Genomic DNA, 72,089 nt, shown 5'->3' on the forward strand with positions numbered 1-72,089 from the left:
GGGGCATACTAGTTAGAAAATGTGCTGCAGCAGGTGTAGTTTACTGTACAAATTGAAAAGTATATCCAAGTATGTACCACATTTTTTTATTTTTACCATAGCCCATTATAGATGAACTTATTCATCCTTTCAGGACACTACTTAAACCAGCACAATCAATCAAATATTTTTTTAAACACGGAGCACACCTCCATTTTAACTGCTTTCCATTTTCAAAACTGCTTCATTCAGCCCCAGCTTTCTCCTGTCTGCTACCGCTGCTTCACTTCAGAATGTTTAGAGTGTGGATTGTGGGCCACAACTACATCGTTAGGGTTAGGGAGGCTGCTAGAAAGAGTGGTATTCACAGAGACTTGGGTTTGGCTAATGTGGGCAATAATTTGATTGGCGAGAGAGGGCTAAAGTGGCATCAATTGCTCCCTTTAGTTCAAAGCATTGTGTTTTCCCAACCATCTGACCTCATGATTGTGTACTGTGGTGGAAATGACCTATGTACACTAGGGTAGGACTGGAAATCCTAATGAAGGATAACTTTGCAACAAATGATGTCACTTTTCCCTCACACGGTCTTGGTTTACTCCAACATATGCCAAAGGCTGAAATGGAAGTGGTCAAATCAATTCTGTCCATAGAGTGACAGAGCCAAGAAACATTTTAATGAAACTGTTTCTGCATTTATCAGAGACCATAACATAGGCTGTATCTACAACAACCTGCGCTTTGACATGGATGGTATCTAAAAAAGATACAGGCGCACTTCACAGACGAAGGCAACATGGTGTTTCATTCCAAACTGAAACTATGCATACGGTCTTATGTGTAGCTGTCACATACTCACAATTAACATTCTATTGCCCAAAACCGTTGTTAATTTTCTTCATTACAATATATATATATATATATATATATATATATATATGTATATATATATATATATATATATATATATATATATATATATTTTTTTTTTTATATATTTGGGAGAGCATTGTGATCTTCACCAACCCATTCAAATTTCATAACTATATATATCAGACCTCAAAAATTCTACTCACCCACTCGCTATGGCGAGTCCTATTTTATGAGGTCAAGCTATTTTTAGGACCTTCTCCCCCTTCTAAGGAGTTGACAAAGAACAGGTGTTCTGTTCAATGAGAAAGTGCAGGAGCAATAAAGATGCCTTTGAATCTTGTGATCTTGTCACATTAGCTTTGTGTTCAGAGACAGAGGTCATAAGTCAGTTTGTCTTAAAATTAATTGTCCTTCTGACTGTAGAGTTCCAAGATTTTGTAAGGTGAGCTCTGTGACCTCCTGTACAAAGAGTTGTGTGTAAACAATTCAAAATATATTTCAGTAGTTGTGAACGCCCATTTTTTGTACTTATGTGTTATGAAAAAATATTTTAAAAAGATGAAAACAAATCATAACACTTTGCTGGTGACTTCCAAATGATAAATATGTTTTCTGAAACCTAAATTTCACATATTATTGCTAATACACTGCATAGTATTATCAGTAAAGCTGCAAGTTAGTGGAATGGTTTTAAGACATTTCTTGGCAATGTACCTTCTGTAAATGACAATGTGCTGCCAGATCCTGCTTTAGTAATATATTTATTAAAAGTGAGTGTTTAAACATAAACTGAGAAACACTCCTGCCCTGATGGCAATGTTATTAGTAACTAAGAAGCAAGTCATGGATCATATGTCCCCTGTGTGTGGGCTAGATTCTTAATAAACACGGAGCAAACATTTAGTTTATTCAATCAAATAAAAAAGTTTTTTTTGTGCAGCAGAAATGCTAAGCTCAAATATTTGAAGGAACACTTGTACGTGAGAAAGAATAAAAAGGCAACTCTGTAAACTAAAATATTTGCCTAGGATCACACAAATTGAGAACCATTGACGGGTCAAGTACAGTACAGTTAGGTCGAGTAGATTATTCAAGTTACTCGACCTGTAGGTGAAGTAACATTTTTATAATTTTTCGAGGCCTGTACATAACACATTTTCTACTTCACACTATGGACATCACTTTCTAAATAACTCTATAAACACATCTATGACTCTGAGTCTGTCTGTGACTGCGTATATATATGCGTCTTAGAGTAAGTCTGTGAGTGAGTGTGTCACTATATGAGTGGGTCTGTGGATAGGTGCATAAGTGTCTGAGTGGGTCTGTGAATGGATGTATAAGTGTGTGAGTGGGTCTGTGCGAGGGTGCATGAGTTACTGAGCGAGCCTGTCAGTGGGTGCATGAGTGTCAGAGTGAGTGTGTGAATGACTGTGTGGGTGGGCGAAAGAGTCTGTGAGTGGGTGCATGATGGTCTAAGTTGATCTGTGAGTGGGCTGGTCAGAATATGACTAGGTCTGTGAATGGGTGCATGAATGTCCAAATGGGTCTGTGAATGGCTTCATGAGGGTCTGAGTGGGTCTGTGAGTGGGTGCATGAGTGTCTGATTCAGTCTGTGAGTGGGTGCGTGTGTAAGTGAATGAGGCTGAGTAGGTGTATGAGTGGGTTTATGAGGGTCTGAATGGGTGTGTGAGTGGGTGCATCAGTATATGAGTGGATCTGTGAATGGATGTAGTGAATCCGTATTAGCTTTTATTGGGACTCAGGAGGTTAGCTTAGCCTTTTGGCTTACAGATCTGTGCCCCCATCACCTAGTGAGTTTTAACCTACTTAGCTTGCTCTGCATTAGCTCATTTATTTGATTATTTATTTTAAGATGGCTGCTGTTGTTTATAGTTAGCGGTTTGTTTTGATTTGCATTATCAGGGCCACTCTGTGAAAGTGTCACTATCAGCGTCATAATCAAGTGATGTACGTAGGTATTCACATCATGTCCCTTTCTCACTTACATGTGACAGGATCATAATGTACACTTGTTGGGGATTGTTTACATGATTGCCACCACAAATCTGCCTCCTTATCCATTGTTTGAGAACATACCTGCGTCAGGGATACTTCATGATCTGCATTAATACATCGCACACAGACAAGGTTTTCAGAGGGATTCCTACCAGATGCCATCTATGCCATCTATGCTGCAAGTCACCATGTTGCAGAATTCATCCTTCATGCCATCACAGAGTCTGACCTAGACACTCCATTCCAAGGTAACAAGGGTTGGGGGAGCTTCTCATGGACATGTTCCTGGCAGATTTGTTTTATCACACCTAGCTCTCAGTAGGTTAGAGATAAGGTACTCTATGCTAGGGATTTATACTCATGTTTATTGTAAGGTGGTGGTGGGGGTCTTTGTACTCACGACTCTCATCCTCACAAGTATGCTTTTTTATTGTTCGTTATCCTAAGCATTGCAGCTTATCCATTTTACCGTAGATTTAGTCTTTTCAATCAATCTATTGAAAACTCTCCTGTATTGCCTCCATTGCCTGTGTGTGACTGAGACTTATTACTAACTTGAGAAAAGGCTAAATTCCATTGCACCACGACTCCCCGAGATGTCGCACTGTGGAGCTGATGCATAAGGCTGCCAGAAATCACCTTTTATTGGTTTGGGTTTTGGTGAGGTACTGCTTGCGAGCCAGGAGGGTTGGGCAGACGGTTGCGACTTGTTGTAGGAGTGGCTTAGTCACCTACAAACAAAAGTGCTGTCTCCCATAAACCAGAGTCCAACTACGACATGGGTGCATGAGTGTCTGAGTGGATCCATGAGTGGGTGTGTAAGTGTCTGACAGGGACTTTGAATAGGCGTATGAGTGTCTAAGTGGGTCTGTGAGTGGCTGCATGAGGGTTTGAGTTGGTCTGTGAGTGAGTGCGTGAGTCTCTGAGTGGGTCTGTCAGTGGGTGAGTTAGAGTCTGAATGCATCTGTGAATGGGTGCATCAGTTTATGAGTGCATCTGTGTAGGAAAGTACCATCTTGCCTGGCATGTTACCCCCATATTTCACTGTATGTATGTTGTTTTAGCCCTTGTGTCACTGGGATCCTGCCAGGCAGGACCCCAGTGCTCATAGTATGTGCCCTGTATGTGTTCCCTGTGTGGTGCCTAACTGTATCACTGAGGCTCTGCTAACCAGAACCTCAGTGTTTATGCTCTCTCTGCTTTCTAAATTTGTCACTGCAGGCTAGTGACTAAATTTACCAATTCTCATTGGCACACTGGTACACCCATATAATTCCCATGAATATGGTATTTAGGTACCCAGGGTATTGGTTTTCCAGGAGATCCCTATGGGCTGCAGTGTTTCTTTTGCCACCCATAGGGAGCTCAGACAATTCTTACACAGGCCTGCCACTGTAGCCTGCGTTAAATAACGGCCACGTTATTTCACAGCCGTTTGACACTGCACATAAGTAACTTATAAATCACCTATATGTCTAACCTTCACTTAGTGAAGGTTGGGTGCCAAGTTACTTAGTGTGTGGGCACCCTGGCACTAGCCAAGGTGCCCCCACATTGTTCAGGGCAAATCCCCCAGACTTTGTGAGTGCGGGGACACCATTACACGCGTGCACTATACATAGGTCACTACCTATGTATAGTGTCACAATGGTAACTCCGAACATGGCCATGTAACATGTCTAAGATCATGGAATTGTCACCCCCAATACCATTCTGGTATTGGGGGTGACAATTCCATGATCCCCCGGGTCTCTAGCACAGAACCCGGGTACTGCCAAACTGCCTTTCCGGGGTTTCCACTACAGCTGCTGCCAACCCATCAGACAGGTTGCTGCCCTCCTGGGGTCCAGGCAGCCCTGACCCAGGAAGGCAGAACAAAGGATTTCCTCTGAGAGAAGGTGTTACACCCTCTCCCTTTGGAAATAGGTGTGAAGGGCTGGGGAGGAGTAGCCTCCCCCAGCCTCTGGAAATGCTTTGATGGGCACAGATGGTGCCCATCTCTGCATAAGCCAGTCTACAGCAGTTCAGGGATCCCCCAGTCCTGCTCTGGCACGAAACTGGACAAAGGAAAGGGGAGTGACCACTCCCCTGACCAGTACCTCCCAGGGGAGGTGCCCAGAGCTCCTCCAGTGTGTCCCAGACCTCTGCCATCTTGGAAACAGAGGTGTTGGGGGCACACTTGACTGCTCTGAGTGGCCAGTGCCAGCAGGTGATGTCAGAGACCCCCTCTGATAGGCTCTTACCTTTCTTGGTAGCCAATCCTCCTTTCTTGGTAGCCAAACCTCCTTTTCTGGCTATTTAGGGTCTCTGCTTTGGGGAATTCTTCAGATAACGAATGCAAGAGCTCACCAGAGTTCCTCTGCATCTCCCTCTTCGACTTCTACCAAGGATCGACCGCTGACGCCTGCAAAACCGCAACAAAGTAGCAAGACGACTACCAGCAACATTGTAGTGCCTAATCCTGCCGGCTTTCTCAACCGTTTCCTGGTGGTGCATGTTCTGGGGGTAGCCTGCCTTCACCCTGCACCAGAAGCTCAGAAGAAATCTCCAGTGGGTCGACGGAATCTTCCCCCTGCTAACGCAGGCACCAAAAGACTGCATCACCGGTCCTCTGGGTCCCCTCTCATCAAGACGAGCGTGGTCCCTGAAACACAGGAACTCTATCCAAGTGACTCCCACAGTCCAGTGACTCTTCAGTCCAAGTTTGGTGGAGGTACGTCCTTGCCTCCCTATGCTAGACTGCAAACCTGTGTACTGCGTGATTTGCAGCTGCTCCAGCTTCTGTGCACTTTTCCAGGATTTCCTTCATGCACAGCCTAGCCTGGGTCCCCAGCACTCCGTCCTGCAGTGCTCAACCTGCTGAGTTGGCCTCCGACGTCGTGGGACCCTCTTTTGTAACTCTGCGTGGACTCTGGTTTACAAATCTACCAAGTGCCTGTTCAGGTACTTCTGCGGGTGCTGCCTGCTTTTGTGAAGGCTCTCTGAGTTGCTGAGCACCCCTTCTGTCTCCTCCTCCAAGTGGTGACATCCTGGTCCTTCCTGGTCCTCAGCAGCACCCAAAAACCTCTACCGCAACTCTTGCAGCTAGCAAAGTTTGTTTGCTGTATTTCTGCGTGGGAACACATCTGCAAGCTTCATCGTGACGTGGGACATCTTCCATCCAAATGAGAAGTTCCTAGTCCTCTTCTTTCTTGCAGAATTCCAAGCTTCTTCCATCCAGGACAGCTTCTTTGCACCTTCATCTGGGGTTTTCTAGGCTCCTGCCCCCCCTGGACATTGTCGCGACTATTGGACTTGGTCCCCTTGCTTTGCAGGTCTTCAGGCCCAGGAATCCGTTTTCAGTGCACCGCTGGTGTTTGTTGTTCTTGCAGAATCGCCCTATCACGACTATTGTGTCCTTTTGGGGTAGTAGGTGTACTTTACTCCTACTTTTCAGAGTCTTGGGGTGGGGCATCGTGGACCCCCTGACTGTTTTCTTACAGTCCCAGCTACCCTCTACAAGCTCCCATAGGTCTGGGGTCCATTCGTGATTCGCATTTCACTTTTGGAGTATATGGTTTGTGTAGCCCCTAGACCTATGTTCACCTATTTCAACCTATTGTAATTCTACACTGTTTGCATTACTTTTCTGACTCTTACTTAACTATTTTTGGTTTGTGTACACATAACTTGTGTATATTACTTACCTTTTTACTGAGGGTACTCACTGAGATACTAGTGGCATATTGTCATAAAAATAAAGTACCTTTATTTTTAGTAACTCTGTGTATTGTGTTTTCTTATGATATTGTGCATATGATATAAGTGGTATAGTAGGAGCTTTGCATGTCTCCTAGTTAAGCCTAAGCTACTTTTTTTGCCATAGCTACCTTCTATCAGCCTAAGCTGCTAGAAAGACCTCTATTCTACTAATAAGGGATATCTGGACCTGGCACAAGGTGCACGTACCTTTGGTAATCACTATAAGCCAGGCCAGCCTCCTACAATCTGTGAATGGGTGCATGAGTGTCTGAGTGGGTCTATTAATGGGTCTGTGAGTGGTTGCATGAGGGTCTGAGTGGATCTGTAAATGGATGTGGCAGGGTCTGAGTGGGTCTGTGAGGGGGTGCATGAGTCTCTGAGTGGGTCTGTGAGTGGGTGTGTCATGGTCTCAGTGGCTATGTGGGTGGGTGCGTCAGTGTTTGAGTGGGTCTGTGAGTGGGTGCATCAGTATAGGAGTGGATCTGTGAATGGGTGCATGAGTGTCTGAGTGGGTCTGTGAATGAGTATGTAAGTGAGTGGGTCTGTGAATGGGTGAGTGAGTGTCTAAGTGGGTCTGTGAGTGGCTGCATGAGGGTCTTAGTTGGTCTGTATGTGTGTGTGTAAGGGTCTGAGCGGGTCTGTGAGTGGGTGCATAAGTCTCGGAGTGGGTCTGTGAGTGGGTGGATCAGTGTCTCAGTGGCTATCTGGGTGGATGCATCAGTGTTTGAGTGGGTCTGTGTGTGGGTACATGAGGGACTGAGTGGGTCTGTTAATGGGTGCATTGGTGTCTAAGTGGGTCTGTGAGTGGCTGCATGAGGGTCTGAGTGGGTCTGTAAGACGGTACATGAGGTTCTGAGTGAGTCTGTGAGTGGGTGCATGAGCTTCTGAGTGGGTCCATTAGTGTCAATGGCTATGTGTGCATCAGTGTTTGAGCAGGTCTGTGAGTGGGTGCATGAGTCTCTGAATGGGTCTGTGAGTGGGTACATGAGGGCCTGAGTAGGTCTGTCAGTGTATGCATAAGGGTCTGAGTGGGTCTGTCAGTAGGTGTGTGAGAGTCTTAATGGGTCTATAAGTGGGTGCATCAGTATGTGAGTGGAACTGTGAATGGGTGCATGTGTGTCTGAATAGGTCTGTGAATGTGTGTGTAAGTGTTTGAGTGGCTGCATGAGGGTCTGAGTGGGTCTGTAAGTGGGTGTGTGAGGGTCTGTAAGTGGGTGCATGAGTCTCTGTGTGGGTCAGTGAGTGGGTTCACCAGTGTCTCAGCGGTTATGTGGGTGGGTGTGTCAGTGTTTGAGTGGGTGTGTCAGTGGGTGTGTAAGGGTCTGAGTGGGTCTTTCAGTGAGTGCGTGAGAGTCTGAATGGGTCTGTGAGTGGGTGCATCAGTATATGAGTGGATCTGTGAATGGGTGCATTAGTGCCTGAGTGGGTCTGTGAATGGGTGCGTGAGTGTCTAAGTGGATCTGTGACTGGCTGCATGAGGGTCTGGGTGGATCTGTAAGTGGGTGTGTGAGGGTCTGTGAGTGGGTGCATAAGTCTGTGAGTGGTCTGTGAGTGGATGAATCAGTGTCTCAGTGGCTATTTGGGCAGGTGCATCAGTGTTTGAGTGGATCGGTGAGTGGATGCGTGAGGGTCTGAGTGGATCTGTGAGTAGGTGTCTGAGTGTCTGAGTGGGTCTGTGAGTGGGTGTGTGAGTCACAGAATGGGTCTGCGAGTGGGTGTATGAGGGTCTGAGTGGGTCTGTGAGTGTGTGCATAAGGGTCTGAGTGGGTCTGTGAGAGGGCACATGAGGGTCTGATTGGGTCAGTGAATGGGTGCATGAGTCTCTGAGTGGGTCTGAGTTGGTGTGTGAGTGTCCAAGTGGGTCTGTGAGTGGGTGTGTGAGGGTTTGAATAGGTCAGTGAATGGGTGCATCAGAATATGAGTGGATCTGTGAACGGGTGCATGAATGTCTGAGTGGGTCTCTAAATGGGTGTGTAAGTGTGTGAGTGGGTCTGTGAGTGGGTGTGTCAGTGTGAGTGGGTCTCTGAGTTGGTGCAACAGTGTCTGAGTGGGTCTGTGAGTGGGTGCATGAGGGTCTTAGTGGGTCTGTGGGTGGATGCATAAGTGTCTCAGTGTGTCTCTGAGTGGGTGCATGAGGGTCTGAGTGGGTCTGTGAGTGGGTGTGTGTCTGAGTGGGTCTATTAGTGGGTGTATTAGTGTCTGAGTGGCTCTGAGTAGGTGTGTGAGGGTCTGAGTGGGTCTGTGAGTGGGTGTACAAGTGCCTGAGAGGGTCTGCGAGGGGGTGCATGAGGATCTGAGTTGGTCTGTGAGTGTGTGAATGAGTTTTTCTCAGTGGATAGTGTGAGTGGGTCTAAAGGTGGGTGTATGGCTCTGAGTGGGTCTGTGAGTGGGTGCATGAGTCTTTGACTGCTTCTATGAGGGAATGATTTAGTGTATAAATAAATATGTATATTTTTAGAAAAAGTTGGCCGATCTTTGCAAATTTATCGCAGTATTACATGGGGGAGCACTGAGCATTGTTGCATATTCATGAATATCACACGCCATAAAAAAACATTTTAATGTCATAATTTCACCCTCAAAGACCCCTATATCGAAGCCCTGGGGCCAGGGAACCTCCGCCCAGACACCTTATACCACTTTTCACCTTATGCCGCATCCAGCCACCAGGACTGTGTCTCATTACCTAACATGGGGGCCGCAACTTACTCGTCAGGTTGAGGCCAGTCAATCACAGCATTCCTGTTGGTGCACTCGTTTGCGAATATGCCGCAATCACTGTGAAAGCGTTGCGATGGATCCGCAGACCTAGATATACAAATTTGTTTCCTCTTTAGTATCCCAAAAATTACTGAACGGATTTACACCAAATAACAAAAAGTGTACTCTGCGTATCCAAACCTACCAATCTGCCAGATTTGGTGTAATTCCATCCAGTGGTTTGGGCTGTAGTCATATTCAAAACCTCTAAAGGGACATGTTTTTGCTCCCCCCTCTTTATCATTCCCCACTTGAGGGATCACCCCGAAACGTTCCCATTTTTTGTTTGTTAGAAAACCAAAGGTTACAGGGACGTTATGTTGGTGTTTTACCCACTCAAAACCATAGAAATTCAGCAGTTAAAGTTGTACTTATGTTATGAAACTATAACTTGTGGTGTAAAGTTGCTTTATGGCAAGATTTATAGTTTCTTCTTTTTAACTATTTTCATAATGCTGGTTATAATGCTTTTGTCATCTCACTAATAAATTCTGCTGTCCTTTTATGCAAGAATACAATTCTTACAATAAATGTTTGAAATTTTCGTGTCATTCTTGTGTTACATCTTGTGTACCCAAAGTGACAACAAAAGGGTAAATCTGTTACCACAATTTCCTTGGGAATCTTTGTAGTCATGTTTAAGGTTGCAAATACCATCTGGCACCCTGGTAAATTTATGGGTTCAGATGGGGCACTGTGAGCTAGCTAGGAATTGTGTCACCATTTCAAGTGGTATAAACAGACTGAGTCTCTATAACCTGAAGTTTATGTTGAGTGTAGAAGTGTACAGTGGACTAGCGTAGATTGGAGTGGTGTAGAGTGGAGTGGCAAAAAATGGAATAGCGTATAGAGGAATGGCGTAGAGTGGAGTGGCATAGAGTGGAGTGGCGTAGAGTTGAATAGCATAGAGTGAAGTGGCTTAGAGTGGAGTAGTGTAGAGTGGCGTTTCATACAGTGGAATATTGCATATTGGAGTGGTATAGAGTGAAATAACGTGGAGTGGAGTGTTGTAGAGTTGGATACAGTGGAATAGGTAGAATGAAGTGGCATGCAGTGGCGTAGACTTGAGTATGGTACAGTGGAGTTTCCACATTGGAGTGCTGTAGAGTGGAGTGGTGTCGAGTGAAGTTGTGTACAGTGGAGTGGTGTATAGTGGAATAGCGTTCAGTGGAGTGGCAAAGAGTGGAGTTGGGTAAAGTGTAAAAGTGAAAAGTGAAGTAGCACAGATTGGAGTGATGTAGAGTGGAGTGGCATAAAGTCGAATAGCGCTTAGAGGAGTGGCGTGGAGTGGAGTTGCATAGAGTGGAGTGTCGTAGAGTCAAATAGCATAGAGCAGAGTTGGTTACAGTGGAGTGGCTTTGGATATTGTGTCATAGATTTGAGTGTCATAGAGTGGACTAGCATATAGTGGAGTGGCATAGAGTGGACTAGTGTAGAGTATAGTGGCATGGAATGACATACAGTAGAATAGCATACAAAGTAGTGGCGTAGAGTGGAGTGACATACAGTGGAATTGCATACAGTGTAGTTGTGTAGAGTGGAGTAGAGTGTAGTGAGGTAGACCGTAGTGGCACAGAGTGGAGCGGCATGAAGTGGAGTGATGTAGTTTAAACAGACATAGGGCCTCATTCCAACCGAACCGCCTGGCTGGAACCGCCATATGGCCGCTCCGCGGTCAAAAGACCGCGGAGGCCATTCTGGCTTTCCCGCTGGGCCGGCGGGCGCTCGCCAAAGGAGCGCCCGCCGGCCCAGCGGGAAAGGCCCTGCAACAATGAAGCCGGCTCCGAATGGAGCCGGCGGAGTTGCAGGGGTGCGACGGGTGCAGTTGCACCCGTCGCGATTTTTACTGTCTGCAATGCAGACAGTGAAAATCTTTCAGGGGCCCTCTTAGGGGGCCCCTGCACTACCCATGCCAGTGGCATGGGCAGTGCAGGGGCCCCCAGGGGCCCCACGACACCCGTTCCCGCCATCCTGGTTCTGGCGGTGAAAACCGCCAGAAACAGGCTGGCAGGAAGGGGGTCGGAATCCCATGGAGGATTCTCCCAGCCGGGGGTAATCCGACGGGAAACCGCCGGAGCCGGCTGGGCGACCGCGGCTTCATAGCCGCGGTCGGAATACAGAAGGAAGCACCGCCAGCCTGTTGGCGGTGCTTCCATGGTCGTCGACCCTGGCGGTCAATGACCGCCAGGGTCAGAATGACCCCCATAGTGTGAAATTAGGTGAACGGATGAAGGTGTAATGTGGCAGAAATATAGCTTATGAGGTGTAAATGGCAATTGTTGGCACTATGTGTAAATAATGTAAGTAGTGTTAAATTTATAGGTGTTGAAATTCTTATTTATTGTGCTGTGGTATACCGCAGTAGTTTCGCAGTATACCACAGTACATGCCGATGCGGCAGTCCGAGCGCCATATTTCAACCATGGCGGTTGGGTCGCAAAAGGACTTCCAGCTCCTCCAAGATTAGGGATCCAGAGGTCTGGCCGCAGGTGGCGGTCCTAATCTGCCAGGGCAGCCCTGCAAGCAGAGCTGGCCTGGGGATTACAACCTTATTCTCAGCAAGTTATTTCATGGCGGTAGCACTGCCATGAAAAAGCTGGTAGAGAATGGGTGCAAGGGGCCCCATGGGGACCAAAGGGGGTCTCTTAACTGCCCATGCACTTGCCATGGCCAGTGCAGGGCCCCCCTCGCCAGCACCCTTGCAATGTTCACTGTCTGCTTTGTAGACTGTGAACATTGCGATGGTGCTAGTGCACCTTGCACCCTACAGCATTGTTGCCGGCTTGATTACAATGTTGTAGGCTGTTTCTCGCTAGGCCAGTGGGTGGAAACTCAGGTTTCCACCTGGTGACCTAGCGGGAAACAGTTAATGGGCCCGGCGTGGAGGTAACCAGTATGGCGGCAACCTCCCTGTCGGATGTTCGACGGACGGTCTAAACCATCCACAGAACTCGTAATGAGGCCCTATATGTCTAAAATATAGTGTAGAACAGTGTATTTTAAATTTTTTAACTTTAAAAAAAAAAAAAAAAAAGTATCCCAATGCTTCCAAAGCAGTACCACAGTACTGCATACATTTGTTTTAAATAATTATAAAATCCTAAATATTTTTCCCTACCTATTAACACTTTAATAAAGTGGTAAACATATAAAACTTAATACTTACCTATATATTACAACGTAGCGCAGAACACAGCCAAAGTGTACTTAAAACAACTTAAAACAACATGGCTGCCTTTAACTTTTGTAAAGGCAGTCCTTTGCCAATCACAGAAAGTCTTGTAATTGCTATATACTGCAGTAGTATCACAATTATCTGTGAAATTTAATGAAATGACTGCAACAACAGTCATCACTAAGTTAAAATACCTTATAATTTCAGTAAATACCCTTTTTACTTGTAGTACCCAGAAGGGTAATCTGCACACAATAATATATAGTCCTCCTAATATTTATGTGAATCTGATGGAGCGTCTTGCCGCTACCCGTGATTACACAGTCTATGGAAAATGCATTGGGGACAAATGCATTTTGGGACGCTTATTTAGATTTTGCCTGCACAGTGCTTGCACTGTGTTTGTGAAATCTATTGTTAATATATATCTTGAATGAGCTTACCTCCCGCCCACTTGTTTTTCATTTGTTCCTGTACTTGCCACAAGTACTGTTTTCACCCACTTTTTTGTTTAAGCTTTTGTCTGCACAGCGCTCTGCTTGTTTACATACTCTTCCCCTGGCTGCACACATTACAAGTGTGCTTGTTTTCATTTTTTTTCTCCTCCTTTCTTTACTTAATTTCCCCATGCATTTAAAGTGTGCTTGTTGGCTGTGTTAAGGGTCGCATGACCATCAGTGGTGGGGACCCTTCTGCGGCAGTACCTTCGAACACTCATCTCAATTCAGAAGCAGCTGAAATTGACCTTATGTAGACACGCCCTTCTTCTGAGCCTCTCTTACAAGGCACCCCTTAATTTAGAAAGGAGCAATGTAACAGTTGTTTAGTATATGTCAGGAGATAGCAAAGACAAATATATTGTAAAAAGCCACAAATACAAAAACAAAAGTGTCCGTATAAGTGCTTAATATCAGGCATATTTGGAGACTACAGTACCAAGAATTAATTTCAAATGTAAGAAGGTTTGAGTAGCGAAATGAAATTCAGAATACATTCAATAGAATGACGGTTTATTTAGAGATGAAAGATTAATAAGCATTTATATGGCAACAGCGGGGCATATATGTGGTTTGGATGGTTTCTCTCACGTATATAAACACCAAAATGGGCATGACAGGAAGTACCTGTGAGCAAGGTCGGAGAGACCGAAACGCGTCGAGTGTGATTACCGTTGTGGATTGAATTGAGCTCTGCATTAAAGCCTGAAAATGAACAACTTAAGAGTGCGGTTTCTCTTTTTGGAAATCAAAAGTAATTGTATAATGAACTAATGGGTGTCCAACCGTAAAATCGGCACCACCTAGAAATGTAATATATATATATATACATATATATAATATATATGTATATATACATATATATATATGTATATATATATATATGTATGTATATACATATATATATATACTTCACTTTGGTGGAATCTCTTCCACCACCAATAGTCGCACCATAGCGTCACATTACCATGCCGTCGTAATGTTTCTCTCTCTCTCTCACCAAACACATGTAAATGGAGCACACATTCATTCCACGTGTTTATTTCAAGAAAGTGCTACCCCAGGCAAAAGGTCAACTTCTTTGACAAAAGCCTTCCTGTGGACCAATTTCCTCACAACAAATTGGTACCCCAGATAGATTACTAGTCAATCTTTACTTTTCACTCCATCTCAAACCTCCTACTAGTTTCATGTTGTTTCACCACAGTACTGTAGATGCCATCTTAGAAAGGAGAGTCGTAGTCGTATCTGAGTCTCTAATTATTTCATTTGTGGGAGTCACCTCAACATGGTACTTAATGTGAAACAACATTATTTCCAACATTCGGCTATCAATCATATTTTTGGTTATTTTCACCTTCTTATTTCATTTTGCTGAAGCCTTAAAACCATTGACGTACTCTTCAATTAAATACACATCAATAAATATAAATAAGGTGCCTAGTGCTGTACAAACAGTATTATAGGCGTTAGCTGAAAAAGGGGCACTCATTGTCATTGTGTATAGTCTCTAAAAATTTATTTGATAGTACTTGATCGTACTTGATAGTATTTGATCAGCATGACATTCCACATTCTAATTATTTCATTTGTGGGAATCAACTTGACATTGCACTTCATATGAAACAACATTATTCCCAAAATCAACTATCAAGCATGTTATTGGTTATTTTCACCTTCATGTTTCATCTGCTGAAGCCCCAAGATCATCGATACACTCTTCAATTAAATACACATAAACAAAGTGCCTAATGCTGTGCAAACAGTATTGTGAGTGGCAGCTCAAAAGGAACAATCATTTCCATTACGTACAGTCTCTGAATATGTCATTGATGGGCGTCAGCATAACATTCCACTTAATGTGAGACACAATTGTTCTCCTCACTGACCAGTCAATCAAGTTTTGAATATTATCTTCTTAGTGCTTCCTTTTGTTGTTACCTGAAGATTGAAGACACGACCATCAATTAAATACAAATACAAATAAAGTGCCTAGTGTTGTGCAAACTCCCCTTAAACATTTATGCGTTAAATAACTTGAATATCTAGATTGTGACTAAAGCTGTTTCACCTCCTCTAAATTATATTCAAGTTTCTTCATTATCAATTGTGTGCAATTTAAAAAGGGATAATAAAGTATCCATAGCTAAGGTGACAAGTGCTATATCTCATACTACTTTATATATCACGATATTCCTAAAATATCACAATCGTGTTCTTCCCATGTCGAGTGTCATATAAATGTCAAAAATACTCTTAAAATATCTAAAATATTGCACACACTGAAGACTCCAGTGACAGATGTCTTGCCTGACAGTGTCAGAGCAGTCCTGATGTATCTAAGCGGTCCTCATCCATGACCTGCACTCAACAATGATTCATTTGTGGTGCTAACCAACAATAAAAAATGTAGAGTTACAATTCATTGATAGATAGGAATACAATCAGTCCTCATTAATACCATACAAGAAAGTGCCCAGTGCAATATGTCATACAGCCAAGTTGGTGACACTGTAGCCAACTCAAACCAAACAGTGTCACCCTACTTCCTCCTAGCGATCTCAGATATAGCCATAAGGACTTGATTGTGTACATACCAATTTACTCATGAAGGGTCTACTTGGTCTTCCTAATGGGATTCAACTAGCCACTACCTATCTCAGGATCAGCATTCTATATATTAGTGTCATGAAGCGGAATGAGCACCATTATTAACATGTCTTGTCCCGCATGCACTTGCAGTCTAGAGGTAACGAGGGCAGCATTTGCAGTATTGCTTCCAAAGACTAAGGCCCTCATTACGACCCTGGCGGTCGGTGATAAAGTGCCGGTAATACCGCCAACAAGCCAGCGGTAACTACCGCCAAATTATGACCATGGCAGAAAGATCCCCCGAAAGACAGCCAATGTACCACACCGACCAACAGTCACCACAGGAGTAGCCGCCTACAGCCAGGCAGAAGTCAAGGTTCCGCACACCATATTATGACCAGACAATCCACCACCTTTTCCAGGGTGGTACCAATGACATCAAAAGCCTGGTGGAAACACTGCACAGAAGTGAAAGGACTCACCATTGGAGGTACAGGGAAAAAACACGCCGCCATGGAACCAGAACTGCAAGTATTTCCAATGATATTCTACGTTCTGCTCCATCATGAACACCAACGCCGGCGAAGATGACGACGGTGAGTACAGCCGCCTAGCACACAAGGGAGGTGGGGAGGAATACAAGAGTGACACACACACATGCACCATAGACACCCCTCACACACACACACCATACACACAACCAGCTGCACAAGAAAACAAGTTAATCCCCCTAAATCAGCAGAATGATGCAAGGACAAAAGGAATGTACCAAAGTGATACGATCAACACAGTATAAATAATCATTTAGCCAATGCTACAGATATTTACAAATGTACAGAAAAAGGGACACTGCCCAGTCCTCAGTTCGCGTGGGCCACATGGCTACAGGGCAAAGTCCAAGGCCCCACTTGTCACCTGTATCAATATGGAGAGAACACTGCAGGGGCATCAGTTGGCAAATAGGCAGGCATCTCAGGGGGAGGGGGTGCATCCTCAGCTGGTAGCGGAAACAAGACTACTGGTTCTGGAGGGGGCAACATGCCCTGTGCTTTGTCCTGGGGAATGATAGGTCACAGTCTCTTGAGTGGGTGTCTTACCCACTGGTTCTGGAGGGGGCAACATGCCCTGTGCTTTGTCCTGGGGAGTGATAGGCCACAGTCTCTTGAGTGGGTGTCTTCCGCACTGGTTCTGGAAGGGGCAACATGCCCTGTGCTTGGTCCTGGGGAGTGATAGGCCATAGTCTCTTGAATGAGTGTCTTCCCCACTGGTTCTGGAGGGGGCAACATGCCCTGTGATTGGCCCTGGGAAATGAATGCCACAGTCTCTCGAGTGGGTGTCTTCCCCACTGGTTCTGAAGGAGACAAGCCCCACAGCAGCCCACGAAGGCCTGATCACATTGTGTCCGCCGGCAGTGACGGCTGCACTGTGGTGGTGGTGGGAGGCTCCTGCACAGTCCGTGCACCCTCAGATGGCTGCACTGTGGTGGTGCTGGTGGTGGGAGGCTCCTGCACAGCCCCTGCACCTTCTAATGGTTGCACTGTGGTGGTGCATAGCCCCTGCATCCTGAGATGGCTGCACAACCACGGTTGGTGGTGGGGGCTCAGTGACAGCTGCTGGTGCAGGCTCTTTGCCCTTCTTGCCTGCTGGTGCTAGTCCTTCCCCTTTCGGGTGGGAGGTGCAGGCTCCTTCCCCGTTTGTCTTCTGCAGAGGGGGGAGTGCTGGTGGCCTGTGAGTACTGTGGCGGGCCTCCTGGCCACTAGCGGCAGCAGAAGTGGAAGGCTGTTCAGATGTCTGGCTAGTGGCAGGGGCCAGCTGGTGTGAGACTGCCTCCCTCATAATGTTGGCCACGTCTGCCAGCACCCCTGCTATGGAGATCAGAGTGTTGTTGATGGCCTGCAAGTCCTCCCTGATCCCCTGGTACTGTCCCTCCTGCAGCTGCCTGTTCCCCTGCACATTATCCAGGATCTGGCCCATTGTGTCCTTGGAATGTTGGTAGGCTCCTAGGATCTCTGTAAGTGCCTCCTGGAGAGTCAGTTCCCTGGGCTTGTCCTCCCCCTGGTGCACAGCACTCCTCCCAGTTTCCCTGTTGGCCTGTGCCTCTGTCCTCTGAATGGTGTGCCCACTGACCCCAGGTCCCTGATTGTCTTGTGTGCGAGTGTGGCCTGTGGTCCCTGTAGCGATGGACACACTGGTGATTGACGTGTCCTGGGGACAGAGGTGTGGGTATGCTGGGAGGGTGCTGTGGTGTTGTTTCCTGATGGGGAGGCTCTGTGGTGGTCTGTGACTGGGCTTGGGTAACCGGCTGTCCAGTGGCCCCTGATGGGCTAGGTAGATCGTCCAGATCCTGAAAACCAGAGTTACTGTCATCACTGTGGGCCTCTTCTGTTGGGGGACTGGATAGTGCTAGCACCTCCTCTCCTGTGACATTGGCTGGGGTACCCGTGGGGATGTAAATGATGTGTTATGGTTTATGTGTATGACATATTGTACATCTCTGGCTTCCCCTCAATGGTTGGATTTGCCCTGGCAGCTTTCACTTTTGTATGTTAGTGTATGGTAGGATTGTTAGTTCTCTGTGCTGTACATGCTTTAGTGATGAGTGTCCATGCAGGGCTGTAAGGAAATGTCCATGCATTGGTTCAGCATGCAGTGCTTGGCATTAGGATAAGTGAGATGTGATGGTGGAGAGTGTGGGATGGAGTGGAGTGATGGGAGTGAGGGTGAGGGTATGTGATGGCATGCAGGTAGGGTGGTGATAATAGTAGAGAGTTCACTTACCAGAGTCCAGTCCTCCTCCGACTCCGGCCAGGCCCTCAGGATGTAGTATTGCCAAGACTTGCTTCTCCCATGCTGCGAGTTGTGTGGGAGGCGGTGCGGGTCCGCCCTCTGGATAGCGAGCTGGTGTCTTGCTGCTATGGCACGTACCTTCCCCTGTAGGTCATTGCACCTCCTCCTGATGTCATCTCTAGTTCTGGGGTGCTGTCCCACAGCTTTGACCCTGTCCACGATTTTCCGCCATAGCTCCATCTTCTTGTCTATTGATATCTGCTGCACCTGTGCTCCAAATAACCTGTTGCTCTATCCTGACAATTTCCTCCACCATGACACTTAGCTCCTCCTGTGTGAAATGGGGGTGTCTTTGTGGTGCCATGGGTGTTATGTGATGTGTGTTGGTGAGGGTGTGTTGGGTAATGTGTTGGGGTGTGTGATGTGAAGTGCATGAGTGGTGTATAGGTGTGAGTAGTGTGTGGCTCTAGTTGTGACAGTGGTCTTGGTGTCTCTCTGGTGGCAATGATTTGTAATCGTAAAGGGTTGTGGGTAATGTGGGTGTGTGTTTTATAGTGGTGTGGGTGTGGTGTGTGTATGGGCGTCAGGCATGTGTTGTTTGAATTGGCCAATTTGGAGTTGTTTTGTCACTGGGTGTCCATTCTGAGCGCGGCGGTATGTACCGCCAATGGTTTACCTCCATAGAATGTCCGCCGTGGTGATTCGTGGGTCATAATGTGATGACCGTTGTTCTGTTCGTGTAACGGTGTGGGTTTTGATAATGCCAGTTTATCACTAACCTTTGGGATGGCGGATTTGTGTATGTGGCTGAATTCTGTCAGACTGGTGTGTGTTTTTCATAATATAGTGAATGGATATTCACCGCCCCGGCAGTAAGTTGGCGGCTGTCAGTGTGGCGGTAAGCGGCATTTACCGCCAATGTCATAATGAGGGCCTAAATCTTCTATGGGGTGTCTAAGTCTGTTATCCATTCCTGCAATTAGTGAGTACAAACATACAAATGTGAAGACATTGGATGCACACATAAAATCAGTTTTAACATCTCTACTGTTCACATTTTATGAATCTCATTCATGTTGTAATTTCCTGTTAGGCTCTCTGTAGAGGAGGATACTATTCATGTTTCCTGGACTTTGTAAAGGGGTAGGACAATGACACCCTCAGGTGAAGAGGGATCATGTTAGATTACAAATGCACATGTAATTCTGCGTCTAAATTATGTCCCCATGGCTGTTCAGTTCCCACAGATAAGATCATTTTGGATTCCAGTCTTCTCAGTTCAAGAACCCTATCACCTTTGCTGGGATTCATCTTAATATGGTTAATACCCCAGAAGGTTAGTCTGGTAAAGTATCCTCCATGTATGTACCAAAAATGTTTCGCCAGTGAATGTGCTGTGTCTTAGTTCTTTCTGGCTCTAAGATGTTGCAGAAATCGAGCCTTGAGCTTATGAATCGTGCTTCACACATATTTCTTCAAACAGGAACATTGAATGACATCTACCACTGGTTCCCAACCTTTTGACTTCCGTGGACCCCTACTTTATCATTACTGTAAAACCGGGACCACCACTGAATCACTATTGGAATCTGTGGACCACTCAATGAGTCATTATTGAAAGCTGGCGACCAAATCTGTTAATGGTATTAAAATTTCTAAGCAGTCACGGACCCCCTGAGAAGGCTTTGCGGACCCCCAGGGGTCCACGGACCACAGGTTGGGAACCACTGACATATACAACGAACTCTGTATCACATGTAATTCTCTCTGTGATAAAGCATGCTCTGCCTTCAAATGTTTCAAAGGACTTTGTGTTCATCACGTATTGGCAGGCTTAACAATGACCACATTTCCAAAAGTCCAAGCTCTTTTTTGACAGCCACATTGTATTCTATTTACTTATGAATATATATATATATATATATATATATATATATATATATATATACACACACATATATATATATATATATATATATATATAGAGAGAGAGAGAGCGAGAGAAAAAGAGTTATAAGATAGGTATATGTCTCGTTGTCACTCCACAAATGGATGCAAAGATAATTAGCGAGCATAAAGATATATATATATATATGCTTTATGACAATACAGATATTCATATGAAAGCTATATACATACATACACACATATATATGTATATATATATATGTATATATATATTCATTCATTAATACATACACACACACACATTTGCTTAAAGTGTTTAAATTTGACTTGGTATGTATGTATCCATATACCTATATTTAGATAACAATATAAGCATTCAAATTCAGATTTAAATGTTTTAACAAAACATCATTGCTTTGCAATAAAGAGCAGTAGGACAAATTGTGTGCGCCAGGGTGCAGTGTTTGCTTTTTCTGTGTCATCTCCTGGTGTGTTCAGCAGCTGTAGTGGTGGAGCGGATGGGACGGCAGGAAATATACCATTGTGGCAGGGCCCCACCTGGCCCCTGTGGAGATGCCAGGGAAGGCTCTCGAGAAAAATAATTCAACCTTCAAGGCTGGGAGCTCAGGGTGAGTAGCAGGGGGAAGAAGGGCTAAAGACGTGATTTATAGGTTACAATACACCTGTGGAGCGGCAGAAGTGGAAGAGCCATGCTCTTCTCCCAGGGACCCAGCCTATGCCAGGTGAAAGGAATGAATAGTGCTCAATGGGAAAGAACTGGGACCATTAATCCAGGAGCAAATCTATCAGTGGTGCAGCCGAAGCAATGAATTGCTGTAGTTTAAAAGCCCATCCTTCCCATTAGAATGTTTTTTCATTGTGTTTTTCTCCCGCTTGGCTTTGTTGACTGTTTCTGGGCAGACATTCAGAGTTGGTATGCATGGGGCTCGGAACAAAAAAGAAAGATTATTTTTGTTATAGAGAAAATGAGAAACGTAAGTATTGAGGGTGATAGAGCGGGAAAAATGGAAGCTGCTATGGGAAAGAAAAGGAAAACAGCAAAAAAGTATGAAGGAGGTACACGCAAAAGTAAAGGGTTCACAAGGTGCTATAAGGAATAAGACAGCTGGAAAAGGTGATAGAAAAGGGAGGGTGTGGATAAAAAGGAGAAGGAAAAAGGAGGGAAGAAATGATAAGGGTGGAAAAGTAGGCCAAGGGGATACGAACAAGATAGGATCAAGGAAGAGCATAGACAGAAAGAGAAGTAGTGCAAAGGAGATCAGGATAGCGACAGGATGGGAAGGAAAAAATAGAAGATGTAAATCACAGAGAGAATGGAAAGAAAGGCTGGGAGGCTTTGCTTGTATTATCTACACATGACACCCTTGCTACACTACTGCAATACATTGTAAAGAAACAACACCTTTTCACTAGAGGAGAGGAAGACCTGAACCCAGCCGGACTATATGCACACAGTGTGATTTCCAGACAAAATGCATTAGAAGCTGTGGGAAATTAGGTGTGGGCCAAAAGAAGCAAAGGCACAAGAATTAACGGCCTACATGTGTGAAAGCTCAAAACAGGCACTAGCTCAGCCTGTAAGATAAACATGCAGGGTTTGTGTTCCAGAGTAAGTGTGTCTTGGACACACAGTGACCCCTGCTCTCTAATTGTATCTCTCTTGATTCCTAACATCACTCTTAAGACCAACCATGCATCTCCCCACTTGGTTTATAGGCATGAGGTTCCAGGGTGACAGAAAATCAACCACATGGCAGCAACAGGCCCTAGTGTGAAAGAAATCAGGAAACATGGAATACTGGACAGAGAAAGGCCTTGGATTCAGTAGCCGAGAGGCCACATTGCTAGCACAGGTGTATTAATAAAAACTATTAATGAGTATCGATGTCTTCTGAATAAATACGTTTGTGTAGAAAATGTAATAACATAGAAAAATAATGCATGCATTTGAAAATGTGATTACGAAGAATGGCCACCAATGTTAACGAAATATACATTGGTACATGTAAGAGTGATTATATTATGAAATGTTGAATATATGTTAGGTTAATGTTATATTAAGGGTTATGCAGTAAGCTTTAGCTTTACTAACTGTAGGTCTTAACTTAGCGAGTGTCTTGGCCTACTTGCCAGTCCTCATGTAAAAGCTGTATTTCATAACGTTTAATAAAATGGCTGTCCTAGAGCGTTAAACTGTGATTTCTATTGTATTGTTTAAATGTGCTCATAACGAAAGCTTTCTCATGAGAACTGACTGCTAGAGGATGATGTACCTGCTAATGCTACATTTTATGTGTAATGTGTGTGAGACTGACTTTCCCCGGACAAGAACAATGAAGATACTGACGAGAGTGGAAGCTGCAACAATATTGTGACCTGACAAGCCGGATGATAAGGACATTGCGAGACAAACCAATCAACGACATGTGTATGGAGTAATAGTAGAATTCATAGATTTGGGATTTTAGTTTCATTGGACAAAGTGTGAACATACGATTAAGTGACTTAAAGGGATTTGGGGGTTAGTTTAAACAGTTTTGACCTAACGGGATTACACTGGGAAGAATGCATGCATTTTAGTCAGTCATTCTGCCCTTACATTTTGTCCCTAGTGCGTTTTGACAAGAGACGTGCTTAACTTTAATGCTTAGAGACTTTGCGTTTTCTGAACTTTGATGCTGAATCCTGATGCCTTGCTGATCGACTGATGTCCTGAGGACGAAGACCGACTCTGCTTGCTGATCCACATTGAGGATAGGTATTATTATTACCCAGACTGTTGATTGTTATGCATTTGCTTCTTCTTTCTGTGTACCAACTGCATTGTTTTGATAGAGCCATAGTTAGGTGGTTTCCAAATTCGTGTTACTAAATCTTTTGCATGAAGCCCAACATGCTGATGCTAATCTGGTGTCAGTTAAGGATCCTCACTAATGAAAATATGATAACAGGGATTAATGCTTGATGAATTTCTCTGCTAAACTTCATGTATGTAATCTCATTGAGGCAGTTGACTTTGTTACTGATTTGCACCATAACTTTAGAATGTGTTGTAGTTAAAGCTTTGATTAGATAACGTTTCTTCCGCCGCTTTGGACAGCCAGTATTGTTTCTGTATGTGTTTCATTTGATTTTGAGATTAATCTACATGACCTTGGCATTGTTAATATAGGTAAATAAATATTCTAACTTTTACTAAAAGGTGTGGTTATTCATGAGTGAAAGGTCATGGCGCGTGACAATTACTGACTCCATTGAATATTAATATTATTGATTGATGTTGATTATTGATTATTGTGTATTGGTTATTGATTATGTACTGGAGCTATGGTAAGAACATCTTAATTGCAAATCAAAAGGTTCATCGACCTATTCGCATCTTCTTGTAAGTTTACTTATTAAGGTCCGACGCACTATCAGATATGGTAGCAGAGGATGGTTGGTCTCCTTAAGAGCTTATCATAGCCGTCCAGTACAGAGTAACCAGTATTAACATAGATGGTAAGAGAGGCGAAGGTTCGTCTCCCTAAGAGCCTGGTATAGGTGTTACCAGAGATGATAGCAGCTTGATGAGTTGGTTCTTTGAGAGTTCATTATTATTGAGATTTGGATATTGTTTTTCAATGGTGCTAATTGGAGAGAAAATGTTCCCTTAAGTCCAGAAAATACTTTCCCAGATCCTGGATCCTGCTGATGGTTGTTCTCGGATGTTCTCGGCATTCTAGTGACAGTGTGAATAAAGTAGGTTGCGCTTGCACAGCTTATGCAAATCACAGGTGAATTGTGAGGTCTGTGAGCATTTTAGGGAGTTTGTGTACTCCAAATGAAGTTGTAGAAGGAGTGCGTGTACTCCGCAGTGTGAGAGTAGGGAAATCGTCGAACTTCATATGTGTGTGGCGCTTTGTGCCAAAAATTGTCCACATGTTTGTTGATGTACGGACCCTGTGTGGTCTAAGACTCCAGAGTATATTGAAAAGTGTATGAGACACTTGGTTTTATGTTGTAATCTGTTTGGTTTAGTAGGTTGATCGGGTGTGGTCAACAAGTCAGTGTGTGAATTAAAGTGAGTGAAAGAAAATGTTGACTGAGATTTGGCGAGTCCTATGTGCACCAGAACAGACCCATTGCTCAGTTGAGAGTAAAATTTGTGGGTCAGATTTTGCTTGTGAATCTGGGAGACCGAGGAAGAAGGAGTAGCTGTAAGTGCGAGAAGAGCCGTCAGTGAAATATCCGTAAGGTTTCTGAAGCAACTGTGTTACCTTTCCTGTAGTAAACCAGCAGATTTGTTTTTGCTTTTTGATTTAGTGCTCGCAATTTTTGCATTAGTTTGTGTGAATCAGAGTTTGGGAGGACAAGCTGCAAGACTTTGTCAGCCGCAGTACGTGTGAGTCTGACGTCATTGGAGCCACGCTGGGATAGGTCAGTTAGTGAGAAGGGTCGCGCACAGATTGGCAGCCGTCTGAGAGAGACAATTGGTTGAGAACAAAGGTGAAAGGAATTTGGGGATTAAAAGTCACTTCCAGATTTGACTTTGAATAGTAAAAAGGTAGAAAAGATGAAATCTTTCAAAACCTTAAAAAGTGCCCTAAGGGGAGATACGTATATTACAACAAGTGTAGGCGAGGCTGCACCGCCAAAAGGTACACCAGCTTACATTGTAATGGAAGAGAAGGGTGTCACGCCATGTCTTTGGCTAAAGCAATGTTGCAAATTGACAGAGAATGACGGGAACTTAGCGTTTCCTACAAATGGGACGTTCAATTTGAGGGTTTTGGAGCATTTAAGGATAGTGCTATATGAATCGAAGCCCCTTCCGAGACCAGCACAGTTTGAGACATTAGCGATTTGAGAGTCAGTAGCCAGACAGCAACAGCAACAGAAATTCAAGAGGATGATGAGAAAGGCAAAAAAGACTCGAGTGGAGGCTAGATGGGACTGTGTTCAGAGAGTTTGGAGGATGGAGACTTTCCAAGGAATTAAGTTGTTTCCGGCAATTATGCAGGACAATGAGAAGGAAGGAAGGAAAGCTACTAGGAAGACTAACAAAAGTCCATCTGAGTGTAAGGAGGCTAGAAAGTCTTCAACAGTGGAGGAGGAATCGGACGATGATGAGTTTATTACACAGTTATTGAGAGTTCGTCCACCTCCATATACAGTACATGAGAGTGGTTTGAGTACCAGTGTTGATCCGACAGCTCTGACACAGGTTAATGGGACAATAACTCCGATGCAAGTTAATGCTAGCCTTACACAGAATGCGGTGCAGAGTGGTCTTAATGTACCTACTACTCCTGTAGTACAAAATCAGGTGCACCCGCCACTGGTTCAGAGAATTTACCCTGATGTGCCCATTATGGAAACAACTTCGAACTTAATGGTGCCTACGGAACAGATTTACCCGAGACTGATATTGGTTCAGACAAAACCAACTCCAATTTTATTGCCCCAAGTGAAGCTGCAGGTAATGCCAAGATTCACTCCAGTAACAGGGACACAGTCAGATATGCCCTCTTCATGAGGATAGTCAATTTCTCTTTGGTTTCAAATTCCTGAATCAAGTTTATCACTGGTGCAGAATTCCTCAAGAGTTTTCAGAGTCACCTTCCATATTCAATCAGATCTTGAAAAAGAATTTGGAGTCATTGGAATTGCCTTTCTAATCGACCTTGGTGCAGTACATTGATGACTTGCTGACTGCGTCCAAAGCAAGGGACGAGTGCAAGTATGATACGATCGTCCTGTTGGACCATTTGGGAAAGAATGGTCAAAGAGTGTCCCCACTTAAATGGCAGTACTGTCAGAAGGCAGTGAAATATTTGGGTTACCCGATTGAGAAGGGATCAAGAAAGATATCCAGAGAAAGGATTACATCCATATTGCAGATAAATTCCTCGATCACACCGAGAGATGTCAGGATGTTTTTAGGGATGGTAGGCTATTGTCGCCAACGGATTCCGAATTTTTCAGTCATTTCCAGACCATTGCAGAAGCAGGCTCATAAGGAAGTCACTGATCCCATAGTGTTAGACCAGGCTGAAAAGCGCTCACTGAATTGAGAGAGAGTCTGTGCAAGGCTCCAGCGTTGGGTATGCCTGATTACACAAAACCTTTCACACTGTTTTGTCATGAGTGTGATCCATGTTCTTTGTCTGTCTTGATACAGGTCCATGGAGGTGTAAGCCACCCAGTAGCATATTTTTTACCAGATTGTTTGTGTGCAGTTGCAGCAGTTGGTCAGACCCTTACACAGTGTGAAGGCATTATGATGGGACATCCCCTGACTGTAATGGTCCCTCACTCTATTGAGATTCTACATATAAGGACGAAAACCAAATATTTGACTGGTGCAAGGTTGACCAGATATGAAACGAGTATTCTAGGGTCAGCAAATGTGTCATTGAAAAGATGTACATTGCTGAACCTTGCAACCTTATTTCCAAGTGAAAATTTTGAAACTGAAAAAGAGGAAGATGTTAAGCATGATTGTCTTGAAGTAACTGACTTGTGCAGAAAACCGAGACCTGACATTAGAGATACCTGATTGGAAGAAAATTACCAAATTATCTTTGTCGATGGTTCTTGTCTGAGAGACAATACAGGGACACTGAGAGCAGAATATGCTGTGTGCACAATTACAGGTACCTTGGAAGCTTTTTGGCTCAGAGGAGTGTATTCAGCCCAAGTAGCGGAACTGGTAGCCCTTACTAGAGCGTGCCATGTTTCTGCTCAGCTGAAAGTTATAATCTATATGGATAGCCAGCATGGATTCGAAATAGTCCAAGATTTTGGCCAGTTGTGGTCACAGAGAGGTTTCATGACATCTTCTGGTTCACCAGTAAGAAATGGTGATAGAACTAAAGAATTGTTACATGCTATTCAAATGCCTGAAAAGATTACAGTGGTGAAATGCAGTGCACGTCTGAAGTCGCAGGACTCTGTATCATTGGGAAATGTATATGCGGATCAAGTCACAAGGTTTTGCGCATTGAACTGTATATCATTCAAAGACAAGGGGGAACTGTTACCTGAGGAAGATGAAACTTGTACAAGCTATGCATTGAAAATAATTGACACTTTGGAAGAATTGAAAACGTTGCAGAATAATGTCGACAGGGAGGAAAAACTTTCATGGAGCAAAATGAAATGTGTGCAAAGACAAGATGAATTGTGGGTTTCCGAAGAGGGTCAAATGGCAATGTACTATCATGGTCAAGCACATATTGGAAGGGATGCAATGATTTGTTTGTTCAAACATGATTGTTTCAACCCAAAGTTTAGACAACTTGCTGAATCAGTTTGCCATTGTTGTGTTATTTGCCAACAGTTGAACGCAGGGAAAGGGACAGTGATTAATTTGAGCCACATTGGAAGAGCGGGAGGTCCATTCTGCAGAATGCAGAAGGATTTAATTGAGATGCCTGTGTGTGGCGGTTTGAGATATGTGTTGGTAATTGTTTGCATCTTTAGTCACTGTATTGAAGCGTACCCTACACAAAGAAATGATAGTCTCACAGCAGCGAAACTACTGCTTAGGGAACTGATACTGCGTTTCGGATTTCCGATCTCTTTAGAATCAGATAGTGGGAGTCACTTCAGCAATGAAGTAATTAAATTACTGTGTGCAGCATTGAACATTGAGCAGAAGTTGCATTGTAGTTACCGCCCTGAAGCATCAGGGCTAGTGGAACAGATCAATGGTACCTTGAAGTCAAGAGTTCCAAAGATGTGTGCGTCCCCGAATTTGAAATGGCCTGATGCATTGCCTTTGGTGTTGATGTCAAAGAGAAACACATCTGACAGGAAGACAGGATTGTCTCCGCATAAGAACCTCATAGGCAGAGCAATGAGGTTGCCAGCGGTGCCTGCAAATGCACTTGTCAACATTACAGATGATATGGTGTTGGACTACTGCAAAGGTCTGGCTGATGTGGTTTGCTCTTTTTCTCAGCAGGTGGAAGCCACCACACTGCCACTGATCCATGACCCAGGGCACAATCTGAGAGCAGGAGACTGGGTTGTGGTCTGGGAACACATGAGGAAAACGTGTTTGGAGTCTCATTGGAAAGGACATTATCAGGTAGTTTTGACAACTACCACAGCTGTGAAGTGTCATGGAATTCCGAACTGGATTCACGCAAGTCACACGAAGAAAGTGGCATGTCCACTGGATCATGAAGAAGCATTGTTGAGAGTACCAACAACAATGAAACAAGTCTAAGGGTCAGAAAAAGGACAAAGGGGAACTGAGACCGGATCTGAGCCCGTTGAGGACGGTTCGGTCCCGCCTGTGAGAGATGAAGGAGAAGACCTCCAGGAGGGTGACAGAGAGCCTATCTCAATTGAGGCAGCAGGAGAGCCTAGTCAGAGGAGGGCTTTCCCAGAATCAGACAATCTTGAGAACAGTTGCCATTCCCAGAGGGGAAAGGAGTTGAGGTGGATAAAGTCAATGTGATCTGACTCCTCCTGAACCGGTTGCAGGCCTGGCAAGAGATAACACCACATAACAAGGAGAAGGTTCAAGGTCGACTCCGAAGAGAACACTGACAAAAAGGTCCACTGAAAGGAGATAAGTGGCCGGAATAGCAGTAGAAAGAGGAAAAGAAGTGATTGTTGAACCAACAATCGCGGAAGAAGTAGATACCACAAAAAGAGAAGATCTAAGTGAGCCTTTTTGTTTTGATAGAGACATTCTGGGTCAATATTTCAGCACCTGAAGGAAGCTGATGAACTGAACTGATCTGTGGAAACAACCTCAGAGAAACTTTTGAGAAAGAGACTGTTGAAAGTAACTGGAAGAGACATTAATAACCTGATTTGACTTTTGAAACCTGATTTTGACAAATCTGCTAACCGATTTTGACAAGGGAGCCTGGAAGTGAGACTGAGAGCTGTGAATAATCGCTGAAAGAAGAGTTGTCTATTTTTGATTTTTTCTGCAAGTTTTCAAAATTTCTTCTGGTTTCTGATTCTTTACAGATCATGAGTAACATTAGTCAACAGGGTAGAGATGCTAGGATCTGTAAATATATGAGCATTGATTTGGTGATTATGTGTGGGATATTATTTGTGGTGTTGATTGTGGGTATGTCTGTTCTTGATAAGAGAGAAGCCAACCATACCTCTGCTTTTGAGATGACTACTGCACTAACGGCAATAGAGAAGTTTAGGTTACATGAGAAATATTTGCATGGCGATACTGATGCGCAAAGAGAACTTTCCTCTAATGTTTTCTATCGTTTATTGAGTGAGTATGTTGAGACAACGGATGTGAAGAATTGTTATGTGTGTGCGCAGATTCCTTTATCAGTCGAGGAAGGAGTCACCTATCATAGTCTGCACTAATTTATGGAATAAGTTGTAGTTTGCTACTAACAAGATTTTATAACCAGGAGCACATTCAGTACTTTTACTTGAATTATAATGTTGTGTTTTCGTTTATTCCTATAATTAGGTATTGGAGTAGAGTAGCTAAGTAGAATGACATAGTAATAGTTAGAGGTTTCTTTAAACTTACATTGACATTTGGCATAGTTTATGCACACCACAATAATCTGACATGCTTGCTTACACCTTTAAAGAAAAGCTTCTTAGATCACACAGATGACAGGAGAAAGGCATTAAAGGAGAAGTTAGAGAAATGCTTAGAGAAAAGGACTTACAGGAATGATTATGCTTATAGTGCAATTAAAACACAAGGGAAGTTAGCTTTAGATGCACAACACGTAGGGAAACTTTGTATATATTGACCTAAATCTCACACTGACACTTTATTTGTGGGAACGAGTGAATGTAGGCATGTGTTTTTGTTTCAGAGTAAATGGACGTTCATGTTGAATGGAAAGGACCCTGCAATTTCAGGGATTTATTACATCTGTGGTCTTAATGATTATTACCGTCTTCCAAGAGGATGGTATGGGACATGTTATTTGGGGATAGTTTTCCCAAAATTTTATCAAATGGAGGATTTGAAGAAATTTCCGAAAGTGACTGAATTATATCATAAGAGACATAGGAGGAAGTCCTCTTCCGCTATAGTGGGATATATATTTGGAGCAGTGATTTCTTCAGTGGGAGTCATTCTGAATTTGAGAAAGATTCAAAAGTTGCCTACTACTCTGGATAACATGCTGACAAATTTTTTCTGGGGCCATACTCCTCATAAATACAAAAGGTCAAAGAATAATCAGAGGAGGGATGAAAAGAAAACAGAAATACTGTACAGAGAAAATTCAAAAGGGAAACAAAAGTATGAAGGGATTCAACTGACATAATCTTAGCTGATGCAAAACTTTGTGTGTGGTAGTGTGGTGACACATTTAGTCATCAGAGGAGGGATTGCTAGCGCAGGTGTTTTCATAAAAACTATTAATGAGTATTGATGTATTCTGAACAAATAGGTTTGTGTAGAAAATGTAATAATGTAGAAAAACAATGCACACATTTGAAAATATGATTACGAAGAATGGCCACCAATGTTAACGAAATGTACTAATCAATGTTTTAATATTATGAAATGTAGATTAATGTAGTAATATGTCATATTAAGGGTTATGCAGTAAGATTTAGCTTTATTAATTGTAGGCCTTAACTTAGCGAGTGTCTGGGCCTACCTGCCAGGCATCATGTAAAAGCTATATTTCTTAACGTTTAATAAAATAGCTGTCCTAGAGAGTTAAACTGTGATTTCTATTGTATTGGTTAAATGTGCTCTTAATAGGAGCTTTTGCATGACAACCGACTGCTAGAAGATGGTGTTCCTGCTTATGCAACATTTTATGTGTAATATGTGTGAGACTCACTTTCCAGGACAAGAACAATGAAGATACTGACTAGAGTGGAAGCTGGAACATATTGTTACCTGACAATCCGGATGATGAGGACATTGCGAGACAAACCTCTCAATGACATGTGAATGGAGTAATAGTAGAAGTCATAGATTTGGGATTTTAGTTTCATAGGACAAAGTGTGAACATACGATTAACTTACCAATAGGGATTTGGGGGTTAGTTTTAGCAGTTTTGACTTAACAAGATTACACTAGGAAGTAAGCATGTATTTTAGCCAGATATTCTGCCCTTACATTTTGCCCCTAGCGCCTCTTGACAAGAGACATGCTTAACTTTAATGCTTAGAGACTTTGGGCCAGATGTATGAAAGCTTTTTGCATTAGCAAAGGGTGCGAATGCCCGTTTGCGAATGCAAAAAGCCATTTCAGAATGTATGAAAGACATTCTAAATGCAATTTTAAGGAATTGCTAAAATAGAGATTCCTTAAAATTGCGACCTTGTTTAGAGAGTCGCAAATTGCGGCTCTCTAAATAAGAAATTGCAAATAAGGATTCCTTATTTGCGATTTCTTAGCACATGTAAGAAGCAATTCCTAAATGCGATTTGGGCATTTAGGAATCGCTATTTACCACCAGGTTGAACCTGGTGGTAACCATGTGCAAATTTTAAAAATGCATTTAAAATGCATTTTTAAAATTTACATGTAAAGCACACAAGCCCTTTTGGCATGTGTGCACCTTACATGTTGCAAAAAATTATTTTGGGGTGCAGCAGAGCGGGCCTTAGGCCCCCAGCACCCTGGGGTTTTGCATTTCCAAAATTGCGATTTCTGGTCAAGAAATCACAATTTTGGAAATGCAAACAATTTGCAGATGTGGGCCTACAGGCCCATAGGTGCGAATGGGGCTGGTATCGCAATTTGCGATTCAGTAATAGCATTTGCGATTTTTAAGAAATCGCTATTACCGATTCGCAAGTGTGATACATTGCATTTTGCAAATCAGAAATAGCGATTTCTTACAAATCGCTATTTCCGACTCGCAAAAGGCCTCCTTGATACATCTGGCCCTTTGTGTTTTCTGAACTTTGATGCTGAATCCTGATGCCTTGTTGATTGACTGATGTCCTGAGGACGAAGACTGACTCTGCTTGCTGATCCACGCTGAGGATAGGTATTATTACCCAGAATGTTGATTGTTATGCATTTGCTTTTTCTTTCTAGGTACCAACTGCACTGTTTTGATAGAGCCATAGTTAGGTGTTTTCCAAATTTGTGTTACTAAATCTTCTGCATGAAGCCCAACATGCTGATGCTAATCTGGTGTCAGTTAAGGATCCTCACTAATGAAAATATGATAACAGGGATTAATGCTTGATGAATTTCTCAGCTAAACTTCATGTATATAATTTCATTGATGCAGTTGACTTTGTTACTGATTTGTACCATAACTTTAGAATGTGTTGTAGTTCAAGCTTTGATTAGATTATGTTTCTTCTGCAGCTTTGGACAGCCAGTATTGTTTCTGTATGTGTTTCATTTGATTTTGAGATTAATCTACATGACCTTGGCATTGTTAATATAGGGAAATAAATATTCTAACTTTTACTAAAAGGTGCTGAAGGGTCATGGTGCGTGACAATTACCGACTCCATTGATTATTGATTGATGTTGATTATTGATTACTGTGTACTGGTTATTGATTATGTACTGGAGCTATGGTAAGAACATCTTAATTGTGAGTCAAAAGGTTCATCAACCTATTTGCGTCCCCTTGTAAGTTTACTTATTAAGGTCAGACACGTTATCAACTTTAATCCAAGGGCAGGGGCGGACCTTTATTGGAATCCAGCGGTTTTCTACAACATGTTGGTATCTTTGAAAGGCCAGTAGAGTTGGAGTTGAGTCAGTCATGTCCAGTAAGAGGTTCCTACATATAACCTATTCTGCCATAGCCCTATTGGCATTTTAGAGACACCAAATCTGCCAATGTCTCCAAAAGCTATGGGAGAGTCACTTGTAGTGGTACAAGACAGTATGGATTACAAGTGGAAACTTCATATATACCTCCAAACTTTGAGATATGCCAGACTTCTCCAACAACATACTTGGTATGATTCACACTCAATCTTCAGTAACTTTAAAAAAGTGACCAGTACATCTGCTAAACTTTCTGCAGCACTATCTCAGGTCTGCAGATAGCTGGTAATACCAGACTCCTGAATCATTCATCATCAGTGAGTGACATTATAACAGTGCCAGCTGATAGTGCATAATCTATGTCTTTAGAATTCTAAGAGATAAGTGAAATTGGGCAGGATAAATTAATAAATTGTCATAAAGGTCACTATGTTGGAGTTATTCAAATAATATTAATTTTACTCTTAAATATCCACATGGTAGATTTTCATGCCACCACAACTCACATAAGTGTATTTTAGGGACCTATCCTCTAAGCATCTATTAACATGTTACTCTTAAAGGTAGTGAGAATAGCTGTGTGGGGCCACTTATATTTACATGACTGTTTGCTCTCCTTTTAAGATTTCAAAAATAAATTGTGAAGTAAAAGCAGAACAATAACAAAGTAATAGATTAAACTATGCAGTTTAATTATGGCCCCTGATATCACAGTCACAAGCTGTTGGGTCTGTTCCTCTTGCCTCCTCGTCAAAGAGGAGGCTCATAGTAGCTTTAGATCAGTCATAAACAATACATAGGGGGTCAGCCAACGACCACGGAAGCACCGCCAACAGGCTGGCGGTGCTTCCTGGCCAATTCTGACTGCGGCGGTAAAGCCGCGGTCAGAAAAGGGAAACCGGCGGTTTCCCGCTGGTTTTCCCCTGGCCAAAGGAATCCTCCATGGCGGCGCTGCAAGCAGCGCCGCCATGGGGATTCCGACCCCCTTCCCGCCAGCCTGTTCCTGGCGGGAACGGGTGTCGTGGGGCCCCTGGGGGCCCCTGCACTGCCCATGCCACTGGCATGGGCAGTGCAGGGGCCCTCTAACAGGGCCCCAGCAAGATTTTCAGTGTCTGCTTGGCAGACACTGAAAATCACGACGGGTGCCACTGCACCCGTCGCACCGCAGAAAATCCGCCGGCTCCATTCGGAGCCAGCTTCATCTTTGCTGGGGCTTTCCCGCTGGGCCGGCGGGCGATCTTTTGCAGATCGCCCGCCGGCCCAGCGGGAAAGTCGGAATGCCCCCCGCGGTCATCTGACCGCGGGGCGGTGTTTGGGCGGTTTCCGCCCGGCGGGCGGCACCCGCCGCCAGCCGTGGTCGGAATGACCCCCATAGTGCTTAACCCCACCTCTCCCACTCCGTAAGAAGGGGCATGTCATCAGTATTATCAAAGCACACCACAGCCTGTGACTTGAATAGACATCCACCTGCTTCTGTAAACCAAAATAACAATGGCCTCACCACAAAGGTTTTTTTCCCCAGAAAGTGGAGGCCAATGCTGAGTTTCTTTGCTTTGCATGGCACAATGTGACAGGGGTCTGCATCCTGAAATCCACCTAAAATGGACCAGACCTCCCGGATATACTGACAGCGGGGACTGTGTGGTGTATAGACCACCACCTATGATAGACTGCTGGTAGACTAAAGCTCAACATTTAGTAACCATTAACTTCATCTTCCAGAGTTCCTTGTAACACTTGTGCTAGTAGCTCCAGAATGTGGATTACAAGAAATATCAGGTGCTACACCTGGGGACTCAGAATAAGGCCCTAAATTGAAAGGGGAACTGCAAGTCTTGTACAGTGGGAACTTTGGCAGATTGACTTGGTCTACCAAAATATTAATGGCCCACTTAATCCCCACCTTTTGGTGGTTAGATTTAATTTGTGTCTGCGCATGCCTTACAAACCTGATCCCTTAATTAAGCGTCAGTGAGGGGAACATATACTCAACCCCTAAAGTTCAATTGTGTTACTACTACTACTACTACTATTAGTACTACTACTACTAATAATAATAATTATAAATATAAACACAACTCTGTGTGCAGTATGCATGTATGTAGAGGATGCTAATCCCACAAGGATAACTTTTTTCTCTTTGATGCTAAACGTATCATGGAAACATGATGTCATGTGTATGCAGATGGCAAACGTGAAGTACTTCTAAAGATTGGTGGGCATCGTTAGAGGTTAATTCAGTCTCATGTATCAGTGTCATAAATTTGGCAGCTCATGATGAGGATCATACTGATCTAGGACAGAAACCCACTTAATCTGCCGCACTTGCTTGAGGTCATTGAAATGAATGAAAAAAATGGTTTTAAGTTTCAAACAAAAACATTTCAAACAAAAATAATTTGCATATAGAACTAAATACGACAAGGTGTGTTGAAAGATTATCAGTACCTGGCATTTAGTTGATATCTGACATAATAACATCACTTTTAAACTGGTATTAGGATTATGTTGATCATCACTTTTCTGAAAAAAATACAGTTTGGTAGCCACTTTATACGTCACCTCTTACGATCCTCTGGGTTACATTTGGTCCGAGTTTTTAATTTACATATGCTGTGTAGGCGCGCACGATTGATAAAGAGGGTAACAATTCCTAGGGCTCCCATTAGACTGCTAGATTGGGAACAGTGAGGATGACTATTTTGACTGGTATTATGATAGTACTTGTTTGGCAGCGGCGGCTCCTGTTGGGGTAATGCGGCGGGGAGGGGGTACAAAACAAAGACAACAAAATTATACATTGAATTAAAAAAACGTAACTGACCCGCTGCGTCACCATCACCGCATTCCACAGCCTGCCCTGCGGATAATCCTAACACTGCTCTCATGCTGCTAGCAGCATGAGAGCAGTGTTAGGATTGGCCTAAGCGCCGTAGCTTTGTGCTCACAGGCATACTGGGAGCCTGTGTCTGCTGTCTCCAACAGGGCAACACTGTTCGGGTTGGAGAGAGCTCAGTGTGCATGTGTGTTTGGACATCCTGAGACGGCTGGCCAAACACACATGCACACTGCGGGGAGTGCCCTCCCTGCCTGTCATCCTCCATGGTCTGGCTCCTTGACAAATAAAACAATAATAAACAATGTTTATTATCGTTTTATTTTTCAATTTGCAGCTGCTGGCAGGGGGCTAGGGGGAGACGCTCCCCTGCTATTGTGGAGGAGCAGCCACTGTTCTTTGATACACTTTTGTGAACCGTTTTCCTATTGACTTGAGCTGTTCCAAATAATCAAAGACAAGGTGATTAACTTTGAGATTGTTTACCTCAACTATCTGAAGACAGTCCTGGTCAAAAACATTTTAGCAGCTCACAGTCAAATGATGACCTTGCTAAAATAATATGTTAACACTATCACCTGTGAAAAAAAGGATGCCCTCTATGCAGTCTATTTAAATATAGTGAGGTAAAGGACACATTTCTCAGATTATGTCTAATGCATATCATATTAAAATCTCCGGGATACGTCACTGAACTTCGATGTACTGAGTTGTGGAGGATCATCCTGATTTTAAGATTAAGGGGGTCATTACAACCCTGGCGGACGGTGTTAAAGCTGCGGTAATACCGCAAACAGGCCGGCGGACAAAAAAAGGGAATTATGACCGTGGCGGAAACCGCCAACAAAGACAGCCACTTTAACACACTGCCCGCCACGGCGGTACAGACAAGCAGTGCGGCGGTCACCGCCAACAGACAGGCGGAAGACAATGTACCGCCTATAGTATCACAACCCGCCAATCCGCCACCTTTTTCGGGGCGGATTCACCGTGGATAAAAACACGGCAGAAACAGTTTCTGCAATGGGAAAACGCTCACCTGAACACATCCCACGAGGAAGGAGGACTCCATGAATCCGGAATTACAAATCCTACCGGCCCTTGTATTCCTACTCATCTACGAAGAGCAACGCCGGCGAAGACAACGGTGAGTACTGCACCTACGACATAGGGGAGGCAAAAGTCAGGGGGACACACACGCAACACCCCCACCCCCACCCTCGCATATTACAACACACACACCAATGCATTCACAAACATCACAGTAACAACCCACAACCCCCCCGGAAGAATGCCAAGACAAAACGAAATCAGTTCAAACATTGTAATGTTTCAATATACATATTCCAAATATATACAGATATATTATAAAATCATTCAAAAGTATATACATTACGAGAAGTAGTGCAGACAAGCACATATCAATGTCCGTGCACCACTAGTCCAAAAATGCATGGGCGAGGCCCACACAAGATACTTGTCCACAAACGGAGAGAACACTGCCGGGGCATCAGAGAGAAATACAGCAGGCACCTCAGGTGGAAGGGAATGGGGGGCACCTCAGCCAGATGAGTGCAAAGCCAGATCCACGCCGGGGCTCCATGCCCATTGATGTATCCTGGGGAGTGCAAAGCCACAGTCTCTCAAGTCTCTACAGTGGGTGGGTTGCCCACTGTACCATCCTGGGGAGTGCTAAGCCACAGTCTCTCAAGTCTCTACAGTGGGTGGGTTGCCCACTGTTCAATCCTGGGGAGTGCAAAGCCACAGTCTCTCAAGTCTCTACAGTGGGTGGTTTGCCCACTCTTCAATCCTGGGGAGTGCAAAGCTACAGTCTCTCAAGTCTCTACAGTGGGTGGTTTGCCCACTGTTCAATCCTGGGGAGTGCAAAGCCACAGTCTCTCAATTCTCTACAGTGGGTGGTTTGCCCACTGTTCAATCCTGGGGAGTGCAAAGCCACAGTCTCTCAAGTAGATAACAGCCACCACTGGTTTTGGAGGGGGACTGGCGCCCCGACTGGATTAATCTCCCCGTGACAGTTCCTGTCCCGTCACTGTCCCAGCTGCACATGGGATAACAATGCTTGATGTGGCGGTCTTTTCCTTCTTCAGCGGTGCATGCCCTGTTCAGCGGTGCTTTGCCATGGCGGGCTCTGGACTGTTCAGCGGTGCTTTGCCATGGCTGTCTCTGGACTGTTCAGTGGTGGTTTGCCATGGCGGTCTCTGGACTGTTCAGCGGTGCTTTGCCATGACGGTCTCTGGACTGTTCAGCAGTGCTTTGCCATGGTGGTCTCTGGACTGTTCAGCGGTGCTTTGCCATGGCGGTCTCTGGACTGTTCAGCGGTGCTTAGCCATGGCGGTCTCTGGACTGTTCAGCGGTGCTTTGCCATGGCGGTCTCTGGACTGGGCATTGGTGTGTGGCATGACGGTCCCTCATTGCCCAGTGGGCTGTGGCTGCCGGGGCCCTCTTGGGCACTGACTCTGGCGGTGGGCTCCTGACCAGTGACGATACTTGGGCCCTCCTGGGCACTGACTCTGGCGGTGGTCTCCCTCCTGGGCACTGACTCCGGCGGTGGTCTCCTGACCAGTGACGACACTTGGGCCCTCCTGGGCACTGACTCCGGCGGTGGTCTCCTGACCAGTGACGATACTTGGGCCATCCTGGGCACTGACTCCGGCGGTGGTGGTGGTCTCCTGACCACTGACGATACTTGGGCCCTCCTGGGCACTGAATCTGGCGGTGGTCTCCTGACCAGTGACGATACTTGGGCCCTCCTGGGCACTGACTCCGGCGGTGGCGGTGGCCTCCTGACCAGTGACAATACTTGGGCCCTCCTGGGCACTGACTCTGGCGGTGGTCTCCTGACCAGTGACAATACTTGGACCCTCCTGGGCACTGACTCAGGCGGTGGCCTCCTGACCATTGACGATACTTGGGCCCTCCTGGGCACTGACTCCGGCGGTGGTCTCCTGACCAGTGACGATACTTGGGCCCTCCTGGGCACTGACTCCGGCGGTAGCGGTGGTCTCCTGACCAGTGACGATACTTGGGCCCTCCTGGGCACTGACTCTGGCGGTGGTCTCCTGACCAGTGACAATGGTGCTGGCGGTGGCGTCCCGGCCGCCGGGAAGGATGCCGCCCTTCTCCGCCGTGATGCTCACACCAGGCTGTGCAGACTTCTTCTGGGCCTTCCCCACCTTTGGAGGAGTCACAGCTGACTCTGCAATCCCCCTGGCACCCCTGTGAGTTGTTTTGCCTCCAGGAGTCTTCACACGGTCCCGTCGGCCACTTTCCAACTTCAGAGCCTTTACAGGGGGTGGACTGGCAGTGCCTTGGCTCCCTGTCACACTGCCTGCCCTGGTGGCCGGTGCACTCCACACACCTTGAACAGGCACCACTGGTACTGGAGGCTTTTTGGCTGAGGCGCTACGACGGGACTGATGAATTGGAGGGGGGGTGGGGGCAAAAAGGTCAACTTTGCAGAGGGACAGTTTCTGACGAACACTGAGATGGGTAGTTGGAGGAGGTCTGGGAGTGGAGGAAGAGGAGGTGGTTGTAGGAGGTGTCACTTTAGGTGTTTTGGGTGCAGGTGCAGGTACTGGAGGCTGTTGTGAGGTGGATGGATGTTGGGTGTGTGGGTGCCCGCGTTTGTGTACTTTGGTAGGGGGCGTCACAGACACACTGGGAGAGGACACAGGGGAAGTGTAAATGGGAGTGGAGGTGGTGAGTGCAGGTGAGCGGGGTGTGGTGCTGGGTGTTGTGGTGCGAGTCCTGGTGCCTGTAGATGTAGTGCATGCAGGTGAGAGTGTAGACGAGACTGGGAGGGAGACGAGGAGGAGGAGGACACAGTGGAGGCAGTGGATGATGCTGTGTCTGCACGTGGGTGATGCTTGTGTGTGTGCCAGCGGGTTGTGTGGTGCCTATGTTTGCCTGAGCTACTTTTGTGTGTTGAGGTGTGTGCATGCTGGTCTGATGGTGTGCTTGGGATAGGCTGGGGTACAGGGGATTGGGTCTGGATGGAGGAGGTTGGGGGGGGGAGGCTAGAGACAGGGACAATGGCTGCCATCAGTGCTGATGCCAGAGATTGCAGGGTTCGCTGAAGGACAGCCTGACCAGAATGAATGCCCTCCAGGAATGCATTACCGTGTTGCAACTCCCTTTCTACACCCTGGATGGCATTCACAATGGTAGACTGCCCAACAGTGAGTGACCTGAGGCGGTCAATGGCCTCCTCACTGAGGGCAGCAGGGGTGACTGGGTCAGGGCCTGAGGTGCCTGGGGCGAAGGTGATGCCCACCCTCCTGGGTGAGCGGGCACGGGGCGAACGCTGAGGGGCTGCTGGGAGGGCGGTGCTGGTAGGGGAGGTGGCGGCTGTACCTGTAGAAGTGGGGCGCACAGATGGTGCCGCCACCATAAGGGAGCACCCATCGGCGGACGAGTCCGTGCCGCTGGTTGGTGATCCGGTTGCCGACGTGAAGCTCCCCTCGCCCTCCGTCCCACTGGTGCATTCTGTGTCCATGGTGTGGCCCTCCATGGCCATGTGGGATGCAGCTCCCTCGTGCTCCGGTGCCACTGTACCTCCGCCTGATGATGCTGATGCACAAAAGAACAGGGAGAGCACAAAAAGGGGGGGGAAGAAAGAAGAAAGACAGGTTGAGTGCATGGCATACTGCTACCGTTGGCGGACAATACAGACACAGCAGCCCCTTGCACTACGCCGTGCTCCTGGCCTCTACAGATGCAATTCCTGGGATCTGGCCTACATGGCTATGATGGACTTCTGCACACATGGATGCCACAGGGGCATGTATACCTGTACTTGGCACTCTACTGCGGTGGGCTAGAATGCCACATGGCCTGCATAACGGAGGGGCCTAGCCTACGTATTTCTGCCTGGCCTAGGTACACCCACAGGCCTCCTCCCCCACCCAGACCCCTCCACTGCAGGCAAAGTCCGCAGAATGAGAGTGTACTCACCCCCTTGTGTCTGCTGTGATGCCCTCAAGCACCCATCCAACTCAGGGTAGGCCACCACCAGGATCCGGAACATCAGGGGGGTCATGATGCGACGGGCACCCCTCCCACGTTGGGAGGCCATCCCCAGCTGAGCCTCCGCGTCTTCTTGCTCCAGCGGCGAATGTCCTCCCATCTTTTACGGCAATGGGTGCCCCGTCTCTGGTGGACCCCCAGGGTCCGGACGTTCTTGGCGATGGCACGCCAAATGTCCTTCTTCTGGTGGGCGCTGACCTACATGACATGCACAAGGGAAGAAGAGGAGTCATTACCAACTGCACCATCGATGTGAGTGTCCCCCCTCCCTACCCTAGCCATGTGGCACATTCATTCACATGCATTAATGTTCCCTGAACTCTGCCCCCTTCCCTCTTCCAACCAGCCCTCTCCACCCAGGCCTAGCCCATCCAACGTGCTCCCTGTGTACTAACCTGTTGGTCTGGAGGACCGTAGAGTAGCGTGTACTGGGGGAGGATCCCGTCTACCAGTTTCTCCAACTCCTGTGCAGTGCAGGGGCCCTTTCCCCAGACGCAGCAGCCATCGTCGCTTCCAGACCGAGGTCACAGCAGCACTTGCAGTGTAGGTCCTCTCCTGTTGAAGATCAGGTATCTAGTGATTGAACTGATAGAAAATGGCGTTGACGTCGGCGGTGCGTATCATCACCGCCGGCGCACTTCCTCATTGGCTCCTGGGACCCATAGGGTCCAATGTTAACCAATGCAGCATTGCGCCGCGGTCTATGACCGCCTACCGCGACGGTGTGCAACAGCAACGCAGTTACCCCACAATCCCATTGTCCCAGTTTAGAGGTCAGGCAGCCGCCATTTCAGGGGCCCACATGGCTTCATTTACTTCTGCGTCACACATAGGTAGGCCTACAATCAACACACGAACAGGAAGGGTTTTGTGTTTGGTGTCGTGTTCTGTGTAACTGTGGGTACATACCTGGGAAAAAGTTGACTCTGTGGTCGCTGTTGTCCTTCCTAGGCACTGTCATTTGGGACAATTGAGAAGATGGCGGAATCCTCTGGTGTACCGACCGCTGGTGGACCTGTTGACAATGGAGGAACGACATGTAATTGTCACCTACAGGTTTGACCGTGCCACTATCCAGGAACTATGTACCCAGTTGGAGCCAGACCTGATGTCACCAATCCGCCATCCCACTGGAATACCCCCTGACGTGCAGGTGCTGTCAGTGCTCCATTTCCTTGCAAGTGGATATTTTCAGACAACAGTAGCCATGGCATCAGGGATGTCCCAGCCCATGTTTTCCAACGTGCTGTCCAGAGTGTTGTCTGCCCTACTGAAACTAGTAAGGAGATACATCATTTTCCCTGAGGTGGAAGATTTGGCGACAGTGAAAGGTGACTTCTATGCCCTTGGACATATCCCCAACATCATAGGTGCTATTGAGGGCACCCATGTAGCTCTGGTCCCCCCCCACAGGAGTGAACAGGTGTACAGGAACCAGAAGAGTTATCATTCCATGAATGTACAGATGGTCTGTTTGGCAGACCAGTACATCTCCCAGGTTAATGCTATGTTCCCTGGCTCAGTGCATGACGCCTACATCCTGCGGAATAGCAGCATCCCTGATATGATGGGTCAACTCCAGAGGCACCGTGTGTGGCTATTAGGAGACTCTGGTTACCCCAACCTGTCCTGGCTATTGAACCCAGTGAGGAATCCGAGGACCAGGGCAGAGGAACGCTACAATGAGTCCCATGGGCGGACTAGGAGGGTGATCGAACGCACCTTCGGCCTCCTGAAGGCCAGGTTTAGGTGCCTCCATATGACAGGTGGTTCCCTATTCTACTCACCGAAGAAGGTGTGCCAGATCATCATCGCCTGCTCGATGCTTCACAATCTTGCTATGCGACGCCAGGTGCCTTATCTGCAGGAGGATGGTCCAGATGACGGTGTTATGGCACCTGTGGAGCCTGTGGACAGTGATGAGGAGGAAGCTGAGGAAGAAGACAACGACAACAGGGAGTCAGTCATACAGCAATATTTCCAGTGATACACAGGTGAGAACATTTTCATTTTTACCATTACTTTCACTGTCACATGTCTTCCTCTATCCTGTGTGTCATTTCATAGCATTATTTGGTAATTGAGTTGTTCCTTTACATTACGGTTTCACAGGTGTGCTTACCAACGTGTGTCATCTGCATGCATCCTTCAAGGACTTGTGATGTGTGACATAGGTATGTTGCCTTTACAACTAGAAACGCATTTTGAAACTGTCATTGATAATACATTTTACCAAATCATAGACTGACTCAACATAGTTTTGTTGTTCAAGGGTGTTTATTTAAGTGCTCAAAAATGGAGGGGGGTGGCAAAATGGTGATGGGTGATGGTGGAGGAATGTCCATGGCAGCGTCCAGTCTATTAGTCTCACAGGTGCACTGCCCATATGGGCATAGGAAGTGGAGCTGGGGCAGTTTAAGTATGGACAGGGTAACAAAGTGGGACAGTGGGGTGACAATCAGGGTGGTCTCATTTCCTGGCGGGGGTCTTGCCATCTTGCTTTGTCCTGTTCCTGGATCTCAGGGACCGCTTGGGTGGTGGTTGTCCATCTGCAGGGGGTGGGGTGCTGGTGTGATGGTCCTGTGGCGGGGCGTCCTGTCCACTAGCGCCGGCGGAGGTGGTGGGCAGTTCATCGTCCTGGCCAGTGTCAGGGGCCCCTTGGAGTGCCACAGTGTCCCTCATGGTCTGCTGTATGTCCTTCAGCACCCCTACGATGGTGCCCAGGGTGGAGTTGATGGTCCTGAGCTCCTCCCTGAACCCCAAATACTGGTCCTCCTACAGGCGCTGGGTCTCCTGAAACTTGACCAGGACTGTCGCCATCGTCTCCTGGGAGTGGTTGTATGCTCCCATGATGGAGGAGAGGGCCTCGTGGAGAGTGGGTTCCCTTGGCCTGTCCGCCCCCTGTCGCACAGCAGCCCTCCCAGTTCCCCTGTATTCCTTTGCCTCCATCCCCAGGACCGTGTGCCCACTACCACTGCCCCCAGGTTGCTGTTGTTGTTGGGGTGGTGGGTTAGCCTGGGTTCCCTGTAGTGGTGGACACACAGCTGATTGACCTGTCCTGGATTACGGAGGTATGGTCCCGCTGGGTGGGTGCTGTGCTGGTGTTACCAGAGGGTGGAAGGTCAGTGTTGGGCTGTGCCTGTGCAAGGGGAACCGACTGTCCAGAGGCCCACGATGGTCCGGGCTGGTCATCTGGATCCAGTAGGGCAGAGCTGCTATCGTCACTGTGGGCCTCTTCTGTGGGTGGAGGGGAGTTGTCTGGACCCTCCGGTGTGGTGACGGACCTTCGTGATCCTGCAGGGGCATAAGAGCATGATTATTGCATGTGTGTGTGTCATGGTGTGCAATGGGTGGGTGTGCGTGTACCCCAGTGCAAGCATTCCTGTGTGGGGGCTTGTGTTATGATGGTTAGGGGTTGTTCTGGGTATGTGCAGTGAGCATGCTTTCGTGATGGGTCTCCATGCTTAGTAGTGTCATGCAGGGCTTGTTGTTGGGATGTGTGGTTTGTATTCTTAGTACATTAGTGAGGAGTTTGCGTGATAGGGGAGAGGGTGAGGGTGGGGGTGTGTGATAGCATGCAGGTTGGGGTGGGGGATATGATAGTTAAGATTAGACTTACCAGTGTCCATTCCTCCACCGACTCCTCCGAGGCCCTCAGGATGCATGATGGTCAAGACTTGCTCCTCCCATGTTGTTAGTTGTGGGGGTCTGCCGCCAGTCCGCTGAACCGCGATGTTGTGCCTAGAGACTGCTGAACGCACCTTCCCCCGTAGGTCGTTCCACCTCTTCCTGATGTCCTCCCGATTTCTTGGATGCTGTCCCACAGCGTTGACCCTGTCGACTATTCTGCGCCATACCTCCATCTTCCTGGCTATGGATGTGTGCTGCACCTGTGAGCCAAATAGCTGTGGCTCTACCCCTAGGATTTCCTCCACCATGACCCGGAGCTCCTCCTCGGAAAAGCGGGGGTATCTTTGGCGTGACATGGGGTGGTGTGTGTGATGTGTGGGGCGGTGTGAGTGTTGATGTGTGTGGTGATGTGTAGTGGTGTGTGGTGTTTTGTGCGTGGATGTTGTGTGGGTGATGGTGTTGTGTGCCTCTATGTGGTGGGATTGTCTATTCTGTGCTCTCTCTCTGACCTTCGTCTCTATTTTTTGGTCGTAGGGGTTTGTGGGTGATGTGGGTGTGTGTTTTATATTGTGTTGGGTGTGTGGGAGTGTTGTTTGTATGTGTATCAGGTGTGTGTATTTGGAATTGTCCAATGTGGCAGTGTTTTGGAGATGTGTGTGTATTTTGAGCGCGGCGGTGTGTACCGCCAATGGAATACCGCAGTTGAAAGACCGCCGCGTGGATTCGTGGGTCGTAATAGCATGGGCCTGTTGGCGTGGAGGTGGAGGTTTTGTTTTCGCCAGTTTAACACTGACCTCTGGTGTGGCGGACTTGTGTGGGTGACTGAATTGCGGCGGATTCCGAGATGTGGGTCATAATAGCTGTGGCGGAATTCCGGGGCCGCGGCGGTGTATTGGCGGTCTTCTGCATGGCGGTAAGCGGCTTTTACCGCCAATGTTGTAATGACCCCCTAAATGTGCTCCTGTTTTGAACCAGGAAAGGTGCATTTTTATGGGATGACAAGAAATCAGCGAGTGTGCTGGCCATGTGGGTCTTCTGAAGGTATATTGCTATTTTGGGAATTTGAAGAAAGTGGTTTTTGTCACTTGTGAACACATTTTTTAAATTAAAGTTGCCATTTAACCTATTTCTGAGTTGAATCAAAAGGCACTGGTTGGAGCGAAATGTGCTTTTGAGGCAGTAGTGACCCACCCATGAAGGTTTTTTTTTTTTTTTTTCATTTAAGGATGAAGAGAGAGATTACCAGTTTCGGACACATGGTAAACAGGGCTACTAGGCACCAGCCATGAAGAATGAGGTTGTTTGTCACTGGTTAACCCACAACAGGTCTGCCAAGAGAGTCATGTACACCCATTTCAGCACTTTACTCTCCGGTTAGCAAGGGTAGCAGTCAACGACATTCCTTGAAGGTAGTGTTGGGGGCAAAATCTAAGCCCTCAACAGCCAACCAACAGAGATACTAATCCGTTGTCATGCACAGTGCTTATCTTTTGGTTAAGAATAAAGTACTATACTCACACAGCATTATGTAATACTTCACAGTGCAGTTGATGATGTAATCCTGTTTGAGAATTTCAGTGAGGAGCAGCACACTTTTGATAAAGAGCTTTCTAGTTGCTACAATCCATTCTGTAACATGAGCCACAGGTGCTTTGCACACGTGCACTTCAGTAAATTTACCTCAAAACAATTCAATTTGCTTTCACAATTTCAAGTTCACGTGGTAAAAATCTTGTTTATTCTGCTTCATCAGTCACTAATTCTACTCACAGTTAAGGTCCTGCAGTAACCTGCATTCTGTAGATGCAGTTTATGCCATACAGGACAAGTACATGCAGCACTGTAGTCCTGCTCCTGCTGGGGTGGCTCTTGGATTGTGACTGCCACAATGGCTACCTTTTTCACAATTTGGCCACTAAGTGAGATCACCAGTGGTTCACACAGCTGCACTAGTCTTCAGCAGTAGTAGTCTTACTAGGCCCAGTGCTGACAGGGTGCTTGGATGGTAGGTGTAGTTTCTAGTTGATCGTTAGTGACAGGCGTCTTAGGCAGTTGCCTTTCTAGGCTGATCAAGGCTCCTGCTTTGGCAGTGATGAAGCATCCCTAACTTTGATGTTAGGAGCTGCAGCAGCAGTCTCTCCAGCACATTGCAGGATGTTGAATATCCACAAGGCATGGCAGTTTCAAGGTCTTGGTGCAGTTCACAGAAGGAACCGTAGAAGAAGACTAGGCAATCCTTTCATACAGGCTTCACTCCCTTGTAGTCACAGTTTTCTTCTGGTTGGTCCCACACTAAGAACATGCTAGGCTTGTCTTCCTGGACAGTCTCTCCTCTTGCAGGGCCAAAGACGCTCCTTCCCTCTCTCGGCAGGCAGTCAGGCTTCTAGGTAGACCATCAGCTCTTTAAGTACAAAGTGTAGATTTCAGGTGGTGACCCATCACCTCTAGGAGACTGGCTGTCATGCAGACACCACCCCTGAATGCACAACACTCCTCTGAGGAATGTGCACAGCATTCGCTTCCTTGGTCATGGAGAACTTGGAACTGAAACAAAATGGGGTGGTTTGGATCCAGTTCCTATTCATATTTTCAAGATGGTATGTGTTCTCTTTCACATGTCATTTTTTAGCAGTTCCTCAGCCAGCCTTTGTGCAAGGTGATGGCACTCACAGCAGGTAGCAATTATGCTGGCTTCAAGCAGGATTATCCTAAATAAGGGCATCATAAAGTGTTGGAAGTCTGCACCTGGCTATCATAAGCCTTCCTGATGCAGTAATAAGTGACAGAATAAAGGACAGACACTGCCTAGAACCATCCTACCCTTGAACAACATAAACTGTAGTCTAATTCATCAACCTTACCATCCATCAAATGGAAGTGCTTAGGAAGAGTTTATTATCTGTCTCCTGCACATGATCTCTATAACAAACAAATGCATCAAGTAATGTAACTTTCTAGGAGTGAAATCTGTGACTATCAAATTACAGACAGTGTTCTGCAGCAGACACCTTCCCCACCGGGTCATTTTACTATTATTGCAAACTAAAACCATCTGGTTCCATATACAATTCTACAGATTATGTGTTAACCCCTTGGGCTGTTTTAGCAGCTGATACAGCTGGGCAGCAGATATTGCCGTTTAGATAGCTCAGTGACTTGAAATTTTGATTGTGAAAATATTTTGTTATCTAAAATTGCACAAGTTCATATTTTGTTTTGGTCAACTTTCCTTTTCATTCTTCATAAATTAATAAAATAAGCACCACCAGCTTGTGTGACGTATGTGTAACATATTTTATTAGTCCTACTTTCCTGCAAGACTGTGGTAACAAGCGACATGTGACAAAAGTATAGATGTGTGAAGCTTTATATTTATAATGTCTGAAAATAGGTGCTGCAATAGTGTGTCACTGTTTCAGATGCACGGTCCAGATTTTGCTTTAAATAAGAGTCTTAACCTTATTGGAAGCCTGTCCTATGCCACAAATCCTGCCTCTGTCTGAACGTAGCCAAAGACCATGGGTGAGGAATGGGTTACTGATCCAAGGGCTCTGGTTCTCCTATTTGTTGAGAAATATTCATGCAGGGTCTCCCCCAGAGTTTGAGTCTTCTGTTGCTGTACCCGTTTTTGTTCACATTAGGACTCTGTGGATTTTACTACTGCTACCCAATGCTAATGTGTGTGTGCTCTCGCCTTCAGAAATGGTAAAAATGGGCCACACCTAATTGGCAAATTTAGTTCACTTGTAAGTCCCTAGTAAATGACACTACCTATGCCCTGGGGGCTGCAAATTAAATGCTACTAATGGGCCTGCAGCATTCATTGTGTCACCCACTAAAGCAGACTTTTAAAACATATCTCAGGCCTGCCACTGCTGCCTGTAGTGATGGTTTAAACTGCCATTGTGACCTGACACAAGCCTAAAGCTTCCTTTTTAGTGTTAATAAGTCACCCCTAAGGTAGGCACTAAAGGCTCATAAGGCAGGGTTCGTTATATTTAAAAAGTGGAAAGTGTATTCTTAAATTTTACATGTTCTAGCACTGAAAAACTCCAAAAGTCGTGTTTCTCAGTTGTAAGGCCTTCCTCCGCCAATGGGTTACAATATTACACTAAATAACTGTTAACTTTGGATTGGGGGAGGATAGATTTATGCTCTCTACAGTCAAATGAATTGTAATTTAAAATCCTCTTTAATGCTGAAGTTGGATTTTAAGTTACAATTCTGAAAATGATACATTTAGACATTTGCTTTTACTTATCCTAACCATTTCTGCTTTCTGTCAGTGCCCTGGGTCACATGACTGTGAACGGTTCTGATGTTGGTTGGTGTATTTGCTTCAGACAGTAACACAAAGTAACTAGATGTGTGGGCAGGATGGGCCATCCTGGATGTAGACAGAGCTATGCCCTGCCCCACTTGCACTTCAAAGGGTGTACATGCAGTGCAAACAAACGATGTTGGCACTAGCCTTTTGTCACCCCAGACTTCTTGGAGCCCTGACAGGGGAAGAGGAGAACTCTCCAGAACCAGATGTGGCAGTAGTATAGGGAATCCCACCATTTCAAAGAATGGCAACAAGTATGACTATTAGACCTCCAGAGCCACTCATTAGTACACTCCTGGACCTGTAGACATTAGAGAAGGACTGCCCTGCCACCAGAGGGCTTCGCTCCTGCCCAGAGGACTTCCCTATTGCTTGAGGACTGCCTTGTGCTCTGAGATGGAAGACTGGACCTGCTCCCTTCATCCCAGGCTAACCCGAATGATTCTCAGATTCAGTTGGCTGACCTACTGTCTGAGCTACAGGGACACAACAAACCCTAGAAGCTTTCATCCAACTGCCCTGCTGACCTGCTGCAATGAACCTGCTTGAGCTCTGATGGCTTCTGCTGGAGTGAGTCCCTGACCTCCTGCCTTCCCAGGTCCTGGACCCTTGTCAGGTATCAGAGTGTACTCCTCTCTGCATAACTGTGGGTTTATTGGAGCCAACACAGTACGATGCAAATCGACCATGCCATTGCATCTCAGTTCCTGATTGGTGGTGTCATCAAAACCAATGCAGCGCAACCCAACTTGATGCCAGATCTCTTATCACAGCTCCTGATTGGCTACCTCATCGGAACAGATGCAGTGTGCCCAACTCAAAGCAGGACCGAACATCGCAGCTGTTGCCGCTCCTTATCAGAACCGATGCAGCGCAACACAAGGCCTCACATTAAGGACATAAGGAACAATTTTCAGCGGGTCTAACGTAGTCCCTGTTTCCAGCCCGTGCTTCATTGTGGTTGGCCTGAACGTATGACTTTGTCCCGATCCAGTGCCACCAGATAATCACACTCTTCACTTTGTGCTTCTAAAAGCTATTTTTACCTAAAACATTAAAGTTACTTATACCTGATTCAACTGATTGGATGTTTGTTGTTCTGATATTTTATTTATTAACATTTACTAAATTTTTCTAAATTGGTTTGGGTTTTTCTTGTATTTTCACTTTATAACTGTTTCAGTGTGGCATACATACTTTACACATTGCCTCTAAGATAAGCCTGACTGCTTTGTGCCAAGCTACAGGTAGTTAAGCACAGGTTAATTTAGTGACCTTTGTGGTTCACACTGATAAGCATTGTGGATGTTGCATGGGTGAGTCTTCCACCCCACTCAAGCAGTAACCAGATATTCATGAATGAGGGAATGTATTATTGCTAGTTTTAACACTTGTTGAGGATGCAAGTTACTTGATAAAAATATAACTTTTTGATTTAATAATTTCAGCTACGCTCTGTATGAGTTACATTAAATAAGATTTTTTTTCAGGCACAACATTCTTCCACATAACCATTTTAAAGTGTCCTCCACATCCTCAACAACATTCAGTATCCATTCGCAGTGTATTGTAACCAGTTTGTTTACACACTGTTTACCTCTTTGGTCGCTTTATGTAACCCCATTGGCGCCATTGGCGCCTCCCTAACCTTCACCCTAGTACCAACAAAGCAGGATAGCAGAAAAATTCGAAATTCGCAAATATGGGCCACTGCATTTGGTTCTCAGGCTTATTTGTGGCGCCAATCTGACATTGCCTGTCTCGTTAGCTCTGTTATTACGTTAAGAACGCTCGAATTTCTCTACCTGGGATGTCCTATGTTGAAAATCATTAAATAAATAGATGCATTTAGAAAAAATCTATTGTACGGATGACATATTAGTGATTTCACATTGCTAAAACGTGTTCCTCCTCTCCTCTCACTTGCCCCGTGCTCCGACCTTGACGTGTAGAAAATGTATTTTGGCAGCTGGTCGAACTCCGATCTTCTTGCGCCCTGTCGTCACAGTACTGCTCACACCTGAAAGGGGGCTTTCAGAGCACATTAATTATTCACAGCTGTCTAGTACTGTGTCAGTCTGTCGATGGTTGTTCAGTTACCGTGCAAAAAAATGTCTCCTTGAAGCTCCACAAACATTTTGTGAAAACTCTCAGCACTTCAGAAAAGATACACCTAAATACTTGCGGCCATTTCAGGTCTTCATTCGCATAGGATTATTCCGAAACGGTGTTTTCTCTAATTATATGTTTTTGCTGTTCGGAATGAGGGGATACGTTTTTTCACATATGGTGAAGCGAATACCTCATGATATTCCTCATTTCATCCTGTTTAGAACTTGAAATGAAAACATTAATTTGCTCCAGGAGAAACAGCAAGACGCACTAACAATACAACATTTTTTAGCTACCATGTCAAGAATGTTTGATTCTATTAAGGACAGGAAGGCGAGGATTATACTTCTCTTTCTTCACTGTTTATTCCACAGCAGCCAATCAAATCAAAGTTTTGATAAACACTACATTACCCATTAACACATATAAACGCATGATCAACCATAGAGCTCCTGTCCTATCAAATCTTCTTACAGCCCCCAGCCTCCTTTTTATTGCTCCTCTTTTTTTGCTCAAGTCCAGTTAAACAGTCTTAGAACAAGAACAGTCCAAAGCCCTACAACAACAGGACCCACATCAAGTAAGAAATCATCAACAACCCCAAAAGGAGCTCAGTCTGATATCAAGAAATTGTCTCTGTAAAGCCCGAACTCTAGAACAGCAGACCTAGTGCCTGGAACTGGAAGCCATCATCCTCAGGGATTATTAACAGACCTCAAGTAGCTGAAGCATTTGACCCGAGGGGATACAAGAAAACTAGTAAACTAATTTCAAATTAAACCACCATAATGGGAGGGTAATTTCTGAAAGATAATACCTGCATTTATCAATTGCATTCCGACACAATAACGAATTTACAAGAAAAACATAACAATGAACCTTCATCTGGGTGGGCTAATCCTCACCTCCATGTCATTAAGAGACTCTATAATTCTTGACGCTATAGCTTCGGATTATGCTAGTTGAAAGCTGATTAATCACACCATATGCCACATCAACAATAGGCGTATGATAAAGCACTTAAAAGTAGAATCAGAAGACCAATCCGCTGCAGCCATAATCCCTTCCAAACATGAACCAGAGGAAAAAGCCTTAGAGGCCATTCCTCCACGAACCTAATGCACCCCCAAAGAGAGCCACATCGATAGCAGCTTCACCTAACAGCCATTTAACCCAGCAGGCTAAAGTAGCCGAAGAGACCGAGCAGAAAGGTTTCTGCAAAGAAATGAGCAATTGTCTTGTCAAATCTTATCTAAACTCCTGTGTACAGTCTCCATAAGCTTCAATGCGCTGCACCACACGCAACTTTGTATCATGAGGAAACGCAGGGTAAGAAATACAATAGGATGCAGTCTTAGTATGTCTCAAAAAGGAAAAAGACATCCTGGAGGGAGTAAATGCTCTACCTGTAGTGTCAAAGGCTTTCACATCAGATATGCACCTCAGAAAATCAGACTTAAAAGCATTGTAAATTTTGTCAAAAGTTGTTTATGAGACAAGTCCTCATACAAGGCCAGTTCCCAATGAATTTCAACACCACATTTACATCCCAAAACACTGAATATTTAGATTGAGGTGGTTTAACCATTCAGATGTCTGGAAGAAACTTGCAGATTAATAGATGTTCTCCAACTAGTTTGCCCTGTACCTGAGGATGCTGTGCCGATATGGCAGAGCGAAAAGTATTGACAGTTTTATAAGCCAAAGCCTGGTTGGCCAGATCTGAAAGGAAATTCACTATGACATGAATTTCTGTCCTCACGGGATTCACATTCTGTGCACCGCACCGAAGTAACCATCGCCGCCAAGCCTGCTTATATCTCTTATGAGTAGAGGGGGCCCAGGTCTGTGATAGGAAAACATCGCCAAATTCGAAACTCCCGTCACTTGCCAGCATCTCTGGAAAGACTCCACCTCATGAGGGACAATAGACCCTGAGATATCAGAGGATGTGGAAGACTCATGCGATCTGTTAGAAGGTCCTGGATGAACGGCGTCTGCACCAGGCGATTAAATAACAATGCCATCGCTGATGGGAACCAAGGCTGAGCTTTCCAACATAGGGTCACTAAGACCATTTCCATGCCCTGTCACTGAATTTGGGTGAGAACTCTCGGTATCATCAAGAAGGGGGGAAATGCATACAGAAGGTCCTGAGACCACAACTGAAGAAAAGCATCCAAACCCGCTGCTAGAGGGTCCGGTCTCAAGCTGAAAAATGTCAGAATCTGGGCGTTCACACATGAGGCATATAGGTGTATCTTGCAAGGCCCCCAATAAAGATTCAACACCTGAAACACTGGAAGAAGCAATTTCCAATCGCTGAACTTGCATAGGAAATGCAATTTCTAGTCTTCTGTCACATTGGACCTGCCCGGGATGTACTCAGCTACCACAGAAATCTCATGATTGAGACAAAAATGCCAAAAATCCTTCGCTATCTCTGGCAGCATACAAGATCAGCACCCCCAAACGATTTATGTACCTGACTGCAGGAGAAGAACACAACACTGAGCCTTCTTCGGGGACAGGGATTTGATTGCAAAAGCCCCTGCTAGGAGCTCCAGGCAATTGATGTGATACCGAAGTTCCTCCTGAGACCAATGGGCCCTCATCTCTACTGAACCGCTGCGTGCTCCCTAGCCCCACTAGCTGGCATCCGACTCTATGGTCACCAGAACGGAGGCAAAGACTGCCCTCTCATTCCACACATCCATGTGAGTCAGCCACCAGGAAATCTCTGTCCTGGCCTCCTCCAAGAGTACTATCTGTTCTGAATACCTCAGGGCCTTCTGAAGATGATGGATCTTCAAGCGCTGATGGGCTCGATAATGTAGCAGGCCCGGGAAAACCGCTTGAATTGATAATGCCAAAAGCCCCACTAGGCAGGCTAAGATCCTTAATGATATAGTCGGAGAGGCAAGGGCTCTCCTCAGTTCTTTCTTGATAGAGCATTGTTTGGACATCGGTAAAAAGGGCTGCGCCTTTATGGAATCTAACTTGAAGCCTAAAAAATCTACATTCCAGGAAGACTATGTGCTCTATTTCTCCTCGTTGATGATAAACCCTAGATCCTGTAGCAGTTGAATTGTCCAAGAGAGGTGACAAATCACTGTCCTCCTGTCCTGGGCCATGATCAGAATGTCATCTAGATAGATAATTAACCTTACTCCTCCTTCTCTGAGATGTTGCACCAACAGCTATAACAACTTGGTGAAGCACCATGGGTTCGAGGACCGGCCAACAGGAAGGGCGGAGTATTCATAGAACCAAGAATCTCCTGTGGGGAGTGTAAATGGGAACCGAGAGATAGGCGTCTTTTAGGTCGAAACACACTAACCAATCACCTTCTCGTAAAAGGTCTCTGAGTAAGTGTATGCCTTCCATCTTGAAATTGCGATACACCATTCATGAATTGAACTGTTTTAGACTGAGTACTAAGCGGGATCCTCTGCCTTTCTTTTGTACTAAGAATATCATGCTGAGGAAAACTTGTGGATGAGGCAGTGTCTTCAGGAAGGCTCCTTTCTGAAGAAGCAATTGAATCTCCTCCTTTATGAAGGTAAGTTCTGAGTGGAAAAATGTAGAGTGAGGGGACATCTGAGCAGGGGGGAGTAAAACTCTAAATGGAACCCCTGCACGGTTTGTAATACCCACAGTTATTGTGTGATGAGTACCCAGTTATCCAGAAAGAACTGTATTCTTCCCCCAAAATAACCTCTGAAGAGAGTATGATTCTCGCCTGTAAAGGCAGAGTCGGAAGAGTGTTTTCCTCCTCGATAACCTCTTCTGACAACGCGTCCGCAGACTCCTCTGTAGCGGGACGGGTAGAAGTTAGAAGAGGTGTATGCACCCTCTCTGCCTCTCTGGTGGGCAAATCGTAAAGGCTGGGAATACCCACAGCCTGATATCCGACCTCTGAAGCACCTGGCCCTGGTAAAAAGGACATTATTGAATATTTTCTTGATCGAGACGTGTGCTTTGTCAAGAGCCACAAAGGTTGCAACTTATTTACTCAAGTCCTTGACAAACTTATCGCCAAATAACAATCCATTGGCTAAGGAAACTGCCTCCGCGGAGGCCAATTCCATCAAATTAGGATCGCAACACATGAGAAAGGATCATCTTCATTCCGTTGACGTAGCGCAATTCTCGTTTCCCAAGAAGCAAATGGCTCTCCGCACCCATTCCAAGATGACCCCCGGATCCAGAGGGGAATTGGACTCATTAGCTTGAACAATCAAATCAACGGTTTTCATTAGAGGGCCGGAAAGGTCTCAAAGTTTGCCCTGGCACCACGCCGAGTGCATTCCATACCCTTCTTAGGATCCTTTGCAAATTCTTTTCAGGAAGGTAGTCATGTTAGGATTTAACTCTGGAGTGTCTGCTATTTTCCCACGGAGGCAAGAGCAAAGGCATTCTGACTTGAGGGTATTCCTAAACTCCTCTTTGAAACCCTTGTGTAGTCTATCTTTTATGTCATATGCCACTTCCATAGAAGGGACCCACTCCTTGGAGCACGGGTGAATTAGGTTCTGAGGGTTGAACAAAGAATGTCTGAAGAGAGATAAAATGATTTGCGCTGATTTCTCTGAATCAGAGAAGGAGGAAGGAGTATAAGAGGCCTCATGTGAATGAGTTTTGAGTGAAAGGAATCTGAAGTTCCATGGGAAGCTGAGTCCCCATAATCGAGGTTGCCATTTGAGCCAATATTTCTGCTGATGAAGATCCACCTGAACACTGTCTTGAGGCAAGATTGTTGTGTAGCCATTTCAGTTATAGCTACATGCACCTTATTTTAGCATACTAGGCCTGCTGCTGTGCACTTTAACCTAGATATATTTTATTCAGCTTTGTTTTATTATTCCTACAATAGCCACTTTTGCGGCCTTGTTTTATTTCTCTCTATCTAGCTGTTTTTGCCTAGGCCAGCACTATGTTCTCAAATAAGACATTCTTGCTCACTCTGTGCCTCTTTCAAGGCTGCAGTGAGATAGGTTGCCGGTGAACGTGGGACAAATTTTGTCTCTGACATTCATAGAAAAACACACATCCTAACGTAGGGAAATGTTCTCAGAACATCAGCTGTTTTATTATAAAAACACTTCCCTGTCCCTTACATATTAGAGGGAGATTCCAGCCAGAGTACCACAACTGTATGCTGATTGCTGAATGCTTCGCTACAGCTGCTTATGCAGGCTTCAGGCCTTTGCTCAGGTATGGGGGATGATGTCTTCCCAGGGGAACCTGAGGGGCAAAATTAGAGCTTAATATGCTGTGCTCTATCATAGCCTAGGTAGGAATTAGTCTATTGACTCTAGTGACAATATGGTAACGTTATTTCTATGATTTACTTTCCGTGTCACCATTTTCATCTTGTCATGCTGTATTGTCCTGGTTATTGCAGCACATTCTTTGCTATCTAATATGCAGTCGCTTCATTAAAATCTTATTGAAACATATACTGCCTCTGTTTGTCATTGTGTATTTGAGACTAATGTAACTGAGAGAAACGGATGAGACATGAGTGACCACGGTTTCCCTGAGAAATCAATTATGTCATGCGCTTGGCTGCCCAGTCATCCCTGCCTTTGGGTAGAGATGAGGCACTGCTAGTTAGCTCGAGCAAAACCCGGATTGGGGCGACAGGTGTCACCTGTAGTGGGTCAGACTCAGTCTCACACACCGCAGGCGATTCTGCCGCTCAAAATCCAGTAGTTTCATTAGAATAATGAGAGCCTATGCAACAAGATCAGAATCATGGGGCGCCATCTGCAGGATTAAGCCTGTTTGTTAGAGTCACCCAGTAATTCTCATCTGCCAAAATTACCTAGGGATTGAGAAATAGTTTAAGGGCCTTTGTCGGGGCCCAATTCCCGGAATCCTGCATGTTGTATCCCATTGCTTACACAAGCCTCTCTTCCACGTGATGTTCATATGGTCCTTCATTGTCACCATGGTACTGGTCATCATCATCATTGGCATAGTATGTCATGGCTGTTAAGCTATGATGGATGGAAGAGGTTCAGGGTGGAAATCAACACAGGAGAAGGTGAGCCGAGAGTTATGAGGCAGTGAACACTGCTATTGCCAGATATAAGTCTGTTGTGGAGGGAGCCAACTACTTATTTAAGTGCCAAATATATAAATAGTTATTTCCCCTGGGCCAGGCCCTAAACATGAGTTTTTCAGCCCCGTTGGGCATTCAGGGACCAACACTCTTTCCCAAGTCGCACGTTGAGCCAATCTGAAAGAAAAAAACGTCTGAATTAGCACAATGTGCATGCGTGAAGTGGCATTAGAAAGAGGAATTGTTCCTCTATGCACAAATGTAGTGCCGGAGGCTGCTTAGGTCCTGCTTCAACTTCACTGTCTGACGCGTGCGGGCAATAATTTTCGAATACCTAAGCAAGCGCGCACAGTAACAAGTAGAAACCATAAAGTAATTGACTAAATATAACAAGAAATATAACAAAGAATGATCACTCAACTTATGGCTGCTGCAGCAGCAAAGAAAGCAATAGCTGGAGTGTTATAAGGAGCTTTTATAGGGCAGGAGCACTATGGCTGATCACGTTTTCATGGGTAATGTAGTGTTTATTAAACTTTAATTTGATTGGCTGCTGTGGAATAAACAGTGAAGAAAGAGAGGTATATTCTGAAGCCTCTGGTCCTGCCATAGAATTTAATCTCCTGGAATTCCTGCAGACCTTGAAATGAGGGCCTTGTATGTCATTTACAGCCTGCTCAAAAAATTATACACAAAAATTGGAGAATAATGCTGGCAAACATTGTTTTTCCTCTTTGCGTGCATTGTTTCCACCTTTTTCCACATTCACACTGGCAGTTATCATGAGTTAAAAGCTGAAGCTAGTAGTAACTGTAAGCACAAACTGCAAGCAGCCTCAGCTTGGTGGCATTAGTACAAGCATAGGCAAAGCCAATAGGCCTGGCGTTGTCCACCTGCCTTTTGGCAGTTCTAGTTTAGTTTTTCATGGGTTTTGTAAAACTTTATCATTCAAGAAGCTGCCCGGCCCTCATCAATCCAAAAATAAGCATTGGTTAAAGGCAAAAATGTTTTTGGGGCTCAGAAAAGCAGAAATTACCATAGAATTCCCTGGCAAAGAAGATAATTACTTTGTGTGTGGATGTGCTACTTTTAAAAGGGCAGCATTCCATAAGTGATAGGGAAGGTAGCCAGTGGCTGAAGTGGGCTCACACATTGCTCTTTGATGCATGCTTGTGTTATTGGAAGGAAAATGTGAATGACAAAGCCAAGGACTAACAGATAAAGCTGGGCTAAAAAGCCCTGTAAGTATGTTATGAATACAATTTTAGTAAAATCAAAAGGCCTTGTCTACCATAGACCTAAATGCCCATTGGTCTGGTATTCACTGCCAGCTCTCACCTTCTAGAAATAAGAAAGAAAAAGTGCAAAAAAGAAATCAAGGAAAGAAGAGGGGAATGATGGAATGAAGAAAGGAGGAAAACAGGCAAGAAAGAAGGAAGGAAAGAAAGAAGGAATAAAGGACCTAAGTAAAGAAAGAAGCAAGAATGAAGGAAGGAAAGAAAGAAGAAAAAAGAAGGAAGGAATGAATAATGGAAAGAAAGAACAGAAAACAGAAAAATGGAAAGAAGGAAAGGAAGGAAATATATTAGAGAATGAACGAAAGAAACAAAAAAGTAAAGAAAAATGAAAGAAGCAAAGAAGGAAGGAAGGAACAAAGGAAAGAAATAAAGCAAAAATGAAGCAAAGAAAAATGCAAGAATGAAGGAAAGATAGAAAAAAGAAAGAAGGCAGGAAAGAAAGAAAGATGGAAGGAAAGAAACAAGAAAGAAAGAATGAAGGAAGAAAGAAAGAAAGAAAGAAAGAAAAAGAAAGAAAGAAACAAAGAAAGAAAGAAAGAGAGAAAGAAAGAAAGAAAGGGGAAGAAGGCAAGAAAGAAAGAAGAAACAAAAGGCGAGAAAGAAAGAAAGAAAGACGGTGTTGGCAAGATTGATATAGCATGGTGATGACCTTATATTAAGAGTTCATGTGAGGGAAGGTGAAATAGCAGCAGTCAGATAGCCAAGGCCACTGAAAGGAATTTACAACAGCATTAGCTGGGGATGGGATCTGATAAAGCTAGAATGTGCCTGGTATTTACATCAAACACTTCCAGCTATCACATCAATCTCTAAACACAAAGACAACTGAGTGTGTGCTCCTTGTGAAAGACAAAATGCTGTCACTCAAAGTAAAGTTCACCAGTAGCTGAAGTAGGCTGACACACTGCCCCATGCTGTATGCTGTAGTGGGAAGATGCAGCATGTGAATGACACTACAACAGATTAATGGATGATGAGAGGTGGCTGAAAGCCCCGTTAAGTAAGTATATCAGACCCCCTCAGTCTTTTGGTTGGTTCAGCTATAATAATTTTAGACAAATACAAAAACACATTGCATTCAACTTTAAGAATGCAATATATTATACAGCAGAAGTTGAAACACAAATGTCCCAGATTTTTCCTAAAAACATGGCATAAAGGGGGTCATTACAACCTCAGCGGTCTTTTCTGAAGACCGCAGAGGGACCGCCGTGCTGAAGACCAGTGGTGGCGGCTTTCCGCTCGGCCTATTATGACCGTTGGCAGCTCTCCGTCCTTTTACCGACGGAGAACCGCCAACAGCCATACTGGCGGGAGGCGGGGAAGTGGAGGTTGCTCCACCTCCACGCCAACAGAACACTGCCCACCGAATCACGCCCTGTGATTCGTCGTGGCGGTGTTCTGTTGGTGGTGTGGTGTCGGCGGAGCTGCCCCCATGGCTCCCATCCCCTCCTGGAGGATCGTCGGACCAGGTTAGTCGATCGTCCGTGAGGGGAAGGGAGTGGGGGGGGTGTTGTGTGTTGTGTGGGTGCATGGGGGTGTGTGTATGTAGAGGGGGTGTGTGAGAGCGTGTATGCTTGCGGGGGTGTTGTGTGTATGGGAATGAGTGCATGTATGTCTGTGGGTATGTCTGTATGGATGTGTGCGTGTATGTTTGAATGTGGGTGTGCGTGTCTGACTGTGTGTGTGGATGTAGGCATGTATGTTGGCGTGTGTGAGTGTAAGTTGTAGGTGGTGCCTGCGTGCGTGTTGTGTGGGTATGGGTGATGTGATGTTGGGGGTCGGGGTGGGGAGGGGGGTCCTGCCACCTTTGGGGGTGTCAGGGGTGGTGGGGGCTGTAGGGGAGGGAGTCGGGGTGAGGGAGACCCCTGTCAGTGCCAGGGAAGGAATTCCCTGGCACTGATAGTGCTTACCGCCATGGATTTCATGGCGGTTCAAACTGCTGGAAGTCCACGGCGGTAAGCCGGGTCCAAATACCTCTGGCGGTATAGTGACAGCCACCGGGCTGGAGACCCAGGTCTCCAGCCCAGCGGGCGGAACAGAGAACCGGCGGATGACCATGGCAGTAACCGCCATGGTCATAATTCCCCAACCAGCCTGTTGGCGGTCTTACCGCCGGTTTAACACCAACCGCCAGGGTTGTAATGACCCCCAAAGTCTTTACTTTATTTGACAAGAAATCAATTAGATACAACAATTTGATCCATAGTTTATATTACATATCTTTGTCCTTTACTTCAACTACTTCCTGGCCTTTCAGATGACTTCAGTTTAATACAATTGTTGTGTAGGAACGTATCCACCAGAGCAAGATAAAGTTGGCATTTAACCTTAGGAGGTTAAATCGTTAAGCCGCATTAGTTTCTAACCTCATTAATTCCACTAGGCTGGTATAGACATTCTCCTGGTATGCTTTCATGGCTCATTTTTCCTTATTAACCACATTATATTTAGCCAGGAAATCTAATTCCCAAAAGGTCGGTAGCATCATTTAAAGGTCAGAGCAGTGGTAAAAATAGGCACACATGCTTTATGTGTTACTACACAGTGATCGTACATCTCGGTGAATCGGACACAAAAACAAGATCTGCTCGCACAAATGCCGTTTTAGAAAGGGATATTGTGTGCCCACATTTGCCACCATCAGTTAATAGATGCACTTTGCAGGACGTCATGACACTATATATACACTCAAGGCCTAATTTAGAATTTGGTGGGATGGGAGTATTGCCGATAAATTGTCAGCGCTCTTGTTGGGCTAAACTTATAGTTCCCCCAGGGCTCTTAGTGTTCCTGGTCCATCATGATCTCAGACCTGGTAGTAATTAACAAACATTGCCAAAGCCAATAGGTCACACCTATGCAAGAGCTATTGGCTTTGGCAACGTGTTTTAGCCATGCTGTGCACCAGCGTGGCTGCTATTCAGCATGGGTAAAAGTTAGTGCCATAGAGTGTCGTAGAGTTTCACAGAGTGGAGTAGGGGAAGCAGAGTTTCATAGAGCAGAGTAGAGTGTCATAGAGAGGATCTGGGGAATTAGAGTGTCATGGAGTAGAGTGTTGTGTTGTGGATTGGAAGGGTGGAATGGATTGTAGTGGGGTGGATCGGACTGAGGTGAGGAGGATTGGATTGGATTGTGGTGGACTGGATTGGCTTGGATTGGAGTAGGGTGGATTGGAGTAGGGTGGATTAGGATGGGGTGGACTGGATTGGGGTGGACTTTAGTGGGGTGGATTGTATTGGGGTGGATTTTTTGAAGTGTAGTGGATTGAATTGGATTGGGCTGGGGTGGATTGGATTGGGGTGGGGTGGAGTGAATTGGATGGGAGTGGGAGTTATCCTGGTGGATTTTATTGGATTGGAGTGGGGTGGATTGGACTGGAGTGGACTGGATTGAAAAGGGGTAGACTGGATTGGGGTGAGGTGGATTGGAGTAGGGTGAATTGTGGTGGATTTTATTGGATCCGAGTGTGGCAGAATGATGTGGAGTGGCCTGGATTGGATTGGAGTGGAGTGGATTGGTATGGGGTGGATTGGAGTGGGGTGGATTGGAGGGAATTTAGGGGATTGGAGTGGGATGGGATGGACTGGAACGGGGAGAAGTTAGGTGGATTGGAGAGTGGGGTGGATTGGAGTTGGGAGTTTTCAGGAGGGGGTTATATTGGAGTGGGGTGTATTGTGGGGCAAATTGGATTGTGTGAAGAGGATTGGATAGGGATGGATTGGGTTTGATTAGATTGGAGTGGGGTGGATTTGTTTGGATTGTGGTGGATTGTTTTGAAGTGGGGAGGATTGGATTGGAAGGGGTGGTTTGAATTGGAGTGGACAGAATAAATTGATGTGGGGTGGATTGAATTGGAGTGGGGTCGAGTGGATTGGATTTGATTGTAGTAGATTGGATGAGTGAATTGGATTGGAGTGGAGTGGATCGGGCTAGATGAGGATGGGTTGAATTAGAATGGGGTGGTTGGGATTGGAATGACATGGTTTGGATTGGTGTGAAGTGGATTAGATTGAGTGGGATTGATTAGACTGGAGTGGGTTGGATTGGGGCATAGTGAAGTGAAGTGGATTAGATTGATGTGGGTTGATTGGAGTTGGTTGGAGTGGTGTGGGGTGGATTGGATTTGGGTAGATTGGATTGTAATGGAGCGCATTGGATTGGAGTGGGGCAGATTTGAATGGAGTGTGGTGGATTTGACGGGTGTGGGTGGGTTGGATTGGAGTGGGATGTATTGGATTTTAGTGGGGTGGATCGGATTGGAGTGGGGCAGGGTAGATTGGATTGGGTGAGTGGATTGGATTGGAGGGGGTGGATTGGTTTGGGCTGGATTGAAGTGGTTTGGATTGGAGTGGGGTGGTGTGTATTGGTGTGAGGTGGATTGGATTGAGTGGGATGTATTGGACTGGAGTGGGTTGGAATAGTGTGGGGTGAGGTGGGGTGGATTAGATTGATAGGAGTTGATTGAAGTGGGTTGGATTGGACTGGGGTGGATTGTGGGGCAAATTGGATTGTGTGGGCTGGATTGGATTGGGGTAGATTGGATTGTAGTGGGGTTGTTTAGATTGGGGTGGGCTGGTTTGGAGAGGGGCAGTTTAAATTGTAGTGGGTAGATTGGATTGGGGTGGGGTGAGGCGGGATGGATAGGGTTGGGGTGGACTGGATTGGGTGAGTGGATTGGATTGGAGTGGGGTGGATTGGAATGGGTTGGACTGGAGTGGGGTGATTTGCATTGGTGTGCAGTGGATTAGAATGAGTGGGGTGGGGTGGATTGGATTGGATTGAATTGGGGTGGATTGGTGTGGGGTGAGATGGGGTGGATTGGATTGATGTGGGTGGATTGGAGTGGAGCAGTGGATTTGAGTAAGATCTGACTTAAAGACAATTTTTCCATTCCAATGATGTTGTCCTGTGTTGTCTACGCTTGATACATTATTTTCATTCAGTCATTTATAAACAGTATTACAATAGTCTAGCCATCATAACGCACACTTGTTTGTTCCTCCCCGTGGTTCAGATGCAGTCGATCTAATATGTGCAATTGCATTTTCAGTGGCTGGTGTGCTCTCTTCAAAATTTCCCAAGGCTATGAAGAATTGGCAGCAATTAAGTATTATGTGCTGATTTGTAATTTTCTCAACTCTCAATGAAGCATCTTCCCACTAGTACTTTCTGACTCCTGAGTCCAAGCTGAAAACACACTGATGCGTGGGAGGGATGTAAATCTACAAAGGTCTCAAGCACCCTATTTGTTTGATCAGAGATGATATACCAAGTAACAAAAGTCACTTTAACAATGACATTTAACAGTGGACAAAAGCTTAAATCAACAAATCGCTCCTGAGTCTCCAGACAAACCCACTTATCAATCCCTGGATACAGCATCAAAAGGAGCCAAAAAAAAGCTGTTAGCTCTGATGTTGGAAATGGCCCTTTTGCAGGGTCATTCCCAGATTTTTGCCTTCCTCCTCCTCTTTTTCTGACCCTGTTTTTGTTGGCTCTAGCACTCTGGGCACTTTAATTCTGCTATCCAGTGCTATGGTGATTGTGCTCTATGTCTAAAGTATGGTAATACTGGGGTCGCCATGATTGGCATATTTGATTTACTGGAAAGTCCCTAGGAAAGTGCACTATCTATGCCCAAGGCCTGTAATTCAAATGCTACTAGTGGTGTGTGCCTGCATCACTGATTGTGCCATCCACCATTGTAGCCTTTCAAACATGTCTCAAGCCAGCCACTGCAGAGCCTGTGTGTGCAGTTTAAACTGCCATTTTGAAATGGTAAGTGTACCCACTTGCCAGGCCCAACCTTCTTTTATATTACATTTAAGTCACCCCTAATGTAGGCCCTAGTTAGTCCAAAGGGCCGAGTGCAGTTTATTTAAAAAGTTGGACGTGTACTTTTAAGTTTAACATGTCCAGATACTGAAAAACTCATAAACTAATTTTTCATTATTGCAAGAACTCTCTCTCCCATAGGCTAACGTTGGGGTTACCTCCAAACCTCTTTTAAATGTAATTTCCAATTAGGAAAAGATAGAAAAATGTAGTTTGGTGTCTCTAGGCTCACACTTTAAAAATACATATTTTGGTGAAGTTGGTTTTTAAATTTGAGGTCTGAAAATGCCACTTTAAGAATGTTGGAATTTTCTTACTTTAACCCTTCTGTGCCTTAGTCTGTCTCTGAATACACATCTGGGCTTAGGTGACAGGTACATTTATGCATTCTCTCCAGACAGCCACAAACAGGAAGGGCTGGGTGTGACAGGAAATACGTCTGCCTTTATCTGCATACTGATAGTTGTCCTGGGAAGGGGAGAGAGAGGCAGTTAATACATATAAATAGGCTGCATCTTGCCCTCAAACAAAGGGCTGATTACCCCCTACTGGTGGTCAAGAGCCAGGGCTGCGTTGAAAAGGAACCTTGTGCACTTGAGAGGAATCCATTTGAAGCTACCCCTACACCAAAGGCCATTTTAGGTATATGCACTAGGCCTCTGACACCATATACACAGAGCACTTCAAGACTGAGGACATTCTACCAGGATGAAGGACTGCTATGCTGTCAGGAGGGACTGCCACTTTGCTGTTTGCTCTGCTGTGTTGACCTGCTGCCTGCTACTTCTTGCCTGGGAGTGAGAGGACTAGATCTAACTCTTTACATCCTGCAGTCTCCTGACTGAGCTTGCCTTCTGTTTCTGAAGTCTGAGGTATATCAAAGACTTCACTTGCATCTTGCTACCAGCACCTGAGCTCCTCTGCTGTGAGTCTTGCTCTGCCAAGTGGTGCCAAATCCAGTCCTGGGCCCTTGGAGGTGAGATTGGTGCTGTGACACAAGAACTGACGCAACAACACCGATGTGTGTCTTGGAACTGATGCATCCCACTGCAGAAACGCAGCTTTGCCCCTGCCTACACGGAAGCCATGGACACCACTCTGCGACTGCACAATGCTACAAACCTGACATTCAAAGCAGCCCCAGCTGGGCAGACACTGCACCGACACATCAGAACCAGTACTCATTGCTTCTGGACACTGACATGTCAACGACATAGCCCGATCTGGGAATGACGCATTGTCTGCCAGGGCAATGTATCCCCTCCTCTGGATCAACACATTGTCACTAAGCACCAATGCAACAAAGGTACTGCTAATGGGTCTGCGTAACTCCTGTGCTCTATCACGCTTGGACTGCACTTTTGGATTTGCCCTGATGCAGCGCAAACAGATAGCTCTGATTTGATCTTTTGTCTTCTAAGCACTGCATTTTGATTCAACCTTTAAAAATTCATAACTTGACTTGTGTATGTTTGATTTTTGTCATCTTATGGTCTTTATGAACATGGCGGGAAACACCGCAGACTCCTGTGGTGACGGTGAACAGAAGACAGCCAGTGGCGGTGAACAGCACACTGCCATATAATGATGCCAAAACCAGAAACCTCCAGAAAAACTGCTACCTTCAGCCACCGCCAGGGCCCTTGATGGAGGAAAAGGTGCACACCCCAAACCCCCCACCGCCAAGCAGACAAATCCTGCGTCCTCCAAATAATGATGCACAGATCACCACGGCGGATAGTGGATGTCAAACAACCATTGGTGGTACGGTCCGCCACTGCAAGCAAGTGGACCCAACAGCCAGAAATGCACACATTGGCACGTTTGAAACCCACACACCTGACACACATCCACAACACTATAAAACACACACGTGCACACCCTACAATCCTTTGCATCGCCAATAAGACAACTGAGATTGACAACACAACAGGCATAAACTGAACTCAACATCACACAAGTCACACACCCAACCACACAACAGCACCCTCACCAGTAATCCTACAACACACCACCCACAACACACACCATGGCACCCCCTAAGCACCCCGCTTCACAGATAGGGAGCTAAGAACAATGGTGAACGAAATACTGAAGGTCGAGCCACAAATCTTCGGGACACAGGTCCAGCACACACCCATCGCCAGGAAGATGGAGTTACGGCTGTAGTTCACAAGATCAATGCAGTGGGAAACCATCCACACACAAGGGACGACATCTGCAAGAGATGGAGCAACCTGCGTGGGAAGGTGAGATCTATGGCATCCAGGCACAAAATTGGGGTCCAGAAGACTGGTGGAGGACCCTCACCTACACCCCCCCCGAATGCACCGACTGGGAGGAGAAGGTACTGGCTACCCTGCACCCTGAGGGCCTAACTGGAGGACTGGACTCAGGTAAGTCATCTGCAGTTGGTTAATATCCACCACACCTGTAATGCATGTACCACCCCACCCCTCCAACTTCCACCAGGACCACTACCCCACCCAGGCCACAGTCACTACATCCAGTCAATCTGCATGCCCACAAACCCACCAACAGGCTCACATCTCTCCCCCTGTGCACAGCCACCTACCCCTGCAAGGGATTACAATGGCACTACTGCACCCACAATGCACCCCCACATCCCATGCAAAATGTTAGGAGAACTCCAAAATAGGTCCCTCCATGGCCCGACAGGGGAATAAACAGCACAAACTAAGGCAGGGCTGTACATCCTAATTCGAATTAGTACATGTAACATACATGTCCATTCCCCCCCACCAGACACCACCACACATGCCACCCTGACGGAAAGGCCAAGGAGTGCCAGCGCCCCACATGGAGACAGGGGCCCCACTCAGGAGACTAGAGAGGGAAGTATGGACAGTGAGGATTACCCTGGCCCGTCGCACAGTCCTGGAATGTTACCCTCCAGCAGCCCCACCCAGGTTACCACTTACACCCCTACCACCCAGCCACCAACATCAGATCTGGCCAAATGACCCCACACCAGTGTCTCCAGGCCACAGACTGGTGGACCACAAGTACAGAGGCCAGAGTCACCACCTACTAACAGGCAGGATGATGATGGCCCCAGTGCAAGTGGGACTGCCAGACCTGTGCAGGGGACACAGGCACAGGGGGCTAGGCCCAGTGGTAGGGCATCAGTGGCCCAGGGGGACGCCAAAGGATGGATGCTGCAGCCCAGGAGGTGATCTCCGAGGTCCTAGGGGCATACCACCATACACAAGACAGGATGGATCAGATCCTGGCCACCCTGGAACAGAGTCAAAGGCTGCAGATAGCCCAACATCAAGAGACCATGGAGCAGTGGAAACAACTCAATGCCACCATGACCACTATTGCAGGGGTGCTGCAGCACCACAACTCAACCCAGCCTGAGACCCCCACAAACCTGGAAGCCCCTAACACTGCTCAGGACCCAGACCTGCCCTTTACATCAGGAGCAGCAACTGGACTGGTAGCACTGGCAGAGGACACACAAGAGACCAGCACTCCTACCCATGCAACCCAGCACCAGACACTCAAACAGTCCCTCAGACCCAGATATTGCGCTGGAACACCTGCCAAGACCAAGGCCCCCACAAAGAAGTGACTTTGACCTGAACTGTCTCCCAAGTGTGCCACTGTGCCACCATCCTGACCCGCCAATAGCGATTTAACAACTTGCAAGAGACATACGGACCAATACCCACTGCCACCATTCGCTGAGCCCATGTACCTAGTATGGACATCCACTCACTCCCTATCACTGTACAGTGCACCAATACGTTTGTGACACTAAATAAAACACATTTACACCAATTCGTATGTCACCTGTCATTATGAAGATTCAATTGTAATTGAGAATGTATTTGCAAGCCAATTCCATATTCATACCTTCATTGCAGGAATGGTACTCTACGCACAACATTGTCTGGGGTAAACCAAAATGTACACTATGTTTCCATGGCACATGCCACCTTATTCTTCAGGTAACAATGTCAATGACTACAGACACCACATCCCAAAACAAATGAGTCAGACACACATTATACAGTGCAGACATCATCAGTGAACATTACCTCATAGTCACTTGAAGTATAGTTGGATCAGCTGGTTCCTGGAGTGGACATCTTACCCCTCTTCATCCTCTCCATCACTCTCATCCCCTCTCAGAGGTAACAAGTCTGGATGTACAGCACCCTCCTCCTCTAGTAGGGGGATAGCTCTCTTCATAGCCATGTTGTGCAGCGTGCAGCATGCAGCAGGCCACCACTATTCTACACACCTTCTCAGGGCCATAGCACAGGGATCCCCCAGAGATATTGAGGCAACAAAATCTAACCTTCAGGAGCTATAGTGCGCTCAATCATCCTCCTAGTGCGTCCATGGGCCGCATTATAATTCCTTTTTGCATCTGTCCTGGGATTTCTCACAGGTGTCAGGAGCCATTGCAAGTTGGGGTAGCCAGAATCACCTGTAAAAGTGGGCGAAACAGGATTGTAACAAACTGCCATTACTTGCATACAGCCTGGCTGTCAGATATGTACTGATCCAGTGTCATACACACTCACCTATGAGCCATCCTCTGTCCACTTGTAATTGTTCCATCATGTGTGGCACACTGCTGTTCCTCAGAACAAATGAATCATGAACTGATCCTGGAAACATGCCATTTACATGTGAAATATACTGGTCAGCAGTACACACCAATTGTATATTCATTGAGTGGAAGGTATTTCTGTTCCTGTACACCTGTCCATTCACTCTTGGGTTGTTGAGAGATATGTGAGTGCCTTGATGGCAGGGAGTTCAGGCCTTTGGGGAAACCTGACATATGTCTGAAGGTGTTGTACAAATACATCCAGGAATTTGGACAGGACAAGGCTAAACATTCGCTGTGAGAACCCTGCACCCATGCTCACTGTCACCTGAAATGAGCCCGTAGCCATTAAATGGAGAACAGAGAGCACTTGCACTTCAGTAGAGATGGCATGCTGATTCTGATTAGCCGGTCTCAGTACAGGATCCAGTAAAGCACATAGGTCATGGATTGTTGCACGATTGAGTGACGTTCCACCATGGGTTCCAAATCAACAAGAGGTCTGTACACATATGGGGCCCTCCATCGCCACATGGGTCTGTACCTATGGGGAGGAAAGAACAAATATGAGGGACACACATACACATGCAAAACATGTTGTGTGTGAATAACTGCTGTACAATACGTTGGTTACACACACAAGCTGTCATGAATCCCCAAGGTGCCTCCTGTGTTATCTGTAGGCATCCCCAGGGATTAGGGTTAAATCATATCTCTATTCTTGGTTAAACCTTCATGTTTCTAAGTAAACATAATGTGCTGTGTTACACAATTGGTTTTATCAATGTTTGTTTTACCAATGCTTGCTTGCTAATGTGAACTGGTGTAGACATGTGCTTCTAATTGGGTGTGGTGTAGACATGTGCTTCTAATTCGGTGTGGTGACTCATCCACATGTGGAAACTCAACTGCTTTCCTGATTTGCTATAAATAGCAGAGTGAAGCATGCCTTCCTGCTTGGCTTTGTTTTGCTTCCTGATCTCAGCATCTGATTTGGAAGTCCAGCCCCGGCTTTCAACCTCATATTCAGGACTTTTGAAGCAACTCTTTTCTTTGTTCCTGTACCAGCTGACACCAGGCATTCCTCCAGCACTCCGGAAAAGACTGCAGCTAAGTGACTAGTATTCTCCAGGGAGTTTGTTCTTTGAGTGCCACGCTTTCCTAGAACAGCTGGTGTATTTCAGACCTCGTATTTTGGCAGAGTGCTTATCTTGAAGAGACAAATGCATTTCTGAACATTCTACATTATTATTGTAGTTATTTCCATAGATGTGCTTCAGGAAATCTGCTTGAGCTCAAGTACTACAAAAAGTGACAGTGCAATTTTAAAAGAGCATTTACATGACTTTTCTTTCTCTAATAGCATAACTCTTGGATTTAAATTGTGTCATTCATGCCTGTGTTTCTGTTTTGAGGAATTTGCTTTTGAAGGGTTTTTCACACACACAGTGAAACCAAACCAAACTGTGCCACCCTAACTGTTTAAACCCAGAGTGGCCATCTGCATTTCTTGGATTGTTTTTGTTCCTTTTAGTTTAACCCTATGCATGGAGGAAAGTTAAACATGATATAAATAATGCCCTTGTTTATCTTTCTTGTGCATGATAAATGCAACCACAGTTCTAATTGTAGTGTGCAACAGTGAATCTCTGTGAAGCCAGCCCTAGTGTTGCAGTACATATTGTTATGGTACTCAGTTTGGGTTTTTGGTAATGCAGTGTTAGTAATTGTGCCAACAATTATTATTATCCAAGAAAATTGCTGGAGCATCCCAGTGGTATTCTACTGCTCCCGTGCCCATATCAGAAAGAGAGATTCAGTTTCAAGGAAGTTGAATGCACTAACTCTACTATCACTCTGTCAACAACAACCTGACCCACCCGAGGATACAGGGTGCCTGGCTGGACCGGCAGGACGTGGCAGTGTTTTGTCTCTTTCTCTTCCACTCCCCCTTTCCTTTTGGAACACCTGCCAGGGTTTCGGTGCCCACCAGGAAGTGCCAAGAGGTGTTCCGGGAGGTCGGGGGCATACCATCGCCCCTGCAGACATCCTGCTTTTCAGGTGAGTGGCCCAGTCTCGACACAAGAGATATACGATGTACAACCTTTGGGACATGTATGCAGTGATACCTCTGGACTGATGTGAGGAACACACACTCATGTGTACAGGCAACAAAGGGCTGTGACCTGAAGGCCCTGAATGGGGCCCCTGACCAGGAAATATGTACGTGGTGCTAGCAAAATGGCAGCCTCCTGTCATCCAGTTATGAAGGAGTGGAAGTGACCTCATTCCGCTGGCCTTAGTTGTCATGGCGGAAGGCGGTGTTCACCGCCGTGCACCCATTCATTGGTTTATATGGTTGTCAATGAGGAACCTGGGCCTATCATGATCGCCTCTGGTGGTGATGGTGCACACCGCTGCAGATCGTACACCATGTCGTCACCCCAATTTCACTTGACTCCTGGATCCAGCGCATGAAAGTACTCAACTTAGTGTGCTGCTGTGTCGTGACTCTGGTTACTCCAGTGGCACGAGTCACAGGGGAACGGGCCCCGGCCTTTACCATGGAGGAACTAGAAAAGCAGGTGTGGTTGATATGTAACTGCATAGGCATAGATTGTGTGGCAAGTACTGTGACTGAGGCGGTAAAATGATCCTGTGAAGTGTCCGTCCCATAGGGAACGATATGTCAGCTGTATCAAATGGGCATATCCTGACGTCTGTTATTCTTCTCTGTGTGTCCCATACAGGTCAGCGCCCATCAGAAGAGGGGACTCTGGCAGGCCATTGTCAGGGAAGTGATGACCCTTGGAGTCTACAACGGGCAGAGCACCCACTGCAGGAAGCGGTGGGAGGACCTGCGGTGGTGGGCCAGGAAGACCTGCGAGGCCCAGCTGGGGAAGGACTTCTAACGAGGAAGACCCTGATCCCCCTAATGTGGCGTATTCTGGTGGTGGCATATCTGGATTTGGATGGGCGCTTGAAGGCAGCACAGCAGACACAAGGGGGTGAGTACCCACACCGTTTCATACCACTTTGATGGATGTGTTTAGGTGCTGTAGTATGTATGCTGTCTAGTGCCATGCACTGTGACAGGTGTCTTCCAGCAGTCCTGCCCCCCATGGGCACAGAAATGATTAGGGGCAGGTCTAACAGTTCATCAGGCCCATGTGTCATGTGTGGAATTTCTCATATTCTGGGGTAGTGGCCACTAGTCAGGGGCATAGGCGGTCATTCTGACCGCGGCGGTTCCCGCCGAAAGACTGCGGCGGCCATTCTGGCTTT

Source organism: Pleurodeles waltl, chromosome 6, assembly GCF_031143425.1.
Source record: "Pleurodeles waltl isolate 20211129_DDA chromosome 6, aPleWal1.hap1.20221129, whole genome shotgun sequence".
In the NCBI taxonomy this organism is placed as follows: domain Eukaryota; kingdom Metazoa; phylum Chordata; class Amphibia; order Caudata; family Salamandridae; genus Pleurodeles; species Pleurodeles waltl.